At 38.9% G+C, this 72,089-nt stretch overlaps 3 protein-coding genes and 1 pseudogene across 3 annotated transcripts; 1 reads left to right on the forward strand and 3 right to left on the reverse strand.

The window, feature by feature from the left end:
• The first annotated feature begins 6,407 nt into the window (after positions 1-6,407).
• LOC131240719 (uncharacterized) lies at positions 6,408-58,016 on the forward strand. Its single transcript, XM_058239144.1, has 4 exons — positions 6,408-6,592; positions 8,978-9,585; positions 55,290-55,982; positions 57,760-58,016. Exons 2-4 carry the CDS (start codon positions 8,986-8,988, stop codon positions 57,865-57,867), a joined length of 1,401 nt encoding a protein of 466 aa, XP_058095127.1. The 5' UTR covers positions 6,408-6,592; positions 8,978-8,985; the 3' UTR covers positions 57,868-58,016.
• LOC131240721 (uncharacterized) lies at positions 41,755-42,990 on the reverse strand. The gene is made up of 3 exons (XM_058239145.1): positions 42,616-42,990; positions 42,222-42,414; positions 41,755-42,126 (listed from the first exon to the last, which is right to left on the reverse strand). Exons 1-3 carry the CDS (start codon positions 42,892-42,894, stop codon positions 42,023-42,025), a joined length of 576 nt encoding a protein of 191 aa, XP_058095128.1. The 5' UTR covers positions 42,895-42,990; the 3' UTR covers positions 41,755-42,022.
• A 5,011-nt stretch (positions 58,017-63,027) lies between the features above and the next one.
• LOC131240722 (protein C2-DOMAIN ABA-RELATED 4-like) lies at positions 63,028-66,763 on the reverse strand (annotated as a pseudogene).
• Positions 66,764-68,154: 1,391 nt separating this feature from the next.
• Positions 68,155-69,461, reverse strand: LOC131239074 (uncharacterized). The gene is made up of 2 exons (XM_058236633.1): positions 69,457-69,461; positions 68,155-68,944 (listed from the first exon to the last, which is right to left on the reverse strand). The coding sequence occupies exons 1-2, from the start codon at positions 69,459-69,461 to the stop codon at positions 68,218-68,220; spliced, it is 732 nt and encodes a 243-aa protein (XP_058092616.1). The 3' UTR covers positions 68,155-68,217.
• Between the last annotated feature and the right edge of the window lie 2,628 nt (positions 69,462-72,089).

The following is a 72,089-nucleotide window of genomic DNA, read 5'->3' on the forward strand; positions in this document are numbered from 1 at the left end:
GTGAGCCACATTAATGGGCCACACCAATGGGCCTTATGTGCATTGCAATGGGCCATAACCCGTGGGCCTTAGAATGCATTAAATGGGCCTAATCTCATGGGCCTTATGAGTATCAAATGGGCCACACCAATTGGGCCCCATATGTACATCAAATGGGCCTCGACCCATGGTCCTAATACATCTTAATGGGCCTTAATCCATGGGCCCCTAACACATCAAATGGGCCTCGACCCATGGTCCTAATACATCTTAATGGGCCTTAACCCATGGGCCCCTAACACATTAAATGAGCCTCGACCCATGGGCCGTACATATAAATCAAAGTGGGCCTCAACCCTGGGCCAGAAGTAAGCTGAGATGGGCCTTAAATACATATCAAATTGGGCCTCAATCATGGGCCACAAGTAATTGAGGTGGGCCTTCCACACTAGCAAATTATATAATAAAATATATATAGTATATATATATAGTACATACCATATTATACATAATATAGTATTATGTATATATATATATATATACATACATATATATATATATATATATATATATATATATATATATATATATATATATACATACATATATATATATATATATAAATATACATACACACACGCACGCACACACGCACGCACACACACACCGTCCAGGACGGTGGGGTAATCATACAAACATCACAGTGGGCTCCACCGTCATAAAACACTTATATCACTGTGGGCTCCATGTGGGGCCCACCATAATGTTTATGCTTCATCCAAACCGTTGATAAGGTCAAGCAGACCTAGATGAAGGGTGAAAACAAATTTCACCTTGATCCAAGACTTCTGTGGACCCAAAAAGGGTTTCAAAGGTAAATGTTCAATCCCACTGTTTCATACGGTGTGGGCCACCTGAGCTTTAGATCAAGCTGATTTTTGGGGTGGGCCCACTTCAGAGAGTGGCCCACCCGATGAACGGGTTAAATGACATATAAACATCAAGGTGGGGCCCACGGCTACAGCCGTGGGTGGCTGTACATGCGTCCGTCTGCCCGGACGCTGGCGCAGGCAGCACCTGCTGCCATCTGACACAGCAGCAGCGGCTGCTGTATTGCTGTTTTATTTTATTTTTTTTTATTTTCAGAAAACCCGTGGATTTTACAGGTGGGGTCCACATCCAGGCGATCCACTCCGTCCAATGGCCCTCCATGGCTCCAGAAAAACAAAACAAGCCCGATATTGGGCATATTTCGGTGTATAGAAGCAATATGAGATATTTCAATGGTAAACCCACTGTTTGCCATGTTATGGCCCGCCTGAAAATCTGATCAGTCCCATCTTTTGGCTCAACGCCTAAAATAATCTTGGAAAGGGAATGGGCGGTGTGGATTAAATACCTACATCAAGGTGGGGCCTGCATGAGTGGGCCACCCTAAAGCTTGGGAACAAGCTGATTTTTGCATTTTTCCTTTTGTCCAGCGTCCAGAGACGCTGGACGGTTTGGGGCTAGCACAAGTGAGGTGGGCCCTGCTCAGGTGGGCCACCACATGCTTGACTGGTGTGAGTACCATACATAAAAGGTGGGCTCCACTTGAACATGGTTTGGATGGAACACATACCTTGTGGTGGGGTCCATTCAAGTGGGCCACACAACTTCATTATCATCACAACAAAATAAAAATAAAAATAAAATAAAAGAGGAAGAGATAGAGAGTGAGACCCGCGTGATGGAGGGACCCCGACACTATGGGCCCTCCTTTGCACTAAATCATACATCAAGTGGGTCCCATTACATGTGGGTCCATGGAATTGAAATCCAACGGTGGAGATCCATTCTCCACTAAAATAGACGGTCTAGATGACCCTAAGCATGCAAGGAAATAAACATCATGATGGGGTCCATGGATAATGGCCCCATCATGGAATGATCATGATGATCCAAGTGGGCCATCGGCCACATCTTAGGTCCAAAGTGAGATCCAAACTATTGATCGGTTGGCCTCACTTGGCCCATCTTAAAAATATCAAAATCTACCCTATCAAGGCACCCACCACTTGATCTTCTTGCTCCCTTGGCTTCCTTAGCTCCTTGTGCTTCTTGATGGAGGAAGATGAGAAAAGGATGGTTGAGATGAGAGATCTAGGGATGGAAAGGTGGGCCACACATGTAGCTTGGGAGGAATGGGAGAGGCTCATACGTATGAGATTTTTGCTTATGGGAGAGTATGAAATGAGAGAGAGACTTGTAAGGGAGAGAGAGAGAGGGAGTGATAGGTGATGGAGTGATGGATGGGAGAGAGGGATGGGGGTGTAAGAGATTTTTGACTTTTTTGGTAAAAGGTGTAAGAGGAGTTATGGGTTGTAAGAAACTTTTTGACTTTTGGAGTTTGCTTGGGAAAGGGTGAAAGGTGATGTGTACTTGACATGATGGGATTGATTGATTGATGTGACACCTCGTAGAGATTCCCTCAGAATTCGCACCCGCGGCGTTTCCTCGCATCGAACGCTGGCCCACAACTCCCAACCAGGGTATCGCCTCGGCACGCAAGTCGCGGCATCGGAACCGCGGCGACGACGCGGTCGCTAAGGTATAAGTCCTGGGTTGAGTCGACTCGGGTTGACGGCATGAGAATCCAGGTCGCGCGTAAATACCAGTTAAGGGTCGAAGGTTGCCGGAATTCGACTGGAAAGACCGCGGAAGCCTAAGGAATGGTACGGTCTAGGATACGGGGCTTACAAACAACATTTTTCTTTGTTATTTCTCAAACATTTTGTTACATAAGCTGCACCCATACAAGCACATCTAACAGTAGATTTCCAGCCATACAATGAATGGCTAAACATAGCAAACTTTACATAATCACCATTGAAATATCCGTCATCATTCATGTCGACAATATTAATCATATAACCATTTTGTTACTTCAAGGCAATAATAGAAAATCAACAATTGCTTGAAGTTCAAGTGCGGTGAGCAATGCAAGGCATATCCGTTCTTTCTCAGGGTTGGTTCTTTTTGGACAAACGTGCTAAATTGGCCGTGAAGTGAAGTGAAATCGCCGCAATTGACCGTGAAATGCATGGAATTGACCATGAAATGAAGAGAATTGACCGTGAAATGCATGGAATTGACCATGAAGTGAAGGGGAATTGCCGGAATTGACTGTGAAATGCATGGACATGACCGTGAAGTGAAGGGAATTGATCGTGAAGTGAAGCGAATTGACCGTGAAGTGAAGGGAATTGACCGTGAAGTGCATGGAAATGACCGTGAAGTGAAGCGAATTGATCGTGAAGTGAAGCAGAATTGTCAGAATTGTCAGAATTGACCGTGAAATGCATGGAAATGACCGTGAAGTGAAGGGAAATGACCGTGAAATGCATGGAAATGACTGTGAAATGAAACGGAATCGCTGGAATTGACCGTGAAATGCACGGTAATGACCGTGAAGTGAAGCGAATTGACCTTGAAATGCATGAAAATGACCGTGAAATGAAACAGAATCGCCGGAATTGACCGTGAAATGCATGTTAATGACCATGAAGTGAAGGGAATTGACCATGAAATGCATGGAAATGACTGTGAAGTGAAGGGAATTGACCATGAAATGTATGGAAATGACCGTGAAATGAAACGGAATGGCCGGAATTTGCCGTGAAATGCATGGTAGTGACCGTAAAGTGAAGGGAATTGATCGTGAAATGCATGGAAATGACCGTGAAGTGAAAGGAATTGACTGTGAAATGTATGGAAATGACCGTGAAATGCATGGAAATGGCCATGAAGTGAAGCGGAATCGCCGGAAATGACCGTGAAATGAAACGGAATCGCCAGAATTGACCATAAAATGCATGAAAATGACCGTGAAGTAAAGGGAATTGGCCGTGAAATGCATGGAAATGACCGTGAAGTGAAGGGAATTGACCATGAAATGAATGGAAATGACCGTGAAATGAAATGGAATCGCCGAAATTGACCGTGAAATGCATGGTAATGACCGTGAAGTGAAGCGAATTGACCATGAAATGCATGAAAATGACTGTGAAGTGAAAGGAATTAACCGTGAAATGCATGGAAATGCCCGTGAAATGAAATAGAATTGCCGGAATTGACTGTGAAATGCATGGTAATGACCATGAAGTGATGGGAATTGACCGTGAAATGCATGGAAATGGCCGTGAAGTGAAGGGAATTGACCGTGAAATGCATGGAAATGACCGTGAAGTGAAGTGGAATCACCGAAATTGACCGTGAAATGCATGGAAATGACTGTGAAGTGAAGGGAATTGACTGTGAAATGGAATTGACCGTGAATTAAAGGGAATTAATCTCGAAATGCATGGAATTCACTATGAAGTGAAGGGAATTGACCGTGAAATGAATTGAGTTGACCGCGAAGTGAATGGAATTGACCGCGAAGTGAATGAAATGAATGAAATTGACCGCGAAGTGAATGAAATGGATTTTCGACCATTGACCTGATGAAATCTTGGAAAATAACGAGGTTGGCTGGCTAACGTAGCTTCTCCTACTCCAAAATCATATGTGGTAAGTCAAATAACTAATTTTGGTTTAGAAAATATTCTTGTTAAATGAATAAAGAAATAAATGAAAAAAAGAGAGAATTTTTTTTTAATATGTATATATATATATTTATAAAAATATGTATTAGAGAAAAATGTAGGTAGAATAAATTTCTGCATGTAAAAAATAAAATAAAATAAAATAAAAAAGAGAAAAAAGTGCATAGCAATACGGTTATGGCTACCGTTATAATCCGTAGCTATAGGTCTATCTCTGACCCAACTCCCTATTTTTTTTGTTTTCCCTGCTGTAATCTCCACCGATTTTTATGAGTCCCATTATGAGGTATGTGTTATATCCAAACCATCCATCTATTTGACAAACTTGTCTTAAGGCTTGAGACGAAAAATAAGATAGATCTAACTATCAAGTGGACTGCACTGTAAAAGGTAGTGGAGATCCGACGTCTACCATTGCAACCCTTTTAGGGGTCGCAGAAGTTTTGGATCATTTTGAAATTTGTTTTTCCTCTTTATCCAGGTCTTTGTGACCTCATGAATAGATTAAATAGAAAATAAATGTTATGGTGGGTCCTACAAAAGTTTCAACGGTGAAAATAATTTTCCACTGCTCCTTGTGGTGTGGTCCATTTGATCTCGAAACATGGATAAACGTTGTGGATATAATAAATACATAACTGTGGGGCATGTAACTTTGAAATCTTTTGAGCCGTTCGTACAACTAGGAGTTCGATGAGCGACAGCGCTCGTCCTCGAGCACTAGGCTATACGCTTGAAGGAAAAAGTAGGGACATTTTCGACCTTTGGTAAGTTGTCCGTACAGCTGGGGCTTATTCTGGCGAGGTAAAAATCAGTGGGCCTCAACCGGTAAAGGGGCCATAAATGGGTCGTACAGTGGTAAATTTCTCTTTCCGTATTTCACTTTTGAGGAGATATATGATGCTCGGGGTGCGCATGACGCTCCCTGCTCAGAAAATCTACATGCGGCACACGTTGACTCAAATTAATCCAAATTATGAAACCACTTTCTCCAAGTGATGGTCCAAGATAATATTTGTTGAACAATCCTAACCTCTGATTAATGGACATTTGTTTATTAAAATTGAAGCATTGAATGATTTTCATTTTTATCCATCAAAATAACTGTCCACCAATCCAATGTTCAGATTATCAAATAATTGTAAATTTTGGTCTACTATATATGAAAAGTAATTTGAACTGTTTGATTGGACTTACTTATATACCATGTATGCAACTTTTACCTCATTTGTGACTTCCTGAGTGTCATCCTTCGCACTGCCGAAGTATCAAAGTTTTCTTCCGTGCTCTCACCGTCTCACATTGCTGCTTCTCTCTCTTGCCTTAGTTCTCTATTGCTGGACCTTTTTCTTTTTAGAAAATGCTCCAACTCCCTTAGAGCACTATAAGTTATTGTGCTCCTCATTACATTAAGACACTTAGACAGTTCAATCCATTAATCTAGACTGTTCATTTGGTCCATCACCCGTTTTTTATGAGCTATCCTACAAAACTTACACTGATCCGATGATCCAATCATCCTTCATCTGGCCCTTTTTTATAGCCCTTCTTTCTCTTATTCAAAGATGAGACGGCGAGAATTTCCTAGCAAAAGTGATTCATTAGAATCATAAGCACTCCATGATGGTCCTAACACATAGGTGGATTGAATTGTTGAATGAACCCTTTTAGTGCCAATCTTCACCATTCCATTAAAAGCCACTTATCAAATGGTTAATATTTGTCGGATCTGCATGATACTTGCATGCCAGCCCACAAAATGTGCTTTTCACCGAGTGAAGAGTCTAGATTAAAGTATTATCATACTGTTTTAGTGTCACAGTGTAGATAGGAACACTATATCTTACGGTGCTATGAGAGCATTGGAGCATTTATCCTTATTCTCTTACCTCCCTCTTTATTTCTTTTTCTTTTCGCTTGTCGCGGACGGCCAAAAACTCAGTGTTATAAGAGGCATCAATGCCAGCTAGGGTGTGAAGAAGAAATTATAGTAAGGGTTACATCCGAAGCTCTATCAGCCTTCTTAGGTAATCAGATTCTTACTCCCTGTCATTTACTTTCCTATTTTATCTTCAATTTTAATGCACTTTGGAAAAATTAATAATTTAGTAAGAGAAATGATCTAGTGAGCTATATATGTCCATGGAACCTTTTACATGCACCTAGTTGGATTTAGGCTCATTGGCATCCGCATCACCAATCTGTACTGTCCATTAGGTCCTGCCTGCTTTGGAGTCTGTCTAATAAAATCATACAGATTTGATGATCTAAACCGGACAGTTGGTGGCATGAAAAAAATGGATGGACATGATATGCCCGGTCACTATTGATTATGGCCATCCAATTGTGGTGGTTTTTGCATAGTAATGGAAGAAGAGTGGAATGATCCAAATTGACGGCCGGGACAGATTATGTGGATGCCATAGACTCTAAATTCAACTAGGTGCATGGGATGTTTTTCACACACTGAGCCCTGTGCATCATATCTCATACGATCATATGAGGCTTGGTAGAAAACATCTCAACCTACTGTTACAATTGAAGGGATACGTCGATTGTAAAAGTCTCCTAGTGAGATATTTTTTATTTCTTTTGAATATGGAGGGCATCTTAACCAGTCGTTTTTGGGTCATTTCACATGGACTGTTCTTAGGATCCTCTCGTCTTGAAGTTTTTTGAGGCAGCCACCTTTACCCATGTATCTCAAAATTAAGATGATCCAGATACGAGGATGTCAGCAATATCCTTGAACTTTTAAATGTCACATCGAGTGACCTATTATCGAACCAAACCTTTCATTCATTCATATAATTAGAAGCAAGCCATGATGCAAAAATCGAGCTAATTAGGTGATCCTAAGCATCTATGGCATAAAAATGGACCGCTAAGATTGACTGAAGAGACAAAATAGGTCCAATCATTATCTTGAAACATATAGTAGATAAATCCCACCTTGTATTCATTGTGATTCTAATATAAGATTACTTTATTTGATAATTCTAACCATGTGATTTTTGGCTCGTAAATAACAGTTGGTTGTCATGAATCAACCCATTTAAAGGGTTAGGACCATCCAATTGGTGTGATTCTTGCACTATGGCTTGTTCCTAGCATGAATGAATGAATGAGTCAGATCCCCATGTGCCATTTAAAAGGGTTGGGGAAATTAGCAAAACTCATATTTTTTAAATTTTAAATTGTTTATTAATTTAAATAAGTAATTTTAAAATTGCTGAGAACAAGATTTGTCACCATGCTCTTGACAACTAGCAAGTGTGTGGTACATCTGAGTGGTAAATTAGGTGACTGATCTACAGTCCAGATGGCCATATGCAAAGTAGGTCAGTCCACTCATCCGGACCGGAAAATTGAATATGAACCATAGTAGATGGATTAACTAATGAATAAAACGACCATATTTTTGCGTATGCTTTTCTTCCCGTGGATGCTACCTTATGCTGCGCGCGTTCAGGTGTTCTCCACACATGCAAGATTGGCACATACACAGCAAGGTAAGGGTGTATGAAACGGTAGCGGATTAGGTGTTACCTCGGTAACCTTAGTGGGTGTGACCCTTACCATGGGACCACCTTGATGATGTGTCATATATCCACACCATCCATTGTTTTAAAAACGCCCATTTTAGGATGTGCGTCCAAACATTAAGTAGATCAAAATCTCAGGTGGATCACACAAGATAAAACAGTGATGATTGAACACCCACCATTAGGGTCTGTCTCCAACTCTCCATGGGTCGATGGTAGACATACTCTGTTTCAACACTGAGACCCTGAATCGACTGCCCATGTAGTGCGGTTGGGTGGGTAAGTGTGTGAAAAAAAGCCCACCATTAAAAACTGCCCAAGGTCCACCATAAGCAGATCCGTGATGTTTATTTGGCATCCAACCCCTTAATAAGGTCAACCAAACCTGAATGAAGGGAAAAGATCAAGATCCGCTTGATCCAAAGCTTTTGTGAACTAAAAAAGCTTTTAATGGTCACTCACCACTTTTTCCAGTGGTGTGGTCCAACCGAGATTTAGATCTGCTTAAACTTTGGGATAACGTCCTAAAATAAGCTGAAAAAATTAATGGGCGGTGTAGATATACAGAACATTCATCAAGGTGGGCCCCACACGTAAGGAAATACTCCCAAGTCCCAGCCCACAAAATGCATTAAACATGTCCATACACGTTTCTAATAATTAGCTCCCTTGATATGAGTTTATAATAGGTGAATCGTGAAGTTTTTGGTTTGATTGAAACCTATGCATGTTAGTTTTGGACGACCCTTCATGTATAACAGTTAGCTTCACCAGAAACAAATCAAACATTGAAAGTGATACGTCTTCTTTTGTTTTTGTTTTTCGTTTTTTGTTTTTTTTATTTTTTTATTTTTATATTTATGTAAGCTCGAAGCATGGCTATCAAGTTGAAGCTGTTGATTGACAAGGAGAAAAATCGAGTGGTGCTTGCCGAATCCGACAACTACTTTGTTGATACCCTCTTCAGCTTCTTGACAATACCAATAGGTGGTGTAGTTCGACTCAGCGGCGGGAAATCCAATATTGGATGCATGGATGCATTGCAAGAGAGTGTAAAGAATCTCGATTCTCGGTTTCTACAGACACAGGCTGTGAGGGAGATGTTGCTCTGCCCGAGAAGAGCGTGTGAAGCTCGAACCAAGGATCTAGCACTAAATGTCTATTCGGAGCTTACAAGGAATTATGTATGTACAGTAAATTGCGCAATATTCCACCCTTTGATCAGTACTGTTAAGAATGTCCGATGTCGCTGCGGAAGAGTGATGGGTACAGAGGTAGTTGTTAATAAGCCAAATCCGGTTACGAACGGTATCAATGAGGGGGTCTTTGTGAAGAGGACAATGAAGTTCATGATAGGCGATGATCTACAGGTAGGCCCCATTTCCACGATGACCTGCATGGCACTACTTGACAAGCTTGGAGTGAGAGACAGGGCGGCTCTAGAGGAGAAGAGTGTGGATGTGGGTGCCGATGAGGTATGTTATGTTCTATTTTGTTTCAAAATTAATATTAAAATCGGAATTTCAAATATTTTGGTTTCCCTCCACATTTGAAATTTATGTTGATTTTAAGTTATAGATTTTGCCCCACATCGAATTTAACAAAGATGATCATCTTTTATATAAGATAGGCTTTTTGCCTTGGGGCTTGAGCCATATTCATGGGGCATGTGAATTTGGTCCGGGGTAGCTCTAATTTATATCATTGACCACACACGTGCGCCGAGCCGTGCCGTATCCGCGACGGGCTGGGTATAGGTGCGGGTGTACTTGCGGGACTTTATTTGCGAGAGTGTATTCCTTTCCTGTCTTTAAAACTCTCTCTAGTATTCTGGTTTACGAATTTTTAATTGTTGAGTTCGTCGCTGAGTCAACTCAGCACTTCTGGGTTAAACTGCAAGTGGTTTGAGCTCGCGTACAATGAGTGCATCGCTAGGACTGGGTCATAGTCGTTGAATCTTGGAGGTCGGTTGCTCTGGAAACCTGTTACACTTGGGACACTATCCAAGGAGAGCAAATTCAATTTCAAGCCGAGTGCCTCACGTCACGCCTCAAGTCAATTCAATAAGTCCTCTTTCCCAATTTTATTTTTCTTTTTTGGTTCTCGATTTTTTAATAGTGTATTTAATTCAACCAAATATTCCAACAATCTTGAAATCAAATTGTTGAATTAAATACACAATGGCTACCGTAACATTAAATGCTTCTACTGAGTTAGCCAAAATCGAACCGTTTGCTAGACGATACTTTAAATGGTGGAAACAAAAGCTAATGTTCACACTAACCATCCTTAAAGTTTCATACATTCTGTTTGAATCATTTATTATAGATCCATCAAATCAAACCGAAGTAGCGGATAAAAATAATTGTAAAAATTATATTCTAAATTCTTTGTCCAACGAAGTTTATGATATGTATGTTTCTTACGAGTCTGCTAAAGACAAATGGACTACTTTAGAAAAGAAGTACACTTTGGAAGATGCAAGTGCTAAGAAACATGCAATCGCTAATTTTCTTCATTATAAAATGATAGATAATAAACCTGTCACTAATCAAATTCATGATTTTCAAAATCTAATTCATGAACTGTTGTCAGAAGGGATTAAGTTGGATGAGCATTTTTGTCAGTAGTGCTGATGGAAAAGCTACCGTCCTCCTGGAAAGAATATAAGAATAAAATGAAACATAAAAAAAATGGCATTTTTTTGGAAACTACTATCGTGCACATATGAATAGAGGATGACAATAGAATCAGAGACCAAAAAGGAAATGAAAATGAGATATATTCAAAGGCGAATCTTATGGAATCAAGTCGGAAAAATAATAATAAGAAAAATGACAAATGTCTTAACTGTGACAAACCTGGACATTACGCAAATGAATGTAGGCTAAAAAAGAAGAATGCGAACAATTAATTCAAGAAAAAAGAAAATTACTAAAATTGCGGAAAGCCTGGGCATCACATTAAAAATTGCAAGTTTAAGAAAAATAAAGATAAGTCACAGACTAATCTTACAGAAATAGGCAATGAATCTGACAGGGTAGTAGCTGTGGTGTTAGAAGTCTTCCTTATAAACAACTTGGAGTGGGTACTAGATATTGGTGTAACTCGGCACCTGTGCAAGGATCGTAACATGTTTACTTCTTACCAAGTATCAGGAGATGATGAATAGGTGTTCTTGGATAATGCTAGAACATCTCCAGTTATAGGGAAAAGGAAAAATACTTCTGAAACTCACTTCTAAAAAGACTATGATGTTCAATGATGTCCTACATGTGCCTCACATTAGAAGAAATTTGGTTTCTAGTTCACTCCTCAATAAGGCTGGTGTCAAGTTAGCATTTGATTCAAAAAACTTGTGATGACTAAGAATGAAACTTTTGTTGGTAAGGGATACTATAGTAAAAGTTTATTCATTGTAAATGTATCCAATAATAATAATAAGAAGATATCCAGTTTTGTTTATATCGTTGAACCTTTTATTTATGGCATAGTAGATTAAGTCATATGAATGTAGTATCTTTGAAGAAAATGAAAAGATTGAGTTTATTACGTAATATATCTAATGAAGAATTCAGTAAATGTGAAACATGTGTAGAATCAAAATTCATTAGAAAACCCTTTAAATAATAGAACGATCCTCTGTTCTATTAGAGTTGATACACAATGACTTAGGTGATTTTAAAAATCACATGTCTAGAGGAGGAAAAATATATTACATAACTTTTGTAAATGACTACTTTAGGTTCACTAGAGTCCATCTGTTAAGGAACAAAGACGAAGCTTTAGATGTTTTTTTAAGTATAAAATTGAAGTTAAAAATCAGTTAAATATAAAAATTAAAAGACTTAGAACAGATAGAGGATGTGAGTATGAATATTCTCAATTTAGAGAATTATGTGAAAAGAGTAGAATAGTTCACGAAACTATAACTCCTTATACACTGGAACGGAATGGAATAATAGAATGTAAAAATAGAACTCTTAAGGAGATGATGAATGCTATATTAACTCTCAAATATGTGCAGAGAAGCAATTTTGTATGCTTGTTATATCCTAAATAAGATTCCTTTTAAGCCTTCAGAACAAACACCTTGCAAACTTTGGAAGAATAAAGTGTCTTGCTAAAGTAGGGTTGCATGAAACTAAGAAAAGAAATTTAGGCCCTAAAACTACCGATTGTGTATTTATAGAGTACGTACAAAATAGTGCAGCCTATAGGTTTCTAGTTTTAAAAACTAAGGATAATATTCTAAATCCTAATACAGTTATAGAAGTTAGGGATACAGAGTTCTTTAAGAACATATTCCCTATGAAATTTAAATCTATAGGAATAGAGGAAGTTAATGAATCAGATATTGTGTCTACAAATAAAAGTGCTTACGAGAAAGTAGTAGAAGAGATATAACAAAAAAAAGTACTAGGATTAAAAAAGAAACTAACCTAGGAGATGGTTTTTTCACCTTCATGGTAGAAGATGATCCTACAACATATAAAGAAGCAATTAACTCTCAAGATACAACCTTTTAAAAGGAAGTAATAAATGATGAGTTATAATCTATTATATCTAATAACACTTGAGAACTTATAAACCTACCACTTGGAAACAAGCCAATAGGTTGTAAATAAGTGTGTATAAAGAAATTAAAACCAGATGAGACTATTGATGGGTTTAAGGATAGGTTGGTACCAAAATGCTTTAAACAAAAAGAAGAAATATATTATTTTGATACTTATTTCCCTGTAACTATAATTACAACTATTAGGGTCTTAATAACGATAGCCTCCATATATAAATTGGTGGTACACCAGATGAACGTTAAGAAAACTTTTCTAAATAGAGATTTAGAAGAAGAAATATATATGGAGCAACCTCAGGGTTATAAGATATCAGGTAAAGAAAATAAAGTATATAGACTGATTAAATTTCTATATGATCTAAAACAGGCTCCTAAACAATGACATGAAAATTTTAATGGTGTTTTGAAATCAAATAATTATCATATAAATGATGTAGATAAATGTGTATACAGTAAAATTTGTAGAGATGATTATGTTATTATATGCCTTTATGTTGATGACATGCTTATTTTTAAAACTAATATTAAATTAGTTATTGCGACTAAGAAATTTTTGTCATCTACATTTGACATGAAAGATTTAGAAGAGGCTAGTGTAATCTTAGGTATTGAAGTAATCAGAAAAGATGATGTTATTGTATTATCACAATTTTATTACATTGAAAAGTTACTAAAAAAGTTTAATCATTTTGACTGTTTACATTTCAGTACACCTTATGATTACAATGTGACTCTCATGAAGAATACAGTAGTAGTATATCTCAATTGGAGTATTCCAGAATAATTGGTAGCCTTATATATCCAACAAATTGTACTAGACCAGATATAGCTTTTGCAGTAGGAAGGTTAAGTAGATATACACATAACCCTAGAAAAGAGCATTAAAATGCCCTGTATAGGATTTTGAGATACTTAAAAGGCAGTATGGCTTATGGTTTACATTATAATGGTTATCCTGCTATATTAGAAGGATACAGTGATGCTAACTGGATCACTGATGCAGATGAGACAAAATCCACTAATGGATGTCTTTACTTTGGGTGGAGGAGCAGTCTCTTGGAAGTCTACCAAGCAGACATGTATCTCTTGGTCAACTATGAAATCAGAGCTTATTGCCTTAGAAAAGGCCGGATCAAAAGTCGATTGGTTTAAAAATCTCTTAGCTAATGTACCATTGTAGCCAAAGCTTGTATCGACCGTGTCTATTCATTGTGATTGTTAAGCAGCTATAACAAAAACAAAAAGTAAAATATATAATGGAAAGAGTAGGCATATTAAACTCAGATACAACATAGTTAAACACATGTTGCGTGAAAGAGTCATATCTATTGACTTTGTGAGGTCAGAAAAGAATCTGACAGATCATTTGACCAAAAGACTATCTAAAAGATTAGTCAATGATATATTAAAGGGAATAGGGCTAAGCCTAATATATGAAATGCCAGTGTCAGCAACCCAACCTATACAAGTGGAGATCTCATGAGATAGGTTTAATGGGTAAACAACAAGACACGAGATAAATGATTGTACCGATATATATGAGCCTCTTCTATAGTGTACAGTGCGAGCAGCAACGTAGAAGGATGAGTTGTTTAAAACTCTTAATGAATTCATAGCCATATATTTGGTGGTGTATACAGTTGCTCCATACACTTGATGGAATTCACCTATATGAGTATGGAGGTGGAGGCCGCTTCTTATGAGAATCGAGGTGAATTCTTTAAAGCACTCATGAAATTCAGGTAATGGTATATAGCTGAAAAGCACTAAACAAAAGAATCACTTGTAGAGGAAGAGTTGTGTGAGTGGCATGTACTTGCGATTTACATTAAAAGGATTCAGGTTTAAGATTGTAGTGTCACCTGATTCCTGTAGACTTGTCTTGCTTACTCTAATGTCTATTCAGGTCTATGGTGACACCGGCACCATTGCACAATTATTATGCTTTAACCCGAAAGATTTTTTATTTTGAAACATGTGGGGGATTATTGTATTTTATTTCAAAATTAATATTAAAATCAAAATTTTAAATATTTCGATTTCCCTCCACATTTAAAATTTCTGTTGATTTTGAGTTGTGGGTTTTGTCCCATATCAGATTTAACAAAGAAAATCATCTTGTATATAAGATAGGGTTTTTGCCTTGGGGCTTGAGTCTCATTCAAGGGACATGTGAATTTGGTCTTATGGGAGTCTATACCAATATATCTAATCTATGCCATTAACCACATGTGCGCGCGCTCGTCGAGCCGAGCCGTGCCTGCCGAGTTGAACCGTGTGTGCGTGCACGTGCAGGACGCGATGGGTCGGGCTAGGCTGGGCTGGGCATGAGCACGGGTGTGGGTGCGAGTGTACTCGCGCTTGCGCGCGGGCGTGTGTGTGTGTGGATACTCACAGGACTTTATTTGCGAGAGTGCACTCGCACTCACGCATTTTCATTTTAAACCAGAGAGATATGTCTGTTCGGTTGGTCGCACCTTTTGGGTTTAAACCCAACGGATCTAATCCTTTTAAAAGGGTGCTTATGCACCACGTCGAAGTCTATATAAAGACTTCCGATTCATATTTGAATATACAAAAATCCTTTCTTTTCTTATAAAACTCTCTATGGTATTCTGGTTTACGAATTTTTAATTGCTAAATTCGTCGCTGAGTCAACTCAAGACTTTTAGGTTAAACTGCAAGTGGTTCGAGCCCCCGTATAGTGAGTGCACCGCTGGGATCGGGTCATAGTCGTTGTATCCTGGATGTCTATTGTTTTGGAAACCTATTGCACTTGAGACGCTATCCAAGGGGAGCAAATTCAATTTCAAGCCGAGTGACTCACGTCACGCCTCGACTCAATTCAATAAGTCCTCTTTCTCAATTTTATTTTTATTTTTTAGTTTTCGATTTTTTAGTAGTCTATTTAATTCAACCAAATATTCACACATGTTATGGTGACTTTTAACCATCTACGCTTAGCCACACATGATCACCTGGATATTCCATGGTTGATTTGGACCATCCATCAAATGCACACATTGTGTAAATGTGTGCTTAAGATTCAGACTGGATTACTCTTTAGGTAGCCTATAATGAACAAAGCAAATGGAGCTTTAAGATAAAAGTTGGCCAAGTTCCAACTGCAGGTTACATCTCTGCTCCACCAATGAGTGGACCGGCCTGATTCTAGGCTAAGTGCATCTACTACACAATGTGGCCCACCTAACGGACGGATCAACAGACTTGACCCAATATGAATTTGTTGGGATCCAATTTCAGACACATCTGTTCAGGTTTGGGTTTGAAATATTGCTACGTCCAATTATTATACTTGATATCATTGATGGTTTGGATTAAGATACGAAGTCTAGACTTAGTTATTAATTGAGTTGAGCCGGATTTTCCTCTTTCTAACCTAACCAATTTACATCTCCACACCTAGAAACCATCTTCCCATCTCCGCTCATAACAACCATCCGATCAAACCTAAAGGCTGTGAAAACCGCTCATAACAACCATCCAATCAAAAGGCTGTGAAAACCGCTCATAACAACCATCCAATCAAAAGGCTGTGAAAATATCTTGTTTCATGATTAATTTGAGACATTACATATTAGATTATCTCCCGTTGAGCCTTCCGGGAACAGAGGACAATGTGGTAAACATGAACAAACACGAGAACGAGCATCAGTTGGGCCTAATTGTGTGGATGCCCTGCACTAAAATCAGGTTGGTTCATTAATGGAAGCGGTCCACGTTTTATACATGGGGCCCATCTGATGAATGCATTGGCTTGGGCCAAGTTATACATGGTAGGCCTACTTGATGAATGATGTGGATCTCCTAACAGGCCTTTTGAGTTCCAATGTAAGTCCCATTTGCATTTCTCTTCCTTTATGAGTAATTAGCACTATTAGTTGTGGCATGTGCAATGCACGTGAAGAAACTAGTTTAATGCCTAGGAGAGTAGAGGAGAACTGGGAGTTATTTGATTGTATAGCAGAGCGTGATGGTTGATACTTTGGCATTGCAATTATACACATGGCATATATCAGTTCAATCAAACCACCTAGGTTGTGAGACACGTTCATTGCCCCTAGCTTTGATGATCAACCCTTAGCACATTTAGATTTTGATAGATCTTCGGCCATCTTGGTCCTCAAGACCCAATACCTAAATATTCATCCTTTCGAAAGATGCAAGAGGTGTTGATGCGTCCTTCATGCACATAGAAAGCATCACCCTCTTCTCCACACTAGCTGTGGATGCTATAACGGCTATCACTTTGGTTGCAAGGGAACGATTAAGTGACTCTCTTGATATCTTTGAATTCAAGTAGCAAGGGTTTTAGTTGCTTGGGAATGTTGATGGGCTTGATTTCTTTTCCTTTTACAATTAATGTATAAACTTGTCCTGTCTCCTTGGATTTCTTCATAAAGTCCCATATGGTTAGGAGAAACGCCCTTCTACTTTAAAAGTTTCGGGTGGCTTCTCTGGGTCCATAGGGGTTAGTATGTCTTCTCTCGTCCTCTATGAGCGGCGCCACAATTTGATTGTCATAGTCGACAGAGTAGAATGTGATAGGCCTCAAGAACGTCACATATGAGTTGGTCCTTATAATCTTTACCAATTAAAAAGATATAATGTATTATTTAGTTACTTTCGTTTTGCTAACTTTCTTAATCAATCTAATTGTATATAGGGAGGGATGATGCTCCATTTTCAGTTGTAAATGACAGCTTCTAGCTGTTCACAACCCCAAGTGTAGGGTCGCAATGTAGTAATAACTCGATGAGACCGAGGTCGAATCCACAAGGACTAAACTTGTACGTATTCTGAAAATAACTATAACTAGAACTAGAAGAAGATCTAAACCTAAATATGGAATAAAAGAGAGTAATTATGAATAATGTTGATTTAAACTATCAAACGAAAGGTGGGAACTAGGGTGCCAAGGATCCACTTATAGCTATCAAGATTCTACCTTACTTGATTCAAGGAACACAATTGGAATTGGAGTCCTATCGTATCCAATTGGAAAATAAAGCAATTTAAATCAAATCTAAACTTTTCATTGACCTAATTCTCAGTGAAGGAGAATTGTGATGATTGGAAGAGATTCCATCATCCTACCATGCCCAGGAGACGATGGTGAACTACAAGATTTACCAATCTCATAATCTCAAAATAGAAAAAGAAGATATCCAAAGTTATCATAACATCTATTGTAATTTGAGTCACAACAAATCATAGAAAACTGAAAATATTCCTTTAATATCAAACTAGAAATCAATAAGGTTTAATATAAACAAGAATCAAAGTAAGACAAATATCCTAACACGCTACGAGCTTCACCTCTTAGCACTAGTTAAGAGATTAGCTAGTTATGGTTAACTCAAAAACATAAGAAATACAGAAATATCTACTAGAACCCATGAAGAAATCAGAGTAAAAGAATATCGTTAGCGCTCTACCTAGGCCTTCTTTCTCTTTCTAAATCTTAGAAGATGATTTGGAACATCATAGGGATTCCTATTTATAGTTGTGGAACTCCAACTTTCGCACCGAGTTGGAAAAATTCGCAAACCGCCTCAAATTTACGCACTTCGCATAAAATCTACGTAACCTTTGGCTAGCCGAGGTCAAGTTCGGCTGGCCGAACAGCATAATTCGACTGGCTAAGTTTGCCCTTCAGCTGACCGAATTCCCCTGAATTTCAAAAGAAATTGTCGCTGGAATTTCATCCAAACTTTCTCGGGCTTGCCGAATTTCAAGCTTGGGCTAGCCGAACCAAAACTCGAGCTAACAGAATTTTCAGAATATTTTTTTTTTCTTTTCAGGACAATTTTTAGGATTCTTTTACTTCATTTCAAATCTTCGATTCTCTTCATTCCTCACTTGGTTTCCTTAGATCTTTGGCATGTGAATTCTTCAATCTTGGTCTCCTAATATTCATCCCTTGCCTTGGTGATTCTTGAGCATCAAATCCATGCTTTTAACATTCTTTTCAATCCAAGCTCTCAGATTCACCTCGTAATACAAACATGTATAAAATATACCCATTAAGCACTATCATGTTCATAAAACCAAGATATAGACAAGGGAAAATATGCAATATTTGACACTCAACAGCCGACTTTGCGTGACTTGCTGATTCACTCGCTGCGCTGCTTCAAAAGTCGCCAATGTTAAAGTAAGATTCTCTAGAGCAGCGTCTAAGAGAATATTGTCTGACCCATTGCTAGAAGTCATTAAGCCGATGAGAAAGCCTTGCTCTGATACCAAACTGACGCAGGGAGGACGTGATGAGGTCAAGCATCGTCCTCCTCAATCGATAAATGCCTTGAATCCACAAAAGGTTTCTCGAATACATGAGAGAATTAGAAAAACTTTTAAGGAATTTTATTGATAGAATTAAATGATAAAAACGAGTTTAACAATTAACCTTTAAATAACCCTAAACAAAACCTAAAAATGTAACCAAAGAGTCATAATCAAACTAGGAAACAAACATTTAAAAAAATTGCATAAATTTCCCTCTCTCATCGACCTGTCGAATTGGTTCAAAAACGTACAAAGACTAAAATTGAAAATTCTGTGAATTTTGACTTGTCAACCTGATCTATCGACTTGTCGAATAGTATTTTGACGCGTTGACAAATTTGTCAATCTGTCTAAATTGGCAGAAATTAGCTAGCAAGAAATCTGAAATTTCTGGCGAAATTTCGACCAGTGTCGACCACAAAGGTCAACTAGTTGAACTATGCTGAGTGTGGTTTGGTCAATCCTTCTTGGCTTCTTTTCTTTGATTCATCTTAGTTATGAATGAATCCACGACTCGTTCTACTTCACACCAATAAGTAATGAGATAATGGAAAGTAGACTTAGATGGGTTGGTCATGCGGACTTAGAACTGCACTGGATAAGATTCAATTTAAGTTGAAGATTCTAAAAGGCCCAAGGAGAAAGTTCAAAAGGATGCAGGCAGAGGTGATAAGGAAAGACTTGATGACCTATGATGTAACTGAAGTTATAATGCTTAATAGAGTGGAATGGTAAAATATGATTAATATAATCGTCCCAATTATTTGGGGTAACGCTTTGATGACGATGACCCATTTAAATCATTTCTCAAGAATTCCGTGATTTAGTTTCAGTTTATGGTATTCATGAGCATAGTTTTTTTTTTATTTTTTATTTTTATTTTTTAATCCCAACCTATCAACTAATTGCCATGGCTATCTCGCTTTATATAGCCTCATATATATAAAGTCTGGATTCTCTGTTTGCCAAAACCACGACTTTCTTGCCATTTTCCTCCTTTGTTGGATAGTGATTGGTCCATCTCAGTCAGCGATGCATTATTAAATGCATTACACAATGACACGGTCCAATTAGATTGCAACAACCACAATTTTACTACTTAACGCAAACAGAGGATCCGTATTCATATATTTGAGGCTGGGTTTATGATTAGGGCCATGAGCCCTGTTTACCTCTCACCTCTTTAACATTGCTGTTCAATTTGGGGATTAGACCATCCATGTGGTTGTCCTATAATGAATGACCCACTATTAAGAAGCCCGCTCATCAAAGAAGCCGAATTGTATCGATCTGGTCTTCAAAGGAACATTAAGAATAAAAGAAACGTTATAATGTTTGCTAATTTAAAAAGATATAATGCATTGTTCATTTACCTTCATTTCGTTGACTTTTTTAATACAGCTGATCGTATACGGGGAGAGATGATGATCCGTTTTCAGTTGTAGTTTCTCCACCATGACCTCAGAGACAATGTTCTCACTGCTCCCGTTGTTGATGATCACATCATAAACCTTTCGATTTATTGTATTCCTTATTTAGAAGATGTTGTGTCATTGTGAGTGTACTTCCTTGGTGCATACAATAACCGCCTCATGACTAGCGATTCACCATGATTGTGCAAAACCCAATATGCTTTATTAGCTTTGTTATCCATGGTATGCTCCAATTCATCAAATTTTTGGTCTTCTTCTGTGTTCTCAGCACCATCATCATTAATGGCGAGGTTTGCCGCTTGCCTCTAAGGGCAAGCGTTTGATAAGTGATCTAGTTGGCTACATTGATAGTAGTGATCAGGCCTTGGTCGACCTTAGGGGTTCGGGATTCTGCTTAGATTGGCAGCAGTAGTTGCTGCTCTTTGGGGATTTACTGGCTCGCTTCTCAAATCTCGGTTCGTGAGTGTAGGAGGTTGAGGTCATCCTCTTACAGGTTGTTTCCCCTTGGTTTGTGGGGCTCCCAATGAAGGGCCGGTCGCGGCTACACTAATAGAAGGATAGGTCCATTGGTGCGCTCGTGTTGCGCTTCTGCTAGTATTGGCAGCTCAATCGCTTTGTTCATTGTCCAAATGAGTTGCATCTAAACTCAATCCTGGATTGCAACACGAAATCCGCTGTTGAATCAAGCGACTTGCTGCGGTTTAGTTTTAACCAAATCGTTTTGGGTCGCTAAGAGATAAAATTCTTCTGTGTAATCTCTTACCGACTGATAACCCTGCCGATAATTTTTGTATTGTTCGAGTAATACCTAATCCTAGTCACTAATAAGAAATTGCGCACATAACAATTGGTTCAACCGCTGCCATGTGAGGATTTGTGTTTTTATCTATCTCGTCCATGCAAGTTGAAGTTGTTCCCACAAAGCTGAAGCTCCGCCCTTCAACTTGTAATTCACAAACTTAACCTTCTTCTCTTTAGCAACATCCATGTAGTCGAAGAAGCGTTCGACTTCTAGTAGCTAATCGAGGAATTCCTCGATGTAAAATTGGCCATTGAAACTAGGAAGGTAGACTTTCATCCTGAATTTCTGATTCGTCCGATCAAACCAATCGTCGCCTCTTTCAGAATGTTAGAGGATCATGTCATCGATTTCCTTGTCATTGGATCCCACCTCCTTAGGTGTGATCTTGCGATTCACTGCCAGCATTGCCTTGCGATCGGCACAATTACGAATTTTAGCGCCTACCGGGGGTGGATCACTACCACAAACACGGATATGCCTTAGGGCCTCTGTCATGTGATTGATAGCAGCCTGCGACCCTTGCATGACTTGCCAATTCTCTTGCTACCCCGCTTCGAAAGCTACCGTTGTTAAAGAAAAATTCCTTAGAGCACTGTCAATGAGAATGTTGCTTGACTCGTCGTTAGAAGCCATTAAGCCGAGGAGAAAGCCTCGCTCTGATACCAAACTGACGCAGGAAGGACGTGATGAGGTTAAGCATTGTATTTATCGATCGATAAATGCCTTGAATCCACCAGAAGTTTCTCGAATCCACGAGAGAAATAGAAGAACTTCTAAGGAATTCTATTAATATAATTGAATGATAAAAATGAATTTAACACCTTTTAAATAACCCTAAAACGTAATAAAAAAGTCCTAATCAAACTAGGAAATAAATTCAGAAAATCATACAAATTCCCCGCATTTGTCGACCTGTCAAAATGGTAAAAAAAACATCCAAAGACTAAAATTGAAAATTCTGTGAATTTCGACTTGTCGACCCGATTTGTCGACTTTTCGAATAGTATTTCGACCTGTCTAAATTAGCAGAAATCAGCCAACAAGCAATCTGAAATTTCTAACAGAATTTCAACATGTTGACCACAAAGGTCGACCTATCGAACTACACTATGGTTTGGTCGATCCTATGTGGCTTCTTATCTTCGATCCATCTTAGTCATGAATTAATCCACGACTCATTCTAGATGGAAAGTATACTTAGTAGGGTTGGTCATGTGAACTTAGAAATGCACTTAGTAGGGTTGGTCATGTGGACTTAGAACCACACTGGATAAGACTCTTCAAGTTGAAGACTCTAAAAGGGCAAGGAAAAGCCAGGATGTAGGCAAAGGTAGAAAGGACAGACTTGATGACCTATGTTGTAACTGAAGTTATGATGCTTAATAGAGTGGAATGGTAAAATAGGATTTATATAGCTGTCTCAATTATTTGGGGTAAGGCTTATATGATGATGACCATTTAAATCATTTCTCATGAATTATGTGGTTTAGTTTCAGTTAAAGGCATTCACTTGCACAGTTTTTTTTTTTAATCCTGACCTAAACTAATTGCATGGGTAAAGTTGACCACGGCTATATCGCTTTATATATATATATATATATATATATATATATATATATATATATATATATATATATATAGAGGGCGGGTTTATGATTAGTGCCATGAGCCCGGTTCATTACCTCTCACCTCTTTAACGTTGCTGTTCAGTTTGGGGATTAGACCATCCATATGGTTGTCCTATCGTGAATGACCCGAAGCCTGCCCGTTAAAGAAGCCGAATTGTATCGATCTGGTCTTCAAAGAATAAAATTCGAAATGTTTCTTAGTCTATTTGGATTACTGAGCCAAGTTGGCTAACTGCATATTTGATGATTACTGGTCTTACCTCGAATTAGGCATTGCATATACTGAGACGAATGTTGGTCTCCAACACACCTTTGACGGACGTCTTTCTGCCGAGGCCAGAGGCTGTTGAGGATGCTTTTCATGCCCTAAAGTTGAGCGCCGAAGACATAGCCATGGATAAGAATGACAGTGGCAAGAAGATGAGCCTGAAGCTTCTGATCAGCAAATCCAAGAACAGAGTATTGTATGCAGAGGCCACAGAAGACTTCTTGGACCTTCTGTTCAGCTTCCTCTCCTTCCCTCTTGGAGCCACTGTAAATCTCTTGAGGCCAGGTTCTTCCATTGTATGTTTGGATAATTTGTACAAGAGCGTAGAAGATTTAAGCTGTGACGACAATTGTATCATATCCGAAGAATGCAGAGCCATGCTACTTGACCCCAAGCTAGCGCTCCATTCGGGGTGTGACAACCAGCTACTGCCAGTCGTGGAGGGGGGCCCTAATACATTCGACATTTCTAACTGTCTTCCTTGCGTTTACTGTGGCTGCAATGGCCACTATTCTTCTTCCTGCCCGTGTAGGAAGAGCCTACTAATGCATTTCATAAATCCGAAGTTGAATAATGCAGCCACAGTGTCTGGAGGAGGATTTGTGAAGGGACCGAAGATCATGTTTATGGTAACGGATGGGTTGGATGTGGAGCCTTTATCGTTTATTTCAGGCATTTCCATCCTAGACAGATTCCAGGTGCCCAACAGCGATGTGCAGGAGCGAGTAGTAAGTGTAGGCCAAGATCAGGTAATGTAGATTGTTCTCTACAACAGTTGGATTGAGAAATGCTAGGGCGAGTCATGCTGGGCGAGTTATGCTGGGAATGGTTGACAGGAGGTTGGAGGTGACTATTGTAGCAGAGGGGGTTCCAGTTCACTCATCAATTGGGGGCCACCATGAATGTGCCCTGGCCGAAAATTCATTGGATCAGGTGGACCGAATGTCTGCAATTGAATTATAAACCGTTGGCTGTCTTTTTCTTTTTCTTTTACTTTTTACCCATCCATTTTTCTTATGCAGAGCAGACCACCTGACAAGAAGTCCGGTCTGAGATTTTGGCAAGGGTGTGTTCTCCATGGGCCCCTTTTGATGAGTGGTCTAGATTCCTCGTCGGCATTCCATGTTGTCACTTGCGCATCGACTTCTTCGACCCATCTGACAAACCGCGATGGCTTTGGACACTAATTTCCGGCACCAACTATTAAAAGGATCCCGTTGACCAAAAAGCTCTGTGGAGCCCACACAGATGTCTGTGACATTTACTCTGTCCATCCATTGAACCAGCTCATGTTAGGATGTGATCCAAAACATCTTGCAAATTGCACTTCATCAAAGGAAACAGTGGGGATGGGACGCCCACTAATGAAAGTTTCATGGGGCCCACCGCAATTTTGGATGAGGCTGATATTAATGTTTTCCTTTCATGTTGGTGGAACTCACCTTATAAACTGATTCGACGGCCTATAAATATGTAGGTGAGCATATAAATATAAATATCAGGGTGGGCCCAGGAAGGTTTCAATGGTGGGCGTTTCTATCTCCACTGTTTCCTGCAGTGTAGCTCACTTGAATTTTGAATGTGCTTCTTTTTGGGATCACATCTTAAAAAGAACTAAAAAACTAATGGATGGAGTTTATGTCACGTAGGTTCAATTTTTGTTGGACGGCTTCCTGTAACAGATGTGGAAGTTCTTGTCCCATGTCTTTCCTCTATTGCATTTACTAACAATTACTTTCAGTTTGCACAGGTTGAACCATGGCCGACTGATCCTGACAGCTGATAAGATGAATCTCACCATAGATGGGCAATGCCTCAACACTCTCCTAGATGTGACCATCCTAACCCTTTCACTGGTTGCATCTGCAAACAGATGATTTGGGAAAGAAGCAGAGTAATGGTCCACATTCAACTGAAAATGGCAAAAGATGTTCCACTCTGGGAGAATTTTGGAGCATGGTTCATAGGTGGGTTCCATCAAATCAACAGTCTGGATCGCAGAACCTACAACCTGAAAACCAGAGGATAGTTTGCATATTCCTGGGCCGAGGATCTACCATTTTCCGAACCATGCACTCAAAGTGAAGCCTGTGATTTGGACATTGTTGATTTGGTGGGGCTAAAAAAGGATGGAAGATCCTAACCCCTGACATTTACTGCATCATATCTCTTTCATTTGGCCTTCCCGAATTCTTCTGCCAATTTTATCATGCCCATCACCCATATGATTGAGGAGTACTCTATTGACGCACGTATGCAAACCACGTGTGAGATTCTGGGCCAATCACTAGGCATATCTGCTGTGAAAATACCCTTGCCCAAAAGTTTGGTTGGTCCAATCATCCAGTGGGCCACACGTACACAAAAATTGTGATCAAACAGGCAACCAATGATCTATATTCAACTTGCACGTCTCGAATGTTTGTAAGCGTGCCGTGAATAGTCTCTCCAAAAATATAAATAGGGTATAGAATGCTAAGCTTATATTTGGACTTGTGTCTTTCTCCGCAGGCTCTTTCTCTACTGAAGGCTGCTTTGATCTCCAGAACAGTTCTTAGTGATGTCTTCTGTCGGAAGAAAGTAGATCAATCTCAAGTCAAATTGGAACGTGATCAGTGACAAAATCAATTAGATGGCTAGGATCGTCTTTTGGTGTTATAGAAACTATAAGCATATTGGCTCTCTTTTGGTGTTATACAAACTTTGATTTGTAACTGATCGATGGGTGTTTGAAGCTTGATATTTAGGGCACACTTGCCAACTTTAAACTCTACTAGACAGAGGAAAAATCGTCCAAATGGCCCCATCCAGCAGATAAGGATCATGTAATCCTAGGCTAGCTGCTTGCTTGGGAATGATCACGTGCTTTTGAAGCTGTGATAATTACAATACCTTCCGAGCCATGTGGATCCATGCATCGTGTGTATGTGTGATCCGAACTGTTCATTGGGTAAGCTATCCTAAGAACTATCCCCATCAAAAGCTCCAATAGGACTTGCCAAAGGAGCAACATATAATTATACCTAAAATATTCATGTATTCTATTGTTGTGGCCAACCTCATGAACTTTGAGATTTGACTGATTTTGAGTGTCCTTTCATCAAGGTAGGGTTCCCCTGATGAATGAATTGGGTGACATACACACATGTGAAGGATGGGTTGAATGTCACTATCAGATCACCGTGGGCTCCACACATCTCCACGTGATATCTTCAACACTGCATTGCATATAATCCGTCCTTCAAGGTTTGCTAGCCTCACAGGCACATCCCAATCTAACAATTGTGTGGTATGTAAGGATCCATTGGGTGGTCCATGCAGTTCAGATGGCCACACAAATCAGCTAGGTCTGCTTACCAGGACACGCCTAGGATGAATGTGGACTATCATGATGCTTTTTGGCTTCTCTTTTATGGAAGCAAGCCCCTGTTTTGACTGGATTGGCCTTGGTTTTTTTTTTTTTTTTTCAATGTATTACTATATATTTCCAAAAAAAAAAAACTCCAAAATAATGCCAAAGACATTTCCAAGACATACTTCAATTTCAAACTCTTTCCTTTTTCCATATATGCAACATAATCCCAATGACATGCACCATGATGCAATTGGACTAGAAATAATGGGACAAATACCAAAGCTTGAGCCCAGTCGAAGGCTTTCGTTTTGAATCCATTAGTAACTGCCTACATCATTGATGAGGATGTGATCGTCACCCTGGACTATCGCTGTGATAGGGTTTGAGTTCGGGTTAACAGCAATGGCATAGTCACGAACTCAAACATTGTTCTTGAGTTTGAAATATGATACAATTTAGAATTGACTTTTTCTTTGGTAGTTGATGGTGTGGTCTAAAAATATGATACATTCTTCTTCTTCTTCTTCTTCTTCTTTTACTCATTTTGAACCTTTATATATTGTAAGGCTTATGATGTTTCTCTACTTTTAAGTGAAGCTTGTCCATAATCTCTTTGGAAACTAAAATTTCAACACTCTTAGTATTTATGATGGCATTACATAACTTCTTACCACATATGTACAATGTACAAAATATACAGGTACGTAAGAAATCGTCATTGGGTGCTTGAGGAGCATCCAAAACTTTGAAAATAATAAGATTTTCAGCTTCTTTCAATCGGGTCATTTCACCAATCAATTCTTGAGCATCTTCATCGTCATCATCAAATTCAATATGTTATTCATTCAATTTACCTTCATTTGGTCTAGTCATTTTATCAAATACTTCATAAACATCTTCATCATAAAATCAGCCCATCAGGATCAAATTCCATATGATCTTTGTTACCTTCAATTGGTTCAATTATTTCATCAAATACATCATAGTCATCTTCATCATAAATTGGAGTACTTGTGAAGGCTTGTGCAGAAAGTCTTTGCAAAACCTCCTTTGTCATTCATGGTAGATTGTTGTTGGTATGTTTCAATTCTTCAATGCCTTTGCAAAGTTTGACAACTTGAATTGAAGCCACTCATTCGATCGAGTATCCTCTTCCTCTTGCCATAAGAAATAAAGCTCAATCCAAGAACCAAACTTTCTTTGATACCACTTTGATATAAGTCCCAAAAAAATACAATAAAGAGAAAGAAAGAACTTTGTTACCATAATTTGGATTAAGAGTACACAAGTCAAATAAGAATAAGAAAAGCAAATAATTGGGGGACTGGCTCACCAAAGGACTTGGTAAGTGACTCACTTAAGAAGCGATAACTTGGGGACTCACTCACCCAAGGGGTTGGGGAATCACTCACCTAATAATGAATAGAGGATGGGGAATCACTCACCAACAAGAGAGGAATCACCGCACTTACAAATACAAAGCTTATAGAAAATACCTAGATTTAATGCATTTTCATTACAAAATAGGTCTTTTTATATACCAATTACAACCACCCATATAAAATACACTAATAATAACCTTCTATTTTTAATGTATTACTATATATTTCCAAAAAAAAAAGCTTCCAAAATAATGTCAAAGACATTCCCAAGACATACTTCAATTTCAAACTCTTCCTGTTTTTCCGTGATTGCAACATTGTCTCAAGTCATGCGTTATGAATGCACCTGGGCTAAAAATAATGGGCCAAATACCAAGGCTTGAGCCTAGTTGAAGGGTTGGTCTTTCCTTATGAACTGGGCCTGCATCATGGTGGCAACTCTTTACTACCTCAGTTGTCCTACACATTTGCTGTGAGATTTGTAGTTGTGAATGTGATGCCTATAAAGATGCATACGGAAGTGCATGCCTGACCTCACCATCTCCCAAATATATTAGCAAATTGGGCTCTAGGTACGTAGGGTAAGAAATAATCACATGTATTTGTGTTGGGTAAGATCGAGTTTAGAGGATTGAGTTCTTGTTAGAATTCAAGTGGGGTTGGGTCCTCTAGTACTTAGGTTGGGCTTGGGTTGAACCTCAATTCGACCCAACCTGCCTGAGTTTCACCCTTACTTAGGTGGTGGTGACTATAGTTACTACCAGATTTATAGGATATAGCAACAGATTTTAGACGAGAAAAATACCATTCAAAAAAATCTATAGCAACAAATTCTTTGCTTCTGCTGTTATGTACCTTATTGCTGCCATATATTATTTTGCAGTACTCAAATATATAGTTGTGGATTTTATTATTTGCCTCTACATGAACACATATAGAGCCGGATATTTCTGCTATATCATCCTTTTATGAAGGATGGTCTCAATACACAGGTGTGTATAGCTTACTGAAGCACGGATGCTGTAATTTGGAGAGTGTTGATATGGCGGGACCAACATGGACGGTTGCCACCGGAAATGCCCAGTGTTGGAAATGGGGTCACGGACACTTTCATGCCCAAGATGAACTAGAGAAGGCCGATTGAAGGCGGAAGTGATCTGGACTGTCAGAACCTTACAACAGGCATATCTAGCAAACCGGACTGAGTTACTTAGATGTACCATATATGATTTTGGGGTAGGAGAAGTTACTTTACTCAATAGTTAGGTTGACCATGCTAAATTTGCAAGACTCCATTAGATCGATTGTAAAAAATCTAGTGTATTTCCATTTTTACTATTTATAGTAACTTTTAGTTTAATTATAACTCTTCATCCTTTGAGCTTTAGGAGTTGTGTCCAGCATGAAAAGTGCTTAGAAAAATTAGGAGAATAACGTGGTTAACCCACGTAGGACACTTACTATAAATAACAAATTTACTATTTATAGTTAGTTACAAATTGTATGGAGTTTGAGTTGGAATTGATTCCGAAACTTCTTTAAAGGTTTGGTATTACTATTTAAAGGGTTGTAAATTTTTTTTTATTATCTACTAATGAAAATTTGAATTTTCTAAAATTTATTTCCATTTTCTTGTTTTCCTTCATGGATTCAAGGAATCTCTGTGAGGAGTCTAGAGAAACTTCGTGGATTTGGAGTAGTTATCCTTGAGGAAGACGGTGATCAACCTCATCACGCCCGTCCTTGCATCAATTGGTATTAGAGTGAGAACTCCCTTCGGACCAATGACAAATAATAAAGGTATGGACCAAAATCCTGTAAACAATGATTCAGTGATTCGTTATCTTTTGGAAAGAATAAAAGCTTTTTACTAGGAGAGTCAGTTGACTATGCAAGGGTTATAGGCAACCCTCGACTGTATCGCAGATGTGCTAATTCCGCCCTGAACCCAAGGCAATGATTAACCGCCCATGGTCGCTGTATGACATAATTTCAATTTCCACTGAGCATCACCTGATATGGTGAATCACACACCACCACTTTGATAGTGAGGAAGCCCTTGTACATGCCAAAGCTGACGAGCCTTTATACAAAGCTGGACTGCAGCTCGATTTATATACAGGCTTGAATTTTAGACCTGGGCCCAATACAATAGCCCATGCTCGACTCGAAGTGGGGAGACCAGGAAGCCTCTGGGCCAACCGGGCACATTGAGAGTCTTATGTTGCTTCTCCTCTCTTGCTTTTTATTTATTTATTTTTAAAGATAATTCTCCCTTACTTTACCCTTTTTCGTTTTGGGAAATGCTCCAATATTCTCTTGGAGCACCATAAGTTATAGTACTCCTAATTGCTTTGGGACACTTGCACACTTCAATGCATTAATCTAGATTGTTTATTTGGTCCATCACATATTTAATGGGCTAAGCCTGCAATAATCACACTGATATGATGATCCGATTATCCTTGATCTAGCCTTTTTATATGTCTCATCTTTTTCTCGATCAAGGATGGGATGGTTATTATTTCCTAACAAAAGTGATTCACTAGAATCATAAGCACTCCATGATGGGTCCTAACAACTAGATGCATTTAATTGTTGATTGGACCTATATATTTCCTATGAGTGGACTTCACCGTCCATTTTAGAGGCCATTGATCAAATGGTTAACATTTATCTGATTGGTGATACTTTTATGCTAGCCCACCATATATGCTTACCAAGTGAAGAAGCTAAATTAGTGGTTTGGATGCTTATGGGTAATCGGAATATAAAGGGTTCATACATTGTATACACATTATAGTTTTTGAGTTTTTAGTTGTAATACAAACAGGGCAAAAACATAGGTTTTTTTTTTTTTTTTTTTCAATTTCCGGCAATTATTTATTAATAGAATATAATGGTTGATATACACTTGTGTTGTATGGGCACACTGTAATTTATACCATACATTAAATTTGTCAATCATGTGATCTCCTCATGCTTTCTTATGGCTCTAAAAATGGCTTACTTGGTCATCAAATGGATTATATGAGGACAGATGTCTCTTTTCATTAAAAACTTCTATATTACATTTTGGGACCACTGCGATGGGTGGAGGAGATACAATAGGTCTAGTGAGTGCATGCTTTGTTGCTTTTCTAGAATTCTAAAAAAATCATATATATATATATATATATATATATATATATATATATATATATATATATATATATATATATATATATATATATTCACGTGATTGGCTGATTTTAGTGGTTTTTCATTTTTTCCACAGCAGGCTCTGTGTAGTGTGAATACCTATTTTATATATTGTAAATACTTTGAAGTTAGCAAACACATGATTACTTAGGGCCTGTTTGGTTACACATCATTATCTCCAATTACAACCTCCCGATCAAGCGCTGAAAAAAAAGTCCACTAGTGTGACAGAAAATAATCCAGTCACTTGTTTTTTAGCCCCCCTTAGTTGGGACTCTATAATATCAAACTCATTTTGATAATCTAAAACAAATCAACGGATCTAATAGGCCATATCTAACCATTGGATTTTATGGCTACTCATCTGGCTGGGAAGGTGGAAGTTTTAGGCAGGCCTGTCAATGTGTGCACAAAATCAAGATTTTGAGCAGACCTGGGACGACCTGTTCAAAATCTGGTCCTGAACCAACCAAGGCTAAGACCACCACTATTTTTGGGGGATACCTCATTCATAGTGAGGTCCAGCTATTTTTGAGTATTAGATGATGTTCAGATATATCATTCTCATGCTTCAATAGAGCAACTCTTTCACTGTCCATTTAGCAAGATATAAGGAGGATATGGACCTTGCACCCAATGGATTCCTAATGCGGGAGCCCATGTCCCAAAATTAGATTAGTCAACTTCAAATGGACGGTAAGATGCAATGATCATGAGGCTTTTTTACTCATGCCTCGGTGGTGGACTCACAAGAGTTTCAATATGTGATCATGAGCTCGAGTACTCATTGTGGTGAAATCCCACCGTGGTGTGAGTGCCTGAGTGTGTGTGCGTGTGTAACGAAAAAAGAAGAAAAAAGACCATGAACTTCAACCAGGAATTGGATTAATCCTGACCACAGGTACCGGTCTTTAGCCATCACAGTTATTTTATTTACATGATTTAAGATTACATAAATTTCTTTCATTATACAAGAATGATACTTTTTCAAAAGAAGTTAACCATAATTTTTTGGATACGGTTTCATTAGTTTCACTAATTTTCCATATTTTCCTTAGCAAATATGTAGTCTTCAAAGACTAACCAAATCTTCTTTGGTCAAACTAACAATAGTAATCCTAGAAGTTTCCTTATCTTTAAACCATTTAGTGTGTTTCTCTTGAATCTCATTGCTAGTGTTTAGTTAGGAAATTTCGATTAATGCCATCTAAGCTAGGATATATTGTAATTTTCATTTCCATGACTATTCTCGGACCCATTTTGAAATTTCAAATAGGTTTACTAAAATACATTCCAACATGAAGCAATACATATGTTGGCACTGTACCCACTGGACTTTTTTTTAATGACTGTGATAAGGCTCCCGTTGATGAGGATGCTTTAAAAAAATAATAAATAAAATAAATTTAACTCTTTAATTGAATATTTTAATCCTTTAACTGAAATGATATAGTTAAGAGCTTTTATCCCTTGCCAGTCCATTAAAAAGAAAAAAAAGAAAAAAAGAGAGAGGCCCAGATTCGAAAGCGGATTGGCTGGTGTACCACACCACCGATCTTGATGGTGTGTTGATGTCACCAAGTTATATGGGTCCCATAATGAGCTAAGTGTTGTATCCAAAGTGTCCATCCATTTGGCGAGATCATAGTGAGGCTTGAGCTAAAAAATAAGACAGATCAAAAGATCAATTAGACCACACTGCAAAAAATAGTGGGGGGTTGAACTGTCTATCATTGAAACCCTTTTTGGGTAACAGAAGTTTTGGATCAATATAATATTTAGTTTTCCTCTTCATTCATGTCTTTGTGACCTTATGAACATATTGGATGGAAAATATGCGTTATGTTGAGCCTCATGATTGTTTTAACGGTGAAAATCATTGTCCCGCCCCTATTTGTGGTGTGGTGCAATTGAGATTTAGATATGATTCATTTTTGGGCTTATGCTCTAAAAGGACTAGTAAAATGAATGAACCGCATGAATATAATAAATACATCATTGTGGTCCCATGTAACTTCAATCTCCTTTGAGGGAGCCGGCAGCGCTCGTCTTAGCCCAAGACGTACCCACAGCAGCTAAAGTCGGTGGTTTGCGGTACACCAGCCAATCCGCTTCCCCATATTCAAAGGCAAAGTTTTACAAGGGATGCGGATTTTGCGGGAAGTTCCTGAGGTGAAAACCTACGTGGGGCCCATCACAATGTTTTTGATAAATCTACCATGTCCATCCGTAATTTTAGATCATTTTAGGACGAGGCCAAAAATAAGCCGGTTCCAAGACTCAAGGGGTCCGCTGTAAAGGAAAAGGTTTGTACGGAGATTTCTACGGTTGAAAACTCTCTAGGGTCGAAATTGATGCTTACATGCCATCCATACAGTTCATAACGTCATTCCTACTGAGATGAAATGAAAACACAATGATTCGAAACTTCTGTAGCCCATGAATAATTCAACTATAAACATTCAATTCTCACCTTTTGGGCCCACTTGAGTCTTTGGATCCAGCTTATTTTTAACCTCTTATCTTAAAATGAGCTCAAAAAACGGATGGACAAGGTTTACCAAAAACTTCATGGTGGGCCTCACATGGTTCCCCCGGGGGGGGGGGGGGGGGGAACTTCCTGCGAAAGCCTTTACCAGGAAATCCGCGTCGTATTTCAGGGATCTATTCCAGCCGGCATTAATATAAAAATAATGGAAACAAAGGACTGCAGTCGCTGCTTACAGTTTTTTCTAAGTATCAACAACTAAACTGCTATAATTGGGTAAGTGAGGAGATACTCGATTATTTGAGTAAGGCATACATAGTGATCGGTTAATCTGTACCATTCACAGTGTTCCTGGCGTGATAGATTTTATGTTATTCACTATCCCTCGTACTCTCATAGGTGTCCTCAAGAGGGCGTTTCTGTGCAAATGTTGTAGAATAAGGTTATTCTACAACAAATGCATGTGTCGAAAGTAGCTCATGCCCATACACATGTACAACCTGGTGCATTGGTATGTGAATCCATTATGCAGATGTTCTCATCGAATGAGGTAGGGCCACGAGTCAGGTGGGCTGCAGTTTGTGAAACAAATTCGTGATGCAAGAGAGCTTTGCTACGTGCACACACGTGCAGTAATACCCAGTAAATTTCACAATGTGCCAGCATGGCACATACTTGTGAGATTCAATCCATCACCAGGATATGGTTCAACCTTCTACATGTTTATTTTCCAAAAAATAAATCTTATCCACTCGGCATATAGGCCCCATTATTTGAAACAAGTTGATAGATTAGAAAACATCAGCCAAGTTTTTCATAACTGCTACATTTGTTTAGTGGCTTCTTTTTGATGGATGGGTTATACATTTGTTGTGTATAATCCATCCATCCCGTGCATCTAATTGAGTCCCACTAGTGGGATGACCAAAAATCAGATATGGAATCATCAGGCAGTTTTTTTTTTTTTCTTACACGCACACACACCCCCACACACTCATGCCGTAGTGGGATTTCACCACCTATGGATACTCGAACCCTTGACCGGGTGTTGAAACTCCTGAGATTCTACGACCGGAGCAAGAGTAGGATCCATCATCAGCTAGTTTAAATTGGAAGCAGATTGCGTGGCATGCCGCACATGGAAGCAGGTTAGGTGTTACCAGGGTAACAACTTAGTAGGTATTACCCTTATCATGGGGCCCACCTTGACGATTTATTGTACATCCATGTTCTCCATATATTTTTCCAGCCCATTTTAGGTGGTCCACCACAAGAGATGATGGTGATTGAACAACACCGTTAAAAACTTCCTAGGGCCCATTATAAGGTTCTCGTAATGTTTAGTTTCCATGGAACATGTGAAAGTGAAAAGTACAAAGATTAGTCTGATCCAACTTTTGTGGCCCACAAAAAGTTTTTAATGATCAATCACAATTATTTCCAGTGGTATGGTTTACCTGAGATTTGGATCTGCTTAAGGTTTGGCATCATGTGCTCAAATTAGATGGAAAAATAAATGGACAACGTGGATATGCAAATAATTCATCACAATGGACATTACACGGTCAGGGTAATACATAATCCACCTCGGCCACATACCACCCACTCGAACGGTGGGTTGACGGGGCAAAGCTTTGTGGGCCCACTATGATGTATCTGTTATATCCACACCGCCCTTTCATTTTGCCAGATTATTGTCAGGCATGAACCCAAAATTATGGCTCCAAAATTCAAGTGAACCACACCACAGAAAGCAGTGGGGACAAGAATGCTCATTGTTAAACCTTTCTAAGGCTCCACCATGATGCCAATTTGCCATCTAACCTGCTCATAACCCGACGAAGGAAAACAAAAATATCAGCTTGATCCAAAATTCTGTGCCCCCAAGAAGTTTTCAACAGCGGATATCATTGTCCACATTGCTGTTTATGGCATGGTTCACCTGAGCTTTGGATCTTCCTTATTTTTAGGCTGATGCACTAAAATGATATTGTAAAATGGATGAACAGTGTAGATATAACAAATACATCATGGTGGGCACACAAAACTTTGCCATGTCAATGCACCACTCAGGTTGGTGGTGTGGCACACCACGCAATCCCCTTCTGCCTAAACTATAGATAAAATGGACAGCCACCAAAAACTTCTAAACTCTTGAGGTGGCCCACAAAATAGATGGAACGGTCTCATTTTTGGGATGTCTTCTTTTTACTGTGGGGAGAACATGTAGAGAAGCTGTACAAAACACTACGGTGGGCCAGACAGGCAACAGTTATTTCGATAAACACCACTTCCTTGGAGAGGAAGGCAAAGCCCCCCTCTCTATCTCACTTCCTTAGAGAGGAAGCACTTTTTAACTTTTTCTCACTCACTTGAGGGAGAGAAGATCCATTGCGCTCAGAAGACTTGACTTATAGTGCTCTTAGTAGCGTTGGGACACTTAGTTGCATCAATGCATCCGCACGGTCCATCAGGTGTAACACAAATTTCACCGGCTAATATGCGAAAATCACACGTTTGCTAGTTAGCCATCTTTGCTATAACCATTCATTTTCCCAGCCATGGGCGGAATGGTTAGCATATCCTAATAAAAGCGATTCTGTGGAATCATATTATGTAATCAACAGTAGAACGCAACAAATAGATGAATGGATGGGTTGATTAGACCCGTTTTTCTCTAAACACCTATAACTGTCCATTTTACAAGAGATTGATTAGATGATTTAAATCCTTCAATTATTGTGATTTTTGCATTGTAGCTCATTGAATCTGTGACTGAGCAAATGAACAGCTTCAATTGATGAATCGTGCTGTCCAAGTGACCCAATGCAACTAAGAGCGACCAAAGCAGGTTCAGTACAAGGTTACAATCCAAGAATCAAACATAAAGCACATTAAGCACAAAAGGATTAAAAAATACAACATGCACCTTACGTTCAGATAGTTACTTGTGGGTCCTGGGACAACCCCAATATCAAATTGTGTTGGACCAGGGTCATATCTGCATCTCTGATTTGCCTAGATCAGATCCAGTTGCACCCCTAGAGAATCAATGGGTTGGGTTGATCCCATGACCCACAGACCTGGTCCAACTCATACCCAGATCTGTGTCCAATGAATAATCCAGTTGGGATCAGGTCCCTGTTTACAGCTCCAGCAGATAATCATGCAGTCTTCTAAAGCACAATGTAGGATATTTTTGAAGAGAGTTTGAATCAGATAAGAGTACCCTTACCAATTATTTGGTCGATGAATTGCGTTGCAATGATCAAAGCCAGCTTCTTGAAGATCCAACAGTATTGCCCACTCCTAGACCATTGTGTACAGCTTCAGTTGGCAACACTGGTTTTGTGCTTATGCATTTCTCCTGGACACACCCGAAGGAGCAAATGAGGTAGATGGCATGTGATCTCTCTCCCCAAAAGTCTCTGCTTTCTGTAATAATGGAAACCACAGAATACTAAATGAAGAATCTTCACTATTACATCATGTAAAGTAAATAAACTGCATCAGCAGCCTACAAGTCTTTAAAGAAACCATTGAAACAAAACATGAACGCATTATCCCAAACAAAACAACATACTCCAACAAGACTACTATAAGTCTAAGCCTTTTCAAGACTAGTTCAGTTTTAACCATGCTGAATTTGTTAAGAAGAAGGATGGAAATCAGGATGGATTTTGAACCAAACAGAATTGTATAAGTTCTACTCCACCCTAGCATCAGCAGATGTGCTACATTGAAAAGCCCATAGCTGGTTGGACAGTATGGAAATACAGAGAATCTTAGTGATATGGGAGAGCCTCTTTCTTCTTCTTCTTCTTCTCTTTTTAATTTGCAATATGTACGAACCATGAATTAACAAAACTATATTGCAATGTGGTGGCCACCTCCCATCCATGGTAAATACTTACATTCTTTTCACAACGAAGATTGTTAGCACCCAAATTTTTATTGATTGCTGATTTAAATTGCATTTGAATTCCGGGGCGAGCAGCATTACTCAATCCCATTCGATCTGCAACCTCGGCTGAATGAGAAACACCATTTCTCCCTGAGATTGGACAGGCAACCAGAATTGTAAGAGTTATGGTCAAAACAAAGATTACAAACCAAAAAAGTTATGCCCTATATAATATGAATGCTAATAACTACATATTTCCTCAATATTCCAGACATTGAGTCAGCATTAATAGAAATTTGCAAGTAAATTGTGTAAATCAAAAGAAGTAAGTTAAAATCACAGCTTCCACAAGTACAGCAATTTGAATAGGATTCCACAAGATGCAGGTAAAAAAAACAAAAACCATGTAAGATAAACAATTGTGGTTCCCAAACAAAACAAATTCAGTAAACATCCCTAATAAAGAAAACACATACCAGAAGATTTTGAGGGTTCACATCCCTATGACAAACCCCGGGTACACTGTGAATATAAGCTAGGCCCCTAAAATTTTGGAGAACAACACCAAGTCAAAATAATAATAATAATAAAATTAAAATTAAAATTAAAATATAAAAGAAGAAATAAAAGAAAAGAGAAGGAACAAATAATTAAACGGGCACAAAACCTATTAAATGCAAGAAGGATCTCATACTTGATATGTATAAAGTTGTACCTGATTTAGAATAAAAGAAAAAAAAATAAAAAATCAATCTATATCTGTTAGGTTATTTAGAATTCATAGTGAATCATACAAATTGTAAATCCAACTTGTCATATTGGTACAACTATAAATTGCAAAGAAAAGATTGAGACTCATATGGTTTTGATTCAATTTGAACCTCCAAAAAAAGCTAAAAAGAAAGTTTAAGTATAGCAAGAAGAGCTTATAAAAGAATCTGAATTCCATGATGGTTTTGATTTTATATGAACTTCTAAAAAGAAAGAGAGCTATGATGAAAGAAACAAAAAATTTAAAAAAAAATAAAAATAAAAATAAAAAATAAAAAAATCATTCAGCTATGTATTTGTTGGTACAGGTTGGCAGGCCCACCAACTCAGATGAAGGCTGTTGAAGGTGGCTTTGTTGGAAGGGTATGCAATTTTTTCTTTTTTGGGTGGTGTGGGCTTATTGTGTTGTGATTTTTATTTTTGAATAAAAAAATAAATTTCAAAATAAAAGTTATTTTTAGAAAGTAAATAAATATATTAATTATTTAAACTTTCCATAAATAGTGTGTATAGCCAGTCGGTAAGAGAAGGGGTTTTTGCTTATGCAACCAGGGTTCAAATCTCCTCGAGGACGGTGCGAAGCACCGTCCGCGCACGCGCGCGGGTGGCGTGGGCTGTAGGGCTGCTTGGGCGCTTTTTGGCGCTTTATTAGGCGCACTTAGCACGTTCGCATCGTCGCAAGGAGCAATAAGAGCCTTAGTCTTTTTGGCACACGGTTCAATTTTTTGGGCCATGGTACCCTGATGTTTTATTACCTTTTTTGCTAATTGAGAGTAATTGTGACATGATTGTACATGTGGCACCTATGCCATGTGTCGCTTATGTGGATACAGTTTTTCCTGTTGGAATAACTGCTCCTGTCTGAATGGGTACAGAAATAACTGCCATATGACATAGAGTCATATCCTTTCATGGAAAGGCAATAATTTTCTGTGAATGGGTATGGATTTCTTAAAGAGGCTCTTAAGCACCTCTTCAGGAAGAAATCCATAACCCTTCAGTTGATATAAATCCTGGATACTATAATCCAGAAGGATGGACACTCTTAATCCTTGATATTATATCATCTTCTGTGCGATTACTCTCGATCTAATCTCTTGCTGAATATTTTCTGAACGTCTTAAAGCATATCAGTGTCAAAACTAGAGATCTGTTCAACACTTAAATGTGCAAATTTTCGTGTTGAAAAACGGATTGAGAGTTCATTGTATCTTGAAGACAATTTGCGGATTTCCTTCGTTTGCACTTGCTGGAATTTCTAGAAAAAGGGCAGCAAATTTGTCTTGAGAAATCGACTATTCAAGTCGAGCCTTGAACCTGATAGATCTGATCGTTTTCTTCTATCCTCATCCTCCATTGTGTATTGAATTTTCTAACATATTGGAACTCTAGGATCAATGGTAACCCTTGGATTGGAGGTCTTTTAGGGGGAAAAAGGACAGACAGAGGAACTTTGATGGATCTTATTTAATTCATTTTCCCTTCTGCAAGAATCATCCGATAGAATGGTTAGGAGTACTTAATCAGTGTGATTTCCAATCATCCAAAGTAGAGTCACATGTGCCCAAATAAAGATACTTGCAACTTGTAAATGAAAATCTTCCATGATTTCTAATCAAGAAAGAGCCTACAACAACATCTCAACAACGACTCAACATTATGTCCTCTCTAATAGTTTTCTGTCTTCCAAGCCAGGGGTGGGATGCTTAGGATAGAATTCACCTTGATTTTAGCACTGAATTTTTGGAGCTTAGGAGAAATCGTTGAATGACTGATTCAAAATTTCAAAGTGATGAGTGCTTGCAGAAATGAGCACACAATCAACCATGTCAACTCAGTGTAGTACACATCAAACCAATTTATGATGAAGTATTTAACTGTTTAGAAAAACCAAAGGAATGAATAGAACAGAAAGCTCACCATATTCATGCTGAAATGTTCGATTGAGAGAAATGTAACCATAAGACCCCAGAAAACGATGTCCATTAGCATCGCAGCACCTGCACAAGTCTTTCAAATGAACAGATCGACTTTAGTACGCAAGTTCAAGACAAATTCACCGGAAATCTCACCTAACAACACCCAAATGATAAACAAGACTATATCACAGGTGGCGAGGAAGAATTCCTAATTGTGCACTTTGCAGAAATGCACTCCATAAGAGATCGAATAAATGAAAACTTGTACATGGTATAAACTATCAGGAACTAAAATAAAGCACTGATGAGAGCAATCTATTTCTGTCACTGTGAATGCCCTGTGTTGAGTCTACAACACTTTGGAAATAGTATCGAACAGTTTCGACCAACTAACCTGATATACAAATTGCATCAGATAACCCCAAAACCCAGCTCTTTGCTCGATCTCCTCTTTCTCATGACAGCTTTGCAGTGAGATGGACCAGCCAAATTCTTGCGTATGGTCATCTTTAAGGTGGAGCACCTTTTCTGTATACCTCATCTTTAAGAAAAACTTGGTTTGACAGATAGTGACAGTTGATACACAAACAACCTTTAAATGAAAATGCCAGATTTCTCAAAATAATATAAATAGAATCATCAATGTGAATGGATAGCATACTCTATTGGATGGAAGAAGCACAAAAAATTCAGTGTGGGTAGTTCTTGGATTTTGTTAAGATCATATGCATATGGTTGATTAACAATAATCTACATATGGAATGAGACAAAAAAATTCAAATATAAAGGAAACTCATTTCTTACAGCATGAAGATTGTTGAAACTGCAATAACATCTTGGTTTATGCTTCACAAAGGTTGCAATTGAACCCAACCTTTGCAATAATCCAAAGTGATTTGCAGGATGGACATGGAAGTGTCTGTTTGTGCTATTTGTTGGTGGTCACTTTAAAATACAAAACATAATCTGAAATGATGTAGCTATTGCAATAATGTTTACATTCAAATCTTCTTCTTCCTTTTCATTTGTTTATCACCCAATGTTCAGTTGCTGCATTTGTTTTTGTTAACTTCTCTCTCCCTTGTCAATCACTTCTATTTAACGTTTCATTAGGGATGCCATAGATCAGGCCCTCAAAACCTCACATAAACCCCACAAAACAACATTATAAACTTCTCTCTTTTTTGTGTTTTTTTCTTTTCAAAGCCTTGTCCCAGCTATTTGGGATCTTTTTTATGATTGCTCGGCAAAGGTTCAATGCCCATCAACAAACTTGACATCAACCCTCTACCCAGGCTTGGGATGAACTGATAAAACGTCTGCAGGGCGTCATGGTTTTTAGAACTAATAAGCCACCAATGTCCACAACCTCTAACAGCCACCTTTCTAATAAAAGAAGAAAACAGTGAAACAAGCAACAAAAAGTATGGAATACAAGAACTGAAAAGACACAACTCACAATAACCTACAACCATCAAACTTTGTACAGAGACGCACATGACCAAACTAACAGAATGGTGCCACTTTGCTATCAAGTGTCGCTACTTTGTACATGACTGCATGTTCTAATGACACAGCAAAGCTCCCTAAAACTGCAGACCAACACAGAGTGCAATGTAATCAACTAACCCAAACAAACTAATGTAACTGCTAATTTACTTGCTAAAACTAAATAGCGAAGAGGCTTTCCTAGCTGACTGCAAGTGCTTCTGTCTTCCCACCAGAAGAGTACTACGAGTTGAGCCACAGAGAAAGGATATTAATCTAGCCATACACACAGTTGAGCTAAGAGATACATTACCTAGCAGAGATTAGCAGGAGAAATAGGCAAATGGGTTTTCTGGAACCATAGATTGCTTGGCTTGGATGAGTCTCAAATGCCATCCAATGCCCCCCTGTAAATGCTCCTACTATAATCGAAATTTTCGTCATTGACATCTGATCTATATCCATTTCTTACTAGTCCAGTGGGAGGTGCTGTGTATAAAGAAAAAAATTTATAAAGGAAATTAAGAAACAGGACTAGATGGTACTCAGTAGCAAGTGGAATGAGTCTGAAGCAACTGAATCACCTTCTAGAAAATTAGGAGCGACTGATCTGATGTGTACTGAAAACCTACAGGGTGTCAAAAACTCAGCTGCCTGTTGGTAATTTTCAGTATTCTTAAGTTGCATTGGCAGTGATCCCAGGTTAGGAGGCAAGTTCGACGCATGCGTGATCGGAGCAGCGGCCATGTTTTTAGAGGGCTTGTCTTGCCCAGATATCTGTACAAGTTCAAACATGGTGAGGAAGGTGAATCCCAAGTCCCCAATCATAGCGACATGTTCCAAGCATTGCAGAATCCTCATAAAAACCAGGTAGGATGTCATAATGACTAATGACTATGGCCATCCGACTTTGAAGAGAATCTGTGGTAGAGAACTAAAAGCAAGAGATTTAGAAGGAATGAACAAACAAACACGCACTGCAAATTTCAGTGTTCTATTGTAAAGAGAGATGAGGCCAGAGAAAAGCCTGACAACATAATCTGCAATCTCTTCGGATTCATATTCTGCAAATGCAAAGCCCTTAGGATGGCTGGTTTCCCTATCTCGAGGTATGTACAAGTCTACAATTCGGCCTGCCTGAACTAGAATCTCATACAAGACTCTATCATTCACCTTCTCATCCAAGTTACCTATCAGCAGTATAATTAAATAGATATCAGAAAGTGTTGCACAAAGTGCAGTCCAAGGAACTCGCATGGTCCAGAAGAGCAGATACTAATAATCTCATGAAGGGCATGGAAACAGCACAACATAAAAAAGTTTTTTTTTTTTTTCTTTTCTATTTTGATCAGTACAAAAAATAATAATTAAAAGAGAGAGAGAGAGAGAGAGAGAGAGAGAGAGAGAGAGAGAGAGAGAGAGAGAGAGAACAAAGAAGAAGAAGAAGCTAAAACAACATAATGATAATCGACGGCTTCAAAGAATCAGCACTGCTTAGAAGAGGAAAAACATCAGGAAATGCAAGCTCAAATCTAGTACACCTTGCACGAAACAGTGTCACAGGAATCACAGAAGAAGCTGATTATCAAGTGATTGGGACAGAAATAGAATAAAGAATAGCATAACACATTGGCAAAGATAGAAAAATGGAACCAAAATGCAAATGAGAGACTTCAGAAAATTGCAGACAGAAGAGGCCCAATTGTGATAACCAACCTTAGATTAATCATAGAGAAAAGTGCATCTAAGACTCTAGAGAAAGCTAATTACTGAAATGCTATGAACAACCAAATGGTATTAGTGAATATTCTCTTTCTAATGTTTCATTACTATAACATCATCGATTTGGAAAAATTAAAAATATTTCCTTACAAAACTTGTAAATAGTAACTACATATTAAAAGAAGAAGAAATGGAATGATGAATTAACCATATTCAACCTAGCAATGTTAATGGGGCTTGTGTTGAAATATGCTTGAGATCAGTCTAGTGGTGAAATTTCTACCAGAACCTCTCCTTCCTGGAAAGCTTGAGATCTTGAGGCCGGAAACATATATTTTGATCACACGAGTTATGAGGAGGCTCACTAGAGTGGGAGCAAATGCTAAACTGAAGGTTCAGAGGCTTAAACATTAGCAAGAATGAAGGAGAGTAGGAACAACAATAGCAGCCAGGCTTCAATACAAATTGACAGCCAAGAGATTCTCAAAGCAATCTATGTCATTACCATGTTCTATTGTTCAAAATAATGGGAAGATCAATTTGTAGCCATTTGAAAACCACAACAAACCATGACGCCTAGATTAGATAGCAGGGTAAAACAACAATCTGTAGCCATTTGAAAACCAGCCAATTGTGCTAAAATTGTTCACATTATTGCAAAAGGCACAATACACCTCAGGATGCGTGCTCACTCTGATTTCTCCATCAAACCAGCTCAAAATGGCATGTGTCCTCAATGTGCAATAGCCGAATTGAACTCATTATTTATTTGAGCTAGTGCCTACTCTGCTCTAGCATAAGCTTTATAGAGAGAAAAGAAAAGAAAAGAAAAAAAAGTATCAGTTAAATAGTTGAGCATATTGTGGGCATGGAATTTACATAAAATGCGGACATCTGATTACTAAATGCATAGATAAAGAGCCAATGTCCTCTACATCCAGCCTCACCTAAATGCTAAATGTGTTTCACCTTTTCTGAAAGTGACTCTCTGTTTTGGTGTCCACCGTGCAGCAATAATGCAAATTGCTACCATTGGCAGCAATGGGGTCTTTTACTCTTTGAACCCAACTCCAAATTTAAAAGAAAACAGTTTGACTCAGTGATCAGTTAACTCAGTGAGTCATGGTGCTATGATGGCAATGGTGTAACAATGTAAAGGGTCTGAGATCGATCTGACTCAAATGAAGGTTGCTTACGAGTTAAATCGTTGAACCCAACTCCAAATTTCAGGGAATCGAATCGAATGCAGATCAAATCGACATGGAAAAGCTCAGAATGCTGAAATCGTAGAGTAATGCGTATTTTTCAGCTCGAGAAAAAGCAATAAAACCCTAAAATTTTCAGGGAAAAGGAGAATGAAAGAATAGGCGTCTGTTTTCCGGGGAGGAGATTCAATGGATTTCACAATCCGAATTGTAAAAGAAAATCCGGGAAAATCTATGCCGTAAAAGGAAATACGAGATCGGGAGAGGAAGAGGGAGATCGGGAGAGAGAGAGAGGATCGGGAGAGGGAGGTCGTGTGAAAATGCGAACGAGGGTTTCAGCCCCAAAATAGGAGAAATCGATTCGGTAATCTGCAGCAAATAAAAACTACTGCCGTGTGGGATCCAGGGAAGTCTCCAAAACAAATCCAATCCGTCCATCTGTTTTAAAATATAACAATAGACCGTAATAATAAAAATTAGTAATATCCAAAACACAAGTGGGACACACCGACACAATATCAGAAATAGTAATGGTATGGGTACAAATTTGTACACGGTTTATAACCGTTTCAAATTAGACACGACTTTGCGCCGTTTTCAAACCAAAATCCCAGCCGTTCCTATCCAGAGATTTTGGTGTAGTATGGGACAGACGGGCAGCAGTTTTTTTTTGGATGAGCACCACTTCCCTGGAGAGGAAGATAATGCCCCTCCATCTATCTCACTTCCTTCTAGAGGAAGGAAGTAATCACTTATTAACTTTTTCTCACTCACTTTTTAAGAGGGAGAAGATCCATTGCGCTAAGAAGACTTATAATGCTCTTAGGTGGCGTTTGGCCCATGGTATTACAAGGGATTGGGTGAGATGGAATTGCATTTGGTCCCGTGCCAATTCCACTCAATGTTTGGGAAGCATGGAAAAGGATTAAGTGGGATGGGATTAAAAAAAAAAAACGTAATTATTACATGTGGCAAGGATTGTCCCTGTTATCATGTGATAAGCTTAATTCCATGCTATGTTTGTAATACGGTGGTACATTGAATGAATATACCCACCATCATTTGAAACTATTGAGAATAGCATATATGTGTTATATCCAAAACGTTCATCTGTTTTGTAACCTCATTTTATGGTACGGGCCTAAAAAATGAGGCAGATCCAAAACTTATGTGGCCCCAAAAAAGTTTTCAATGGTAGGTATTCAATCCCCACTTCTTTCTATAGTGGGGTCCACTTGAGCTTTAGATCTACCTAATTTTTTAGCCCATGCTCTAAAATGATCTCAAAAAATGGATGGACGGGGTGGATATAGCCCACACATCATGATGGGACCTACACAACTTGCTAACATTGAGTGGAATTACCACATGACCCAATGCAATTCCATCTAATCTAATTCCAAGCTTTTCCATTCTTCCCAAACAATGAATGGAATTGGGACAGGACCAAATGCAATTCCATCCCACCTAATCCCATCTAATAACATGCGCCAAACGCCCCCTTAGTAGTGTTGGGACACTTAGTTGCATCAATGCATCTGCACCGTCCATCAGGTGTAACACAAATTTCACCGGCTAACATGCGAAAATGACACGTTTGCTAGTTAGCCATCTTTGTTATAACCGTTCATTTTCCCAGCCATGGGCATAATCGTTAGCATACCGTAATAAAAGCGATTATGTGGAATCATATTATGTAACCAACCGTCGAACGCGACAATATATGGATGGATGGGTTGATTAGACCTGTTTTTTCATAAACTCCTATAACCGTCCACTTTACAAGAGATTGATTAGATGATTTGAATCCTTCAGTTATTGTGATTTTTGCATAGTAGCTTATTGAATCTGTGATTGAGCAAATGAACAACTTGTATCAATGAATTGTGCTGTCAAAGTGACCCAATGCAACTAAGAGTGATATAAGTTATTCTCTTTGATAGCAGTGGATCATTTCTCTATTTCACTTTCGAAGAGATATATGATACTCAGATACTCAGAAAATCTACATGCGGCACACATTGAATCAAATTAAATCAAATTATGAAACCACTTTCTCCAAGTGACAGTCCAAAATAATATTTGTTGAACAATCCTAACGTCTGATTAATGGACATTTGTTTATTAAAATTGGAGCATCGAATGATTTTCATTTTTATCCATCAAATAAGTGTCCACCAATCCAATTTTCAGATTATCAAATAATTGTAAATTTTGATGTACTATACATGAAAATTAATTTGAACTGTTTGATTGGACTTACTTATATACCATGTATGCAACTTTTACCTCATTTGTGACTTCCTGAGTATCATCCTTGACACTGCCGGAGCATCAAAGTTTTCTTCTGTGCGCTTACCGTCTCACATTGCTGCTTCTCTCTCTTGCTTTAGTTCTCTAAAGCTGGCCCTTATTCTTTTCTTTTTAGAAAATGCTCCAGCTCCCCTAGAGCACTATAAGTTATTGTGCTCTTAGTTACATTAAGTCACTTCGACAGTTCAATCCATTAATCTAGACTGTTCATTTGGTCCATCATGCATTTTTTATGGGCTATCCTACAAAACGTACACTGATCCGATGATCCAATCATCCTTCATCTAGCCTTTTTTTTTTTTATAGCCCTTCTTTCTCTTATTCAAAGATGAGATGGCGAGAATTTCCTAGCAAAGTGATTCATTAGAGTGATAAGCACTCCATGATGGTCCTTACACATATATGGCTTGAATTGTTGAATGAACCTTTTTAGTGCCAATCTTCACCATTCTATTAAAAGCCACTTATCAAATGATTAATATTTGTCCGATCTGCATGATACTTGCATGTCAGCCCACAAAATGTGTTTTTCACAGGGTGAAGAGTCTAGATTAAAGTATTACACTGTTTCAGTGTCACAACGTATCTAGGAACACTATAACTTATGGTGCTCTGAGAGCACTGGAGCATTTATCTATCTTTATCTATTCTTTTACTTTCCTCTTTATTTCTTTTTCTTCTCGCTTGTCGTTGACGGCCAAAAACTCAGTGTTATAAGAGGCATCAATGCCAGCTACGGTGTGAAGAAGAAATTATAGTAAGGGTTACAACCGAAGTTCTATCAGCCTTCTTAGCTAGGTAATCAGATTCTTACTCCCTGTCATTTACTTTCCTATTTTATCTTCAATTTTAATGCACTTAGGAAATAATAATAATTTAGTAAGAGAAATGATCCAGTGAGCTATATATGTCCATGGAACCTTTTACATGCACCTAGTTGGATTTAGGCTCATTGGCATCCCCATCACCTATCTGTACTGTCCATTAGGTCCGGCCTACTTTGGAGTCGTCTCATAAAATCACACAGATTTGATGATCTAAACCGGACAATTGGTGGCATGAAAAAAATGGATGGACATGATATGCCCGGTCACTATTGATTATGGCCATCCGATTGTGGTGGTTTTTGCATAGTAATGGAAGAAGAGTGGAATGCTCCTAATTGACTGCCGGGATGGATTATGTGGATGCCATAGACCCTAAATTCAGCTAGGTGCATGGGATGTTTTTCACACACTGAGCCCAGTGCATCATATCTCAAATGATCATACGAGGCTTGGTAGAAAACATCCCAACCTACTGTTACAATTGAAGGGATACCTCGATGGTGAAAGTCTCCAAGTGAAATATTTTTTATTTCTTTTGAATATGGAGGGTATCTTAACCAGTCGTTTTTGGGTCTATTCACGTGGATTGTTCTTAGGATCCTCTCGTCTTGAAGATTTTTGAGGCAGCCACCTTTACCATGTATCTCAAAATTGGGACGATCCAGATACAAGGCTGGAGCCACCATGTATCCAGTAGTAATACACGAGGATGGATTAATCTAGACAACCTCCAATCATATAACTCTAATTGCTCATGACTGTTGTCACTAATACTGCTGAAAATGTGAAATTCCCATGATTTTTTAGTGGAAAATATTTGACAAACAATATTATCAAGATAATATTGCAAATTTTCTTCCTTTTTTTTTTTTTTTGGTTGTGGAATTATCGTGAATTTAACATGAATATTCATTTTACACTTGCATGCATGCATGGTTGTGTGTGTATTTGAAGAGTTTTGCCAGCATCCCTATCTTCACGAGGATGTCAGCAATATCCTTGACCTTTTAAATGTTGATCACATGGATTGACCTATTATCGATCCAAACCTTTCATTCATTCATACAATTAGAAGCAAGCCATGATACAAAAATCAAGCTAATTAGGTGATCCTAAGCGTCTATGGCATAAAAATGGACCGCTAAGATTGACCGAAGAGACAAAATAGGTCCAATCATTATCTCAAAACATATAGTAGATAAATCCCAACTTGTATTAATTTTGATTCTAATATAAGATTACTTTATTTGATAATTCTAACCATGTGATTTTTGGCTCGTAAATAACAGTTGGTTGTCATGAATCAACCCATTTAAAAGGTTAGGACCATCCAATTGGTGTGATTCTTGCACTATGGCTTGTTCCTAGTATGAATGAATGAATGGGTCAGATCCCCATGTCCCATTTAAAAGGGTGGGGGACATTAGCAAAACTCATATTTTAAAATTTTAAAATTATTTATTAATTTAAATAAGTAATTTTAAAATTGCTGATAACAAGATAATTATCACCGTGCTCTGACAACCAGCAAGTGCGTGGTACATCTAAGTGGTAAATTAGGTGACCGATAGTCCAGATGGCCATATGCTAAGTAGGCCAAGTCCACTCATCCAGACCGGAAGATTGAATATGAGCCATTCTTGACGGTTTACCTAATGACCGGGTATGCTTTTCTTCCCGTGGATGCCACCTTATGCTGCGTTCAGATGTCCTTTTCCCACTTGTGAGATTGGCACATGCACTGCAATGTAACGGCGTGTACAACAAACATGTCAATACACATTTCCAAATATTTAGCTCTACCTTCAATAAGAGTTTATAATAGGTGAATGGAGAAGTTATTGTTTTGATTGAAACTGATGCATGTTAGGTTTGGACGATCTTTCATGTACACAACGTTCAGTTGGCTTCTTTAGAAATTAATATAACTTGGAAAGTGACATGGCTTTTTTTATTTTTTATTTTTTTTCTTTTTTTCTTTTTTTTATTTTTTGTATTTTCCATTTATGTAAGCTCGAAGCATGGCTATCAAGTTGAAGCTGTTGATTGACAAGGAGAAAAACCGAGTGGTGCTTGCCGAATCCGACAAGTACTTTGTTGATACCCTCTTCAGCTTCTTGACAATACCAATAGGTGGTGTAGTTCGACTCAGCAGCGGGAAATCCAATATTGGATGCATGGATGCATTGCAAGAGAGTGTAAAGAATCTCGATTCTCGGTATCTACAGACAGAGGCTGTGAGGGAGATGTTGCTCTGCCCGAGAAGAGCGTGTGAAGCTCGAACCAAGGATCTAGCACTAAATGTCTATTCGGAGCTTACAAGGAATTATTTATGTACATCATGTTGCGTAGGTTCCCACCCTTGATCAGTACTGTTAAGAATGTCCGATGTCGCTGCGGAAGGGTGATGTGTACAGAGGTAGTTGTTAATAAGCCAAATCCGGTTACCAAAGGTATCAATGAGGGAGTCTTTGTGAAGAGGACAATGAGGTTCATGATAGGCGATGATCTACTGGTGGGCCCCATTTCCTCGATGACCTGCGTGTCACTACTTGACAAGCTTGGAGTCAGAGACGTGGCTGCTTTAGGGGAGAAGATTGTGGATGTGGGTGCCGATGAGGTATGTTATGGTGACCATCTACGCCTAGACACACATGATCACCTGGCTATTCCATGCATTATCTGGACCATCCATCAGGTGCGCACAATGTGTAAATGTGCGATCAAGATTCAGGCTGGACTGCTCTTTAGGTAGCCTACAATGCACAAAGCAAATGGAGCGTTAAGGCAAACGTTGGCCAAGTTCCACCTGTAGATTACATGTATGCCCCACCTATGAGTTGGCCAGCCTGATTCTAGGCTAAGTGCATCTACTACACAATGTGGCCCACCTAACAAACGGATCAGTAGACCTGACCCAATCTGAATTTGTTAGGATCCAAATTCAGACACATCTGTTCAGGTTTGGGATTAAAATACTTCCACGTCCAATTATTATACTTGATCATCGATGGTTTCGATTCAGATACCGAGTCCAGACTCAGTTATTAATTGAGTTGAGCCGGATTTTCCTCTTTCTAAACTAACCAATTTAATTACATCTCCACACCCAGAAACCATCTTCCACTCTCCGCTCATAACAACCATCCGATCAAGTTTTAAAGGCTGTGAATGCCGCTCATAACAACCATATGTCCAATCAAAAGGCTGTGAAAATATCTCGTTTCATGATTAATTTAAGCCTTCCTGGAACACAGGACAATGTGGTAAACATGCATGCACAAGCACAAGCACGAGCATCAGTTGGGCCCAATTGTGTGGATGCCCTGCTCCAAAATCAGGTTGGTTCACTAATGGACGGTCCACATTTTATACATGTGGCCCATCTGATGAATGCACTGGCCTGGGCCAAGGTATACATGGTAGGCCTACTTGATGAATGATGTGGATCTTGTAACATGCCTTTTGAGTTCCAATGTAAGTCCCATTTGCATTGCTCTTCCTTTATGGGTAATTAGCACTATGAGTTGTGGCATGTGCAATGCACATGAAGAAACTGGTTTAAAGAATGGGAGAATAGAGAAGAACCGGGACTTATTTGATTGTCTAGCAGAATGTGATGGTTGATACTTTGGCACTGAAATTGTACACATGGCATATATCAGTTTAATGGAACCACCTAATTAATTGTGAGTAGAGCCGGGCAGAATCCGACCAGATCCGATCCGATCTGAACCAAAGGCCAGGATCAGGTCGGGTCGAGTAAGCCCACTCAGATCTGAACGTACATTGAGTCGAGTTTGGATCAGTGGCCAATCCGAACCGATCCGATCCGAATAGATTCGATCCGATTTGATCAAGTACTATATAAGTAATACTTCTTATTTTCATTTTTTTACTACCCGCCTCACCTGAACGAAGCCCTAATCCCTCCCTTCTCTCTCTACCCGAACGGGGCCGCACCCACCCATCTCTCCCCCATTCTCTCCCTCTCTCTTCCCTCCTTTCTCTCATCATTTCTCTCCTTCTTTCTCTCATTCTTTCCCACCTCTCCTTCTTTCTCTCCTCCTTTCTCTCCCCCTCTCTCCCGATCATGATTCAGCCCAGTCCGAATCAACTGGACAGACTCAACTCAATCCGACTCAGTTTGGTTTCCTTGATTGAATCAAACTCGGTTTGGGTCAGGCCAGCAAGGATTCAGATCGGATCGAGTTCATGTCAAGTTCTTGGAAAAATCGGATCGAGTCGAGTTGGACCCAATCTGGTCTGACTCGACTCGATGCCCACCTCTAATTGTGAGACATGTTCTTTACCCTGCCTTTGATGATCAACCCTTGGCACATTTAGGTTTTTATTGGTCCTCAAGACCCAATACCTATATTCAACCTAAAGAAAGATGCAAGAGGTGTTAATGCTTACTTTATGCACATAGAAAGCAACACCCTCTTCCACTCATTATCAGTGGATGCTACAATGGCTATCACTTTGGTCGCAAGGAGAATGGTTAAGTGACTCTCTCAATGTCTTTGAATTTAAGTAGTAGGGGTTTTAGTTTCTCAGGAATGTTGATGGGCTCGATTTATTTCCATTTTACAATTAATACATAGACTTGTCCCGTTTCCTTGGATTTCTCCATAAAGTCTCATATGCTTAGGAGAAAACGTCATTCTACTTTAAAAGTTTCGGGTGACTTCTTTGGGTCCATAGGAGTTGGTATAGTTTTTTTTAGCGTCCTTAACAAAAATGCATATATTATCTCGTCCTGTAAGAGCAGCGCTACGATCTGATTGTCATGGTTGATCGAGTAGAATGTGACAGGCCTCCATGTTAAGAATGTCACATATGACTTGGTCCTTATAATGTTTGTCAATTGATAAGATATAATGCATTATTTAGTTTCTTTCGTTACGCTGACTTTCTTAATCAATCTAATCGTATATGGGGATGGATGATACTCCGTTTTTAGTTGTAATTTCTCCACTATGACGTTAGAGACGACTTTCGCACTATTCCTGCTGTCGATAACTACATTATAAACCTTTTGATTCAGTATACACCTTGTTCAGAAGATGTTGTGTCTTTATGGGTGTACTTCCTTAGTGCATACAATAGTCGCCTCATGACTAGCGATTCACCAAGATCATATGGAACCCAATCTGCTTTATCATCCATGGTGTTCTCTAATTCATTAACTTTCGAGTATTCTTCTATGTTCTCAGGGCCATCATCATTAATGATGAGGTTTGCCACTTGCCGCTAAGGGCAAGTGTTTGATAAATGACCTAGTTGGTCGCATCGATAACAATGATGAGGCCTTAGTCGTCCATAGGGGTTTGGTATTCTGCTTGGATTGACAATAGTGGTTGCTGCTCTCTGGGGTCTTACTTGTCCACTTCCTGACTCTTGGTTCGTGGGTGTAGGACATTGAAGTCGTCCTCCTACAGGTTCTTTTTCCTTGGTTTGTGAAACTCCCTATGAAGGGCCTGCCATGATTACCCTAATAGAAGGATAGGTTCATGTGTTAGTGTACTCAAGCTACGCTTTTGCTCGTGTTGCCAGTTGATTGCTTCATTCATCATCAAAACAAGTTGCATCTTAATTTGATCTTGGATTACAACATATAAACTATCGTTGAATCGAGTGATTTGTTGCGATTCGGTTTCGACCAAATCATTTTACCCCGCTAAGTGGTAAAATTCTTCTATGTAATCTCTTACCGACCAACTACCTTGCCAAAAATTTTAGTATTGTTGGAACAATACCTTATTGTACTCACTAGGAAGAATTACTTACGCAACAACTGCTTCATTCGCTACCATGTGCGGATTGATGCTTTCATCTGTCATCTATGCGAGTTGAACTGTTCCCACCAAGTTGAACCTTCGCCTTTAGAATTGTAAGCCACAAGCTTAACTTTCTTCTCTTCAGTGACATTTGTGTAGTCAATGAAGTGTTCGAATTCTAGTAGCCAATTGAGAAAGTCCTCGACGTGGAATTGATCATTAAAACTAGGAAGGTTGACTTTTATCCCGAATTCTTGATCCATTCAATTAAACCGAGCACCGCCTCATTCGAAATATTGAATGATCATGTCATTGATCTCCTCATTGTTGGATCCCACCTCCTCAGGGGTGATCCTACAATTCATTACCGACATCGCCTTGTGATTGGCATGATTATGAATTTCAGAACTTATTGGGATCGGATCATCGCCATGAACATGAATCTGCCCTAGGGCCTCCATCATGCGATTGATGGCAACTTGCAGCTCTTGCATGACTTGCTGATTCTCTTGCCGTGCCGCATCGAAAGTCGCCAATGTTAAAGTGAAATTCTCTAGAGCACCGTCCAAGGGAATGTTGTTTGACCCGTCGTTAGAAGCCATTAAGCCTTGCTCTGAAACCACAAAAGGTTTCTTGAATACATGAGAGAAATAGAAAAACTACTAAGGAATTTTATTGATAGAATTAAATGATAAAAATGAGTTTAACAACCTTTAAATAACCCTAAACAAACCTTAAAAATGTAATCAAAGAGTCATAATCAAACTAGGAAACAAACATAAAAAAATCACACAAATATCCCTTGTTCATTAACCTGTCGAAATGGTTCAAAGACATCCAAAGGCTAAAATTGGAAATTCTGTAAATTTTGACTTGTCAACCTGATTTATCGACTTATCGAATAGTATTTCGACCCGTCGACAAATTTGTCAACCTGTTTAAACTGGCAGAAATTAGCTAGCAAGAAATCTAAAATTTCTAATGGAATTTCAACCTGTCAACCACAAAGGTCAACCGGTCAAACTATGCTCAGTATGGTTTGGTCAATCCTTCCTGCTTCTTTTCTTTGATCCATCTTAGTTACGAATGAATCCATGACTCGTTCTACATCACACCAATAGGTAATGAGACGATGGAAAGTAGACTTAAATGGGTTGGTCATGTGGACTTAGAACTGCACTGGATAAGAGCCAGTTTAAGTTGAAGATTCTAAAAGGATGCACGCAGAGGTAATAAGGAAAGACTTGATGACATATGATGTAACTGAGGTTATAATTCTTAATAGAGTGGAATGGTAAAATAGGATATATATAACTGTCCCAGTTATTTGGGTTAACGCTTAGATGACAATGATCCATTTAAATCATTTCTCAAGAATTGTGTGATTTAGTTTCAGTTTATGGTATTCACTTGCACAGTTTTTTTTATTCTTAATCCCGACCTATCAACTAATTGCATGGGTAAAGTTGACCATGGCTATCTCGCTTTATATAGGACTATATGTAAGGCTGGGTTTATGATTAGGGCCGTGAGCTCCATTCATCACCTCTTACCTCATTAACGTTGCTGTTCAGTTTGGGGATTTGACCATCCATATGGTTGTCCTATCGTGAATGACCCACTATTAAGAAGCCTGCCCATCAAAGAAGCCAAATTGTATCGATCTGGTCTTCAAAGGAACATTAAGAATAAAAGAAAACGTTAGATTGTTTAAAATTCAAAATGTTTCTTAGTCTATTTGGATAACTGAGACAAGTTGGCTAACTGCATATTTGATGATTACTGTTCTTATATTGAATTAGGCATTGCATATACTGAGACGATTGTTGGTCTCCAACACACCTTTGACGGACGTCTTTCTACCGAAGCCAGAGGCTGTTGAGGATGCTTTTCATGCCCTAAAGTTGAGCGACGAAGACATAGCCATAGATAAGAATGGCACGGGCAAGACGATGAGCTTGAAGCTTCTGATCAGCAAATCCAAGAACAGAGTATTGTATGCAGAGGCCACAGAGGACTTCTTAGACCTTCTGTTCAGCTTCCTCTCCTTCCCTCTTGGAGCCATTGTAAATCTCTTGAGGCCAGGTTCTTCCATTGGATGTTTGGATAACTTGTACAAGAGCGTGGAAGATTTAAGCGGTGACGACAATTGTATCATATCCGAAGAATGCAGAGCCATGCTACTTGACCCCAAGCTAGCGCTCCACTCGGGGTGCGACAACCAGCTACTGCCAGTCGTAGAGGTGGAACCCAATACATTCGACCTTTCTAGTTTTAAAAAGACCCTACGATTTCATTTCATAAATCCGAAGTTGAGTGATGCAGCCACAGGGTCTGGAGGAAGATTTGTGAAGGGACCGGAGATCATGTTTATGGTAACGGATGGGTTGGATGTGGAGCCTTTATCGTTTATTTCAGGCATTTCCATCCTATACAGATTCCAGGTGCCCATCAGCGATGTGCAGGAGCGAGTAGTAAGTGTAGGCCAGGATCAGGTAATGTAGATTGTCTCTACATGGGTTGGATTGAGAAATGTTAGGGCGAGTCATGCTAGGACTGGTTAACGGGCGGTTGGAGGTGACTAATGTAGCACACAGGCTTCCAGGCTACTCATCAATTAGGGTCACCATGAACCCTGGCCCAAAACTCATTGATAGCCATGGATCAGGTCGACCGAATGTCTGCAATTGAATTATAGACCGTTGGCTGTCTTTTTCTTTTTCTTTTATTCTTTGCCCATCCATTTTCCTCATGCAGATCGGAGCACCTGACAAGAAGTCCGGTCTGAGATTTGGGCAAGGGTGTGTTCTCCATGGGCCCCTTCTGATGAGTGGTCTAGATTCGTCATAGGCATTCCATTTTGGCAATTGCATGCGCATCAACTTCTTCAACCTATCTGACAAACCGCCATGACTTTGGACGCCAATTTCCGGCAAAACCTATTAAAAGTTGCCCGTTGAACAAAAAGCTGTGTTGCCCACACAGATGTCTGGAACATCTAGTCAGTCCATCCATTGAGCCAACTCATGTTAAGGATGCAATCCAAAACATCATGCAAATTGCACTTCATCAAAGGAACCAGTTGGGATGGGACGCCTACTAATGAGACTTTCTTGTGCCCACCGCAATTTTGGTGGAACTCACCTTATAAACTGATTCAATGGCATATAAATATGGAGGTGGGCATATAAATATGACGGTTGGCCCAGCAAGGTTTCATTGGTGGGGTTCCTATCTCCGCTGTTTCCTGTAGTGCAGCCCACTTGAATTTTGAATGTGTTTCATTTTGGGATCACATCCTAAAAAGAACTAAAAAACCTGATGGATGGAGTGGATATTGTTATGTAGGTTCAGTTTTTGTTGCACCGCTTCCTGTAACAGGTGTGGAAGTTCTTGTCCCATATCTTTCCTTTACTGCTTTTACTAACTACTACTTTCAGTTTGCACCAATTAAGCCATGGCTTACTTTATCCTGACTGTTGATAAGATGAATCTCACAATAGATTTGCAATGCCTCAACACTCTCCTAGATGTGACGATCCTAACCCTTTCACTGGTTGCCTTTGCAAACAGATGATTTGGGAAAGAAGCAGAACAATGGTCTGCATTCAACTGAAAATGGCAAAAGATGTTCCTATCTGGGAGAATTTTGGAGCATGGTCCATTAGGTGGGTTCCATCAAATTACCAACCGTCTGGATGCGCAGAACTTACAACCTGAAAACCGGAGGATACTTTGGATATTCCTGGGCTGAGGATCCACCATTTTCTGAACCATGCATTCAAAGTGAAGCCTGTGATTTGGACATTGTCGATTTGGTGGGGCTAAAAAAGGATGGAAGATCCTAACCACTGACATTTACTGCATCATGTCTCTTTTGTTTGGCCTTCCTAAATTCTTCTGTCAATTTTAGAATGCCCATCACCAATATGATTGAAGAAGCTATTGATGCATGTATGCAAACCACGTGTGAGATTCTGGGTCAATCACTAAGCATGTCTGCTGTGAAAAATACCCTTGCCCAAAAGTTTGGTTGTTCCAATCATCCAGTGGGCCACACGTACACAAAAATTGTGATAAGACAGGCAACCTATGATCAATATTCAACTTACATGTGCAGCCCGCCCGATGACTTGACCTTCTTGATTTTGTGAGTAGCCCATAACTTGCACGTCTCACATGTTTGTATGCGTTCCGTGAATAGTCTCTCCAAAAATATAAATAGAGAATAGAATGCAAAGCTTATGTATGTACTTGTGTCTTTCTTGGCAGGCTCTCTCTCTACTGAAGGCTGCTTTGTGCTCCAGAACAGTTCTTAGTGATGTCTTCTGTGGGAAGAAAGTAGATCAATCTCAAATTAAATTGGAAGGTGATCAATGACAATATCAATTAGATGGTTAGGATATACTTATATTGAACCATGCCCTACTTACTATAAGCATATTGGCTCTCTTTCGCCGTTTTACAAACTTTGATTTGTAACTGATTGATGGGTGTTTGAAGCTTGGTATTTAGGGAACACTTGCCAACTTAAGAATTATGGGAAAACGCTACTTGACAAAGAGGAAAAACCGTCAAAATGGCCCCATCCAATAGATGAGGATCATGTAATCCTAGGCTAGCTGCTTGCTTGGGAATGATCACGTGCTTTTGAAGCTGTGATAATTACCATACCTTTCAAGCCGTGTGGATCCATGCATCGTGTGTATCGTGTGATCCGAACTGTTCATTGGGTAAGCTATCCAAACAACTATCCCTATCAAAAGCTCAAATAGGAGTTGCCAAAGGAGCAACATATAATCATACCTAAAATATAAATGTATTCCATTGTTGTGGCCCATCTGAACTTTGATATTTGATTGATTTTGAGTGTCCCTTCATCAAGGTAGGGTTCACCTGATGAATGGATTTGGTGACATACACACTTCTGAAGGATGGGTTTAATGTCACTATCAGATCACGGTGGGCTCCACACCTCCACGTGTGATATCGTGAACACTGCATGGCATATAATCCGTCCCTCAAGGTTTGCTAGCCCCACGGGCACGTCCCAATTTAACAATTGTGTGCTACATTGTAGGGACCCATTGGGTGGCCCATGCAGTTCAGATAGCCACACAAATTAGCTAGGTCCGCTCACCAGGACACGTCGAGGTTGAATGTGGACTATTATGATGCTTTTTAGCTTCTCATTTAAGGTCTTCTGTTTTTTGGTATAAGAGAGCCCTTGTGTTGTATGGATTGGCCTTGTTTTTCACATATAACAATCTTAAGTGGTATGATGTAACTCCCAAAGAAATACAATGAAGAGAAGGAAAGAATAACTTTATTGCTATAATTTGGATCAAGAGTATATAAGCCAATTAAAAATATGAAAAGAAAATATTTCGGGGACTCAAGGGGTTGGGAAATCACTCACGCCCAACAAGGAATAACTTGGGGAATCACTCACTAAGGGGATGAAGAATCACTCAACCAACAATGGATAGCATAGGGAATCACTCACCCAACATGCGGAATCATTCCACTTTCAAATATAAAGCTTGTAAAAAATAACTTAAAGATTGAATGCATTTTCATTACAAAATTGTCATTTTATATACCAATTACAACCACCCTTCATAAATACACTGATAACAACCTTTTGTTTTCAATGTATCACTTGATATTTCTAAAAAAACAAAAAACTTCCAAAATAATGCGAAAGACATTTTAAGACACTTCAATTTCAAACTCTTTCCTTTTTCCATACATTTAACAGTCCTAATGCCATGCATAATGAAATGCACTTGGGCTAGAAATTATGGGCCAAATACCATGGCTTGAGCCTAGTCGAAGGGTTGGGCTTTCCTTTTGAATTGGGCCTGCATAATTCTCCCTTCTTTGAAAGAACTATTCCTTGAGTTCGAAATATGATACAATTTAGAATTGACTTTTTCTTTGATAATTGATGGTGTAGTCCGACGATATGCCATGTCTTGTCTTCTTTTTTTTTCATTTTGAACTATGATATCTTATAAGGCTTATGTGTAAGAACTCTATAAGGTGGGCCTTATTGATCAACGGTCTGGATTGTCCCAAGAATTGGATAATATGATCGGGTGCACCTGTAGACCTCACTAAGTTGTGATACATCCAGAATTTGTGTAAGGGGTGGTATGCTACTACTATGATACTCACACAGTGACTTGATAGAACTGGGAATACCAATTTGCGTGGAGCCTTTCAGGGAGAGGAGTTTTGATGGGTTTCAAACTCCTCTACCCTCTCGAATATAAATTAGAGCCGGTCCCCAGTCCAATACACCGACATAAGGTACGGCCCTATCACAACTTCTCCAAAGGGTGTAAGGAGAGGAAGATCTTGGCAATTCGATTTCACAGCAATGGCGACACAACAAGGTAAGCCATCTTCTTCATCGGTCCTTCATATCTAATGCACAACAGATCCTACGGCTATTCCGCATCCAGATCTTACATTATGGTGTTTCAACAATACTATTTATTACATACATTCTTACCACATATGCACCATGTAAGAAATATACAAGTACGTAAGAAATTATCATTGGGTGCCTAAGGGGCAGCCGAAACTTTGAGAATAATAAGGCTTTCACTTTCATTCGATCCAGTCATTTCATCAAGTAACTCTTAAGCATCTTCATAATAAAATGGCTTGTCATCATCAAATTTAATGTGGTCTTCATTCCCTTTACCTTCATTTGGTCCAGTCATTTTATCAAATACTCCATAGGCATCTTCGTCATAAATCGCCCCGTCATGATTAAATTCCATGTGGTCTTTGTTACCTTTAATTGGTTCGATTATTTCATCAATTTGAATTGATGACATTCGTATCATCTAATATCCTCTTCCTCTTGCCATAAGAAATAAAGCTCAATCCAAGTACCGAACTTGTTTTGATATCATTTTGATATAACTCCCAAAAGAAATACAATAAAGAGAAAGAAAGAAGAACTTTGTTATCGTAATTCGGCTCAAGAGTGCACAAGCCGAATTAGAATAAGAAAAGGAAATGACTTGGGGACTCACTCACCCAAGGGTTGGGGAATCACTCACCGTGGTACATGCGAACGAAATCGAGGGCATCCATCGGTCGTGGCCCACCATAAACACGGCTAGGTATAAAAATTCAAACTGGACCACTCATCATATGGGCCATAACTTGCAACTTTAACCGTCATTATGGCCAATCAGGGGTTTGGTAATCTAGATATCTCATAAAGATGAGACGATTTTTACAGCCATGCATTCGCACCATAGTGTAGTGAGGTACTGAACCCTTGAACTCATGTTGAAACTCATGAGCTGATTCTACTCACTCGATTTGCCTTGGGATGAGTAAAAGCAAGTTGTATTTACTAGCTTCAATCAAAAGCTATGTCGAGGTCGAGCACTAGGTCATTTAACTCAACTCACCTCGAAACTTGACTTGACTTAGGCTCAACTCAGCTTGATATCGACTTGACTCATTGTTATAAATAGTTGCATTAAAAAAAAAAAAAAAAACACTTTATCATTCTAATCTATTTTAGACAACCCCTCCCCCCTTTTCCCCTTTCTTGGTTCTTCCCAAAATCTTAACCTTGCCCAATCCTAATTCCCCATCCACTCCCTTCCTGTTTTGTGCCAAAGCAAAAAACCCTAACCCTCTCTCTCTCTCTCTCTCCACCATGCCGACCGTCAACTGACAGCTACGAGCGATAGAGAAGCCGAGAACTCTATGGAGAGTGGGTCTCCTCACCCTATCCCTCTCATTCCTTTTTATTTTTATTTTTCTTTTTGCTTCATCTTTACAGCCAGCGAGTGACGGAGCAAGCTTGTAAGACTATCGAGGCTAGCTATTCCAAAAGGGCAAAAATGCTCTCGATGCTGATGTACTCTCGCTCTCTCCATCCAACCCTCTCTCTCTCTCTCTCTCGCTATATATATATATATATATATATATATATATATATATGTATTTCATCTTGAAACTATCTATCATCCAGTATTTTGTTTTTCTATTCAGTCTAATCTTTCACATCTTCAAACCCTTAAGCATAAGTTTATATGGTAGAGGTGGGTACCATGGATGATGAGGCAGTGATCTGAACCATCAATTTCATGGCCCAGATGTAGATGGTCAAATGCCAATGTAGAACACTAGGGTGAATGTGAGCTATTGGTTTATTTTCATTTAATACACCAAAATTGCGAATTTGTGACGGACCAAATCCGTCGTAAAACCAAATAAACGACGGATGTCGTCCGTCGCTTATCCTGCAGCTGTTTACTGGGTCGCTTTTTTTGCGACGGATACGATCCGTCATAAAAATAAAAAATTCCATCGCTAAAATCGTCATTAAAATAATTGCGGCGGATACGGTCCGTCCCTGATATGCAGAGAGCGACGGAGCTCATCCTTCGGTTGGAACACGACGGATTTGATCCGTCGCTTAAATATCTGCCAAAAAAATAAAAACATAATTTTTTTGTATTTTTTTTTTTAATTTTAAATCTTACACCTGATATCATTCAGAAAATAATTCACACGATTGTTTAATAAGAATCTCATTCACAAAATTCAAAATTTTTGGCTGAATATGAAACTGGACTAAATATCAATGTGTTTGGATGCTCCTTAGGCCTTGATAAGAAACTGAACTAAATATGTAGTAATAGCCAAAATTAGGTCAACTACTAATGAAATACCATAATGTAAAGAATATCTTTTGCCCTGAAAGCTAAACAAATGATCATTATAATTATGTCCCATCAATTAAAATACAAATCCAAGAGATACTTTTATTCTCAATATTTGTACAAGCATCCAAATAAAACATGACACAATCAAAACAAATGAGAAATGGTAAAGATGACACAGAGAACCTATAAGTTGCTTCCATTGATGTTGCATGTTTGCAAGCTTCAAGGAAAAAAAAAAAAAAAAAGGGATTACAAATAAAAACACACCTGGGTCACCACCTAGAAGAAGATGAGACTCCACCAACATTTGCCCCAGAAGCGTCAATGTGTTGCACACCTCCAATCAATGTTAACGCCATCGAACGGTTTTAGTAGTCAAAATAGTAAATGTTAGCATAAACATAAATGATGACACTAGAAGAAAAGAAGGGCTTTAACCTCGGTTCAAAACCGTGGCTAAAAAGGTTAAAAATTGAAGCTAAAGCTTTTAGCCTCAATTTTAGCAACCAAGGTAATGACTTTTATAGCCTCAGTTTTTCAAGTGAAGCTAAAATAACCTTTTTAGCTTTAGTTGTCTCGAAATGAGGCTAAATCAAAATTTTAGCCTCTGTTGTTTCCAACCGAGACTAGATCTATCTCCAACCAAAGCTAAATTTATTTTTAACCTTGGTTCTCAACAACCGAGGCTAAAGCCTTTAGCCAAGAGTTGTAGACTCAGTTTGGATAACTGGGGCTAAAGATAAATTTAATCTCTGTTGGCATCAACTAAGGTTATATTCAATTTTTAACCTCAATTCTCAACAACTGAGACTAAATTATTTATTTTAATCCATTCATAAACCTATGCATAATCATTCATTCATTCAATTAAATACAATCATTCATTTTAATCCATTGCCACAATACCAATAAAAAAGTTATCCATTCATAAAAGCACAATACTAATAAAAAAGTTATATGCAGTTGCATTCTCTGAAGTACCATAGCTAACCCACCAGCCTTCATTTTCAAACTGATCAATGGAAAGCTACCTGACCATACCACCCAAAGCTCCCCCCCTCTACAGCAACAACCTGCAGATAATTTATAAGCAAATTGAGTGATTTCAGAATCAACATACAGGAATAGAAGCAACTTCATGTTAGTAGGTTAAAATAGATTTAAATAGGCGGTATTTAACTAAGAATACTATAAAGACATACCTATTAGTAAAATGGTATCCTTTTCCCTACTCCAGATAAGCCAAACCTACATTGTGCATGCAGATATCCAGCAAGTACCGCACTGAATGTTAACCTTTCCATCACATTCTAGATAAAAAAATCAAGCATGACTTGACCAATACTATGAAATTTGTTTCAAGTTTCCCTAAAAGCAGCATTAAGTATGTGAATATAAACTAGAGTTGGAAGCATCCTCGAGCCTTCAGTCCATACAAGTGGATCCCAATGGTTCAGGGATCTAAACCAATGATTTTATAGGCCTAAATGGTGGGACCATGCTCCAAAAATCTCCCCAGTGGAACAGTCCTGACCAGTCAGTGACCTAGAAATAGACCAAGAGAAGAAACTACATCAACGGTCAACATCCAACAAAAAATGGCCAAACATTTGATGGTTAGGATCTAAATTTCTTGGTGACTTTTGGGGCAGGTCCATCACCAAATTCAGCAATCTGGATGTTCAAACCATTCACCTTGCTTGTATGGACACTAAACATACATTCAAGCCAAGGATAATATAATATCTAGAAATACAGAGCATTTTCTTCTCTAGAAACTCCGACCTGGAGGGCTGATCCACTGCAGCTGCAGTTCCACTTCGCCGCATTCAACATGACTAAGTCTGAGGCAAATGTCTTGAACAACCTTCCCATCCAACCAGATGATGCGACTCTCTTCAGCCAGGTAGTTCTTCCTATTGGGTTCCAGTCTCTTCACTATAGTACCACTTGGAATGCATTCCAGATGCAATCTTACAGCCTCCATAGAAGGCTGGATGTCAAACTCAGCATCTCCCATTGGGTCATCTAGAGTGAATGTGTCATGATCAAAAACTTCAAACCTGACTGGCAAAATAGGTTCTGTAATAGAAAAGGTTAAATCTTCATTCCACTCAGGATTGACATTCTTTTTCACTACACGAGTCTTCAGCTTCTGTTTTCCCATCTTAAGGACCACAAGGGTCACTGCTCCTGACATCTCTGACTGCTAGGTTTACTCCTCTTACAACACGGGCTCTCAGAAGCCCAAGCACATTATCCATCGTTGTCGTCGAAGGAGATGCCATCCCTCTCCCTCTCCCTTCTCACATATACACATGTACATACATAGAATGGAAGGGACGACAGCTTGGTCGTCTCCCTCCCTGGAAGAAAAAACAATGCAAGTTCAAGCTAATTAGAAAGCTCAAAAAAGAAAGTTCAAATATGTCAGTAATAATCGAATACTCATGTGACATTGGGTAATTATCCATCTATTGCTCATGGTATCAACTTGAATTTCAATCATCCATGTATAGCACAGTAATTCACATATAGTAACGCTCATCAAATCAAACCCAACTCATTATCAAAAGCGAAGTTCATAGATTTGCACCTTAATAGCACAAAGTAATGCTTACCAACTATCCAAAGTGAGCCCCAAAACTGAATTTTTCTTTCACGAAATTTCTTGAATCCAGCCCACAAGCAATGAGAATCTGAAACAAATCAATGTAAAACAAGATGGTAGGTAATGCAGCCCAAGAAAAGAGTACGCCTTGCCAGCATATGTCCCTGGGCCCACATGCTGAGATGGTCCAATGGTTTCAAATGTCCATCATCTTCTGAGTAGTACAAATAAGCCACAATCCCATAATCATGCTGCCAGGATGAGCTCAACAGTCGATTTATGAAGCTGATCGCGGGCCATTGAAGTTCTTCATTTTAGGCCCTGTTTGGTTGCCACTTCAAAGTGATTTCATCTCATTTAGTTAACAGTATTATGTATTAGAGATCATAGTTTAGTTTATGTAAATTATGGGTTATCCAGAGTTTTTTATCCTTATGGAAATCTCTAATGCACAATTAACGTTAGGATGCGTTTGGTTGCACCAATTGAAATTTCATGATATTTCACCATGAATCAGTCCAGTTTGGTGAAATTTTTCATGAAATTTGGTGCAACCAAATACACCCTTATATAAGATGAGATGGACTCATTTTTAAGTAGCAGCCAAACAGGGCCTTAGTGTCTGAATTCATCTACAGAGTTATGGTAAGTTTCTTACCATGACCCTAATAGAATAGAATCCAGAACATGGGCGGTTCAGATTTAAAACTACATTTATTTCCTTGTGTTCAAATTAATGCTCGAGCTAAAACAATTAGAAGCAAGTGCAACCGCTCTGTTATCATGTATGATGTCAAATAAGCCTGTTTGGATTGGTGGAATCTGTGAAGTAGATTTGGAAAGGAAAACGTTACAAATGAGGAAACCCATGGATAAGAAAACCTTTTGAAAAGAATCCTAGAAAAGGTTGTTTCTTTTAGTTACCATGATTTCCAAAGAAATGTGGAATGGTCAATGGTCAAAAGGAGAGATTTCTCTCAAGTGTGGAAATGCAAATTATTAAGTTCTTTGAGGAAAAGGAAATTTCTTTTAAAAAAAGAAAAAAGAAAAAAAAAAAGGCAGCAGCAGCAGAAGAAGACCGTCAAAAGAAAAACTGTTTTCCACATGCTACTTTATCATTGAGGACCCTTAGAATTTTGAGCTCAGAACCCTTACCTCAGTGCACGTAGTGTCTTTTAACTGCACTAATGATGGGCATAATTTACCGTATCAAAGAAAATACAAAGCCAAAAGGCTCACCATTAGCAGGAACACGTACTTTCTTCTTTTTCTTCTTCTTCCCTGTATAGAAAAACAGAAAATGGAATACCATTAGAAGACCCTTAGTATTCTCATTACAATCTCATTTTGTAAGTTGTCATTCAGGCCAAAGCTACCTATGTGCATCCAAAGTGAGACAACCAAAAGAATGTGTGTGCATGTGTAAATATCGTTTCTAAAAACAGAAAGAAAAAAAAAAGTGTTAATATCATTTACAAAGACTACAACTCATTCACCTGGATCACCACCAGGCAGGTTCTGCTGAACTTCTTCCTCAGCCAATGGAGCACTCCCCTGTGACACCGGTTCCCTAACACTCATTGACTCTGGTGTCGCTTCGGATAAATCATCATTTTTGGTGGCCCTACTTCTCTCCAAAGATGGCTGTGGGACATTGACAGCAGCCTAACCTTCATTCAGTCTCCTTTATATTATGAGTATGATCTTCACGATGATCTGGCATAGTTTCCTCTTTTGCAGTGGCAGAAAGAGTAGGGGATGGAGCTTTAGGCAGTGGACATCTGTAAACCTATGGAAAAGTGAGTAATAGAAGTTGTCTATAAAGCATTTGGAGCCATTACAAAGGAATTTGGCCTATGTTTCTCCAGATTTTCAAGAAAAAAAATACACCAATACCGCCAATATCTGAAATGTATCAACCAATATTTACCAAGGCATATCAGTTTTGAAGCTGGCTAATACATTGCTCCGACACTGGTGAACAGCGAAGGAGCTGCATAACAAAACTGAAGAAATTGTGAATCGGTGAACTCACTGAAGAAAATCAGAAATGAGGATATCACAGTTCGAATTGCATTCATCGATTACAGGCTTGACTCAAACAATAAAAATGAATCTGCATTTTTGCAAGTGCAAATTGCAAATTGCAAATATGGTCTAAGGTGAGTGTTTCCATGCATTACAGTTTACTGCTTTAAAGTTTGACCAAAAACATGCCTATTGATGCCCAAGTAGCAGCCTTGCACATGACCACCAAATATAAAAATATGGATCCATCAGACCACCTTTCAAGGGATTATCTTTGAAGTCTAACCAGAACTGCTCAAACTTCATCAGGGATATCAGTATCTGATCTTAGTTCATTGGTTCTCCTGGAAAACAAAAGATATGCAAGTAAAAGTGATAAGTAGAATATAGAAATGCAAGCAGATCTATTTTCTTGCGGTAAAATAGAAATATACTTCCAGAATCATGAGACCATCATAAGGTCAACAAACATGGAATGCATTTTTCAATACTAGAATACTAAGTGATCGCTGGAAAATAAAATTTTATACCTCACATGGTTAGCCATTAAAACAGGATCAAGGTCACAGTGGACATCCTTTAAATCTGGGGACCATTTTGCTGACAAAACCCCTGTAACAATTATGTCATCTGAAACAACCAGGTATCAGTGAAACCTACATAAAGAGCTACAAATAAACGTTTAAAAACCAAAATTTCCCAGATTGTAAAATCCAAACTCTTTGAATATTGGCCTAGCAAATAGACATTTAAGCTACAACTACAACGTAGTCTACATTCAATGGAAATAGGCCAGCAATTCAGGTACTAAAATCTTCCAATCTGGTGACTTTTGGGGCATCACAATCCACGTTGAGGCCCATTAGATCAAAGATCTGGATGCCTTTGGGGTGGTGCGGAAAATGGAGTTGCATTGTGGGATGCGCCCCAAATCATCAATATCTGGGGCCCCAATGCACATAAACAGGGGCCCCACACATCAGGCCTCACTCACATCAAATAAAATAAAATAATAATAATAATAATAATAATAATAATAATAATAATAAAAGAACGGGGGAGAAGGAAGAAGGGAACAAGTGGCGTGGACTCACTTCGGCTGGTGGAAGGTTGGATGGCCGGATGGGCTGGCCTCTTCTCGTCGAGCTCCTCTCCACGTCTCTCCCTCTATCTGTATGAGAATGGAAGGAGAATGGAAAAAGGGGAGGAGGAAGGACGGTATGACAGAGAGAGAGAGAGACAGAGAGAGGGGAGAGTTTTTTTTTCTAGTGGAGCTTCATCCATCACATTATTAGAAAATAAAATTAGAAAATTAAAAAAAAAAAAAAAAAGTCTCTCAAAATGAACTCATATCTAGTGGAGTTAAAACCTTCTCAACCATCATCAAAACAACAAAATCCATGGTGTCTTTTTGCCAAAATCTGAAACTAAAGCCCAAGTGTGCAAAATTAGGGGACTCCGAACCAACACATGCACTAAAGATAGACTGGAGCTTCCCGGACCTGCACCAAAACCACCGCCTCCATGCCGGAAGCCTGGCCTTCCTCCAGGACCCCTAAATGAAGGCTGGAATTCAGGTGGAGCTCTTCCCTTGTCACCACCAAACTCACCCGGAGGCCCCCTCGGGCCTCCACGATAACCATCGCGGTCCCCACCGAACAGTGGACGATCACCTTCAAAGCGAAGTGGGCCCCGGGGATGATCCCCAGGTGGGCCACCGCCCATGGGCCTGCCGGCAGGCCTGACAGACTTCTTCAAAGTGGCAGGGACGATCTCGGACGGTAGATTGAGGTAGTTCCGGAGGAACTCGATCCCGTCGTTGGTCAGATACAGTAGTGCATCCAAGCGAAAGTTTTGCGAATGTATTCCTTGGATTTGAAGCTCTGCATGAGCTTTATAACCTGGAGATTCGGGACATCGATATCCGGATGCTTCGCGAGGTTGTAGTCCTTCGCATAGCAACCACCCTCTTGGAAGGGGTATTTGGAGATCTACTTGCAGTTCTTCTCTGGAATGATCATCGTTGCGAGTTGGGAAGAGCGAGTCGTCAAACCCTAGAAATCTCTCACTCTGTAATCGCGAAGGAGGAGTGTTACGGCCGGCGCACGCCCTACCTCATATGAGAGAGAAAGAGAGGAGCGTTACCGCCGTTGTGGACGGCATCGGATTGCATATTGAGTTACTCGGTAAACTCATCTCGTTTGGGCCCAGCTTGAATGTATGTCGTCTATCCATGCCGTCCATCCATTTTTCCATTAAATTTAATGGGTTGAGCCCAAAATTGAATCATATCCAGTGATCAAGTGAATAATGCCACAGGAAACAGTGGGGTAATGATTTCACCGTCGAAACCTTGCTAGGCCCCACAGTGATGTTTATTTGTCATCCAACCTGTTCATAAGATCATGCAGAAATAATGGATGAAGGAAAAAAAAAAAAAAAAATTGAACCAAAACCACATTTGGGCCTTAAGAAATTTTTAACTGTAAATGTTCAATTCATCTGTTACCTGTGGTGTGGTCCATTTGAAAATTTTATATGCTTCATTTTTGGGCTTAAGTACTAAAGTTATCTGATAAGATGAATGGACGGAGCGGATAGAATACATAAATTATGGTGTACCTCATAGAGTTTAATCAGTACCATAAGCATAATTCCTATGCAAACTGCTCTGGCATCTCAACATTTGGCTTCACAATCGAGCCTCTAAGTTCGCATGCTAAGTAAACGATGTGGGGGAGTGAATTGGATACTGAATACTTCAGTATCCTTTTGGCTACTGAAGTGACGTGGCGAATTCTCGCTGGTGGTACGGGCGAATTGGATACTGAACAATTCAGTAGCCAAAAGGCTACTGAATTGACATGGCAAATTCTCGCTGTTGGAATACCAATAGGCTGTTCCCGTAATGAATGCTACTGCACGTCACTTTCGGTAGCTTCCATTTACGCCGTGAACAGGTAAACCCCATTTTCAGATTTTTTTTTTTTTTTTCTTCCTTCACTCTGTCTCAGTTTTAGAAGGGTGAGAGCATTGCAGGACATATTCCAACGTGCCGCTAAGCAGGTAAGTTTTACTGTCAACATTCCATCAATTGGATCAAGGTTTTGTGCTAAGAATATCTAAACGAGAAGATCCAATGGTACATATGTAATAATAATTTAAAAAAAAACATGGCCTTTATTTTGAGTTTACCAACACCACTTTGATTATAACGGATTGTAAATTATTTTTGTATATTGTGAATGGTCAAGATCTATCACAGTTATTCTATGTTAGCAGGTGGGGTGCGATGGTAATTCTCCATTCACACTAGTGGGTGTAGTAGCTATTCTCAGAGTAGAGTAGAGAGCGTCATGACCGGTAACCGTGTCATCTTCACTCTTTAAGTGCTCGAGCGAAGCTTCAAAGAAGAACCAACAAACATGGTATTGTGTGTTTACCACACATAATAGTCGCAGCAACTCATATAACACCAATCAAACCATTGTTTAGCGAGACTTTTATCTCTTACTTTAACTAAGAATTATCAGCTTAAAAATTTAATATTAAATAAATTACAAACCTAGGATCTATCACACACATGGCCATTTTGGAGGTCGGCCGATTCGCCGCATATGCCAAAAACCTCCATATAAAAGTAGCAACTACGGTGAAAACACTCGGATCCATTATTATTCCATTGTAAGAATTGGAGAAGGGCCACATACATAATGTAGTTCCAACCATCCAAGCCACCGCAATCCATTTAATCCGAATATCCTTGACTACACAAACATTTAGTCATGTCTTGCTTGCAAACATCTGCCCCACCACAAACTCAAAAATTCTGCTTATCTATATGTGTGCTTCAAATATGCAATTACTCACATTAAAAGTGTCAATTCACCATCGCCTCTTAAATAAACAGTAATCACGAACATGCACCCCAAACACCAATGGATTTGCAGCAATTGCTATTGAAGTCTACGAGGAGAATGTGATCTATCTTTTCTCTTGCCTGTCACGACTGAAGACTTGTCACCAAGAAGTTGAGATGCAAGAAGTTGATCAGATGCAGTCAAGAAGTTCTGTATATCATTCTCTACAACGATGGTACCACAATCAATTGTTTGGATGGACAGAGTGATTAGGCCATTTAAATTAGCATCCAAACTGATAGGAATTTCACCCAGACCATCTGTTTTCTGCCTGTTTATACAAAGTCAAGTTCTCAATTCCTCACTGCCACATTCTCCTTGCATGGGAATGTGCCATGATCCTTTCTCTGACTCTTGGATGACTGTGGAATATGAGGGCGGCCATCTGAAGTTTCAAATCACCGTAAACCGGACTTGATGGTGCTCTTTCCACTTAAGAAAAAAGATGTTGCCTAAGAGTTCGAAAATGTGATATGTTATGGTAGTGTCTTAGTACTTTATGCTAAACTTAGAATAAGTGGGTCATGATTTTCATGATGTAAGCACAGCCTTGCATTTTGTTGACCATATCCCTCAATCTTCATCATTGGGGTCGTTGTTTATTGTCCTGTCTGTTTTCTAGCATATTCTGTATATATATAAAAAAAAACCCACACTAGTCCTTGGGCCAAGTTTAGGGGCTAAATCCTATATGTACGACCCATTGCCGGGCTAGCACACCGTTCAACATGCCTATCACTTCACTCCATGGTCAAGACATTTTGTTTTTTCTTTATTTCTTTATCCAAAAACCTACACAATAATGATATCTTGCATTTTCATTAGCCTTGTAACTATGGATATTCATCTCTTGAAATTTAACCAACTGAAGGTTTGATAAATCTAAAAAAAATATAATTTTCATTTCTTTGGGTTAGCATTTGAATGATTCTGACTTTACTCTATTTTGTGATTTTTTACTTTTGTAGGTGGTGAAATGGATGATAACGCTTTTAAAAGTCAATCATTTTTTCAACCATGTCGGAGGTTAGAATTTGATGTTGAAATATATAATCAAGAAGCAAGCCAACAAATAGAGGATCAAGAAGCAGAGCAAGATGTACTAGTCAATGCATATGAAAAGTTTGATGAACAACCAAAAGTTGGAATGGAGTTCACTTCTAACGAGAGTGCATACAAGTATTACAATAGTTATGCTAGGAAGATAGGATTCAGTGTTCGAAAGGATTGGATAAGAAAATCAGATGGGGTCATACTTCAAAGAAGATTTTGTTGTTCTAAAGAAGGTTGAAAATATGAAAAGAAACAGATCAATCAACCGAAGTTTAATCGTCC

This window comes from Magnolia sinica, chromosome 3, assembly GCF_029962835.1.
Source record: "Magnolia sinica isolate HGM2019 chromosome 3, MsV1, whole genome shotgun sequence".
Taxonomy (NCBI): domain Eukaryota; kingdom Viridiplantae; phylum Streptophyta; class Magnoliopsida; order Magnoliales; family Magnoliaceae; genus Magnolia; species Magnolia sinica.

Coding starts and splice junctions, on each gene's coding strand:
- LOC131240719 (XM_058239144.1), top strand. CDS start 8,986: ATGGCTATCAAGTTGAAGCTGTTGATTGACAAGGAGAAAAATCGAGTG. Junction 9,586..55,289: donor TGGATGTGGGTGCCGATGAG/GTATGTTATGTT, acceptor ATATTGAATTAG/GCATTGCATATACTGAGACG. Junction 55,983..57,759: donor TAAGTGTAGGCCAGGATCAG/GTAATGTAGATT, acceptor CTTTCTTGGCAG/GCTCTCTCTCTACTGAAGGC.
- LOC131240721 (XM_058239145.1), bottom strand. CDS start 42,894: ATGCGAGTTCCTTGGACTGCACTTTGTGCAACACTTTCTGATATCTAT. Junction 42,415..42,615: donor ATAGAACACTGAAATTTGCA/GTGCGTGTTTGT, acceptor GAACTTGTACAG/ATATCTGGGCAAGACAAGCC. Junction 42,127..42,221: donor CGCTCCTAATTTTCTAGAAG/GTGATTCAGTTG, acceptor CTTTATACACAG/CACCTCCCACTGGACTAGTA.